Source organism: Hetaerina americana, unplaced genomic scaffold (genome assembly GCF_022747635.1).
Source record: "Hetaerina americana unplaced genomic scaffold, ioHetAmer1.1.p SCAF_64, whole genome shotgun sequence".
Lineage (NCBI taxonomy): Eukaryota > Metazoa > Arthropoda > Insecta > Odonata > Calopterygidae > Hetaerina > Hetaerina americana.
Window position 1 is genome coordinate 1,553,767 of NW_027287250.1, and position 72,089 is coordinate 1,625,855.

The window sequence follows — 72,089 nt, forward strand, 5'->3', positions numbered from 1 at the left end:
ATTTATAATATGTGATAAAAAAGTAAGCAATATTCGCAGAAAACTGTGTACCAATCTAAAGAATGAATTGGAAAAATAAAAAACGAGAGAGAGAAGAATAAAAGAACCCTTTTCCCGTTTCGTATCATTTCCACTGATTTCCCTCACCCCACCCGCCCGCCCGCCCGCCGACGCGGACGGAGTGATCGGAGCGATCGATCGATCATGGCCGCAGTCGACCTCGCCATCGAAACATGGACTGGAATCGATTTGGGAGCCGGAGTTTTGCTGTGGAATCGAAGGCTCCAGTGATCGAGGCAGTGATCGATCCCGCCCTCGAAGCACCGCGATCACTTCGACTATTGCTCGAGCAGGAGGTTTGGATGAGGCGCGATTTCCTAAGAGGAAAAAAAGCAGCGACAAGACATGCACTAATGTGCAACAAACATCAGAGCATCTCACTCAATTCGATAATTTCTTCATTCCACACATTTCCTGCGACGCCCCATCAATCAAACTGTGTATCTAGGCTAATCGGGAAATCCTGAAACGGAAATTTTGGTCCACTTTATTAAGCCCTTTCAAATTTTAATTAAATATATTAAGAATAATCGAAGCGGGAAATTAGAGGGCACAATATGTTTATGCAGATCGATACTTAACGCAAATGCAGTCTCAAAATCCAAATGAAAGTAGAATCATTTCTGTGTTTTCGACAATGGCGTTGGAGGACCTATATCAACGGGCCCTGATAACAAAGAAGCACTGCGGCCGAAGCTTTTCGCACTGAGGTCAAATATTGATGGTATTATAAGAAAAATAAGGAAATTTTGCATCGTGATTTTCCATAGGTATTCACGTATGATCCAATCAATCTAAAACACCCTGTTACTGCGCGACTTATCTCATGAGAACCGTAACACCAATCATCAGACATTACCCTAACCGTAAGCTCTGTGATAAATCTTTGGCGAATAAACCTCAGTGCGTGTTTAAAATATAATTCTTTTAAATATTTTCATAAACGGTACTTGCAGGAACCGACTGACCGGGAGGGATAAAATGCCGTTTTCTTAGCGATCCAAGCAAAATTAGAGCCCCATAGTGTCGATTTATAACCGATGATTTGTCAATTTGTTGCTATGGAATCAATAGCCAGCGCGGCTTCCAGTCAAATGTGGTGTCGCCGAAACTCTCTGCAATGGGATATTGACCCCGTTGTAGTAATGAGCACTTGCAAATGTGAGGATCGGCCGGGGACGAGGCAGTGGTCACATACACACACCTCCCCTCGGAAAACAACGACGAATTGCGGAAAACGTCGATTCCGGCGTTCGCTCTGCCCCTTCGTCGTCGGAGTCTCCATTGAGTCCCAAAGGGGGTGGTGCTCGCATTGCCAGAGGGGAGCGAGCATCCGCCAAGCCACTCGCTGCCCCTCGCTCTTCCGTTGCTTTCGACGTCACTGCGCCGAACAAGTAGTCATATCCCGTCACGCGAGAGTCAGGATTGAGAAAGGTAGCAGGAAAAAATGTTAACATTATATTGATAAAAGAGAAATATTTTTAAACAGAAGGTATTTTTTTTAGATGCTTATTTATTTAAATATAAGTTCCACTGTGCCTACGCATGGAAATATATTTTCTTTTCACAATTGATGATCGCACTCAATCCTTAACGTGTTATCCGAATTTCCGATTTAGCAAAGCATTTTCTCGCATAAACAAGGATGTCTCTGCTACACTTCCAGGAATTCCTTACTTGGGAGGTCAATCCGGGGGGGTCAGTCGTGTCGGCGCTGTCGTTTCGGGGCACGGATGGGAATGGGAAGGGGGGCCCGCCACACCCCCTCTTTGCCCCCTCCCCTCTCTTCCGCACCCCATCTTGATGTCTCGTCTATTTTTCTGTCCCGTGCGCATCTCACGGCGTGAATTTCACCGTCCCTTCCGGATCTGCCTCCCGCAACCCCCCTCACCCTTTCACTTCACTTTCACTCTTCGCAGGCTTATTAAATGATATTTTTTCCACATTTTTCACCCTAAAAATCAGTGCCGCGATGGACGGCAGCTACCGCTAATAATATATTCGCGAACATTACTGAGGTCTTAAGGTACTTTAAAGGAAAGAGCACATCATTCTAAAACGAAATATTCACCGTATCCCAAGCAAGGAAGATTAAATTGACAATTGAGGCAGGAAAAAGAAGTGAAAGAATGTGTCTGTCGACAGTGTAAGCGGGGAGTGCATTCAAAGGTAATGAAAAACTGCCTCCCATTGAGAGTCAACCGAAGTGCAGCCAAATACCACCGCACCCCCAGGAAACTCCCCACGATGCTGGCGAAGATGTCGGTCGGTCGAGAGAGTGGCGTTGGATTGGCGAGTGGAAGGGTCGACAAAGGAGAGGCGCCATCGGCATGACTTCGTCGAAAGGGCCCTTGCGAGCTGTCCACTCGCCCCCGGGGTCATCCGCCGATGATGCTCCCCTCCCCCGCCTAGAAATGGGCCCGACTCGCCACCCCCGCCCTCGCATCTGGTCCACATGGAAACGGGAATCAGCGGCGGGGGCGAGAGGGGGTGGGGGGACTGGGAATTCCCGGACGCAATGTCCAAAGTCCGGCAGTGGCCAAGAAGAGGGGCGAGAGGTGGGGGAGGGCGGGACGAGGCGGGTATTTCGGTGCCAATCGCCTCCACTCTGCCCCCGCCCGCCCCTCCGCCCACAACCACCCCCTCCCCCATTTCGAACCGAACCGCGCCGACCGCGCTTATTAATAGACTGCCACCCGCCCCACGAACAATATTTGTCACTATTTATTCCCCCCTCCCCCTCGGGGCGAGGGACAACCATCGGAGGGAGTGCACGGCCCGCCGGCCTGCGATCGCACTCTCGCGAGTGGCCCGCATGCAGAGGCGCCGGCGCCACCCCCGGGATTCGCCTCCTGTCGTCATCAAGGGCCGTAAATCCGAAGACTGGTGATCGAAGCACGCTTTTATACCTTCCTAGGCCCTCGTGGCTCCAGAATTTTCGACGTGCCCCCAAAATATCTGCTCTTCATCTACTCAATACCCCGCAAGCCGCCGTAAGGGCGTGTGGCGGGGGGTGTTAGGACACCAACCGTAATTTAGAAAAGAAAAAAAAACCGCATGCAAAAACCACGAAATCATACAGCCACAAAAAAACATGGCATACATTCATGCAAGAACACTTACACCCCACTCTCTTAATTCGTCCCTCCGCCTCTCTCCCCTGGATGAGATGCCTTCCCTCAGGAGCGGCCTCCAGGAAACCATTTCACCTCCATTCAGCCTCCCTCTTCCTTCTCACTCATCCCCATTCGCTTCCCTCGTCACCTTCCCTCCGTCGCATGTACACTTTCATTTATTACTCCCTTAATCCATTTCCACTTCATCTCTCTTTCGCGGCGCCACATTTCCATCACCACCCGCTAATTTAATGTCTCTGCGTGATAGGATATGGTTCTCACAACCGTCCAGGAAAGCAAACTCCATAAATATACTTTTTTAATCCAAGCTATAGGAATGTATGTTTCCCTGTTTCTGCTTGCCTTTGGCGATCGATTATTTTGTCCGAACGTCTTTTTCACTGGCCTCATCGCACTTACGGTCACTCCGCCAGTTATCTTGTCACTCGAATGGCAAAATTATTTCACTTATTCCAGCGTCGCTTCCCAAGTTTTATTTTCAATTATATTAATTATTTCGACTGCAGACAATTGACCGAGTTTTACCCTCGTTAACCCAGGAGATTAGTTCTCCATTCCCTCCTTGATACAATAGTAGTCAGGTGAGCTTTTTAAGGTATTTTTTTATCTCCGGAAAAGAAAGAGAGGTCGTCCGAAAACAGTCATGACTCTTCCTTTCTCGATGTATCGTACAGAGACCTTTACTTTACCTATTTCATTAATATATTCCTCGCTTAAGTAGTCGACAAAGATCCAGGACCTTCTCACTCAATGTCCGATCTATTTTTCCACGTTTCCCCGCCGCATCCAACTCATCGCGTCCTTCCCTCTGGCCGAATGCTGACGCCCAGCATCTATTGGTCTCCCCACTTGATTTCAGCATACGTGGGTGGTGGCCCTTGGCTCCACCGGTGCAAAATCTTCTTCCGGCTCCATGAATGACAGAAGGCTCTGCAGATGATTCGCATGAGACCCCTCTCCAGGCATACACCCGAAGGCAAGAAATACTTGCTTCCCTTGCCTCCCTAAGCACCCAAATCTACATATATTGGTCTCTAACCTCTTGAGTTCTTAACGCCTTCTCTTGACCAAAGAATTGGGGAACTTGGTGGCATGAACCCCACCGCAGCATATTTGACTGTAAATTACGTTTACGTTTCCTCGACAGCTCAAGTGGTTAGAGCAAGTCGAAAGATCCGTGGGTCAAGTCCCTATCAAGGAAATATGTTTACACTTGTGAACTGCTCGATTCCGCCTTCCCCACCTCTCCTATGTATATATATACATACATATATATATATATATATGTATGTATATATATATATATATATATATATATATATATATATATACACATTTATATATATGTGTATATATATGCATATATATATAAGGCATTTGCTTTGCTATATTAATTATATAATATTAAGGCTTTTGGCTTTGCAGACCATAAGCACAGTTATCCCGAGGTCAGAGAAGGAGACAGCTTGACTTGAGGTGACGCGGATGGCGCATGGGCGTCCTCTGCATCTCTCCGTGGGCCCTTTGGATTTTGAGGGGGCGTTCGCCCGAGTGGAGGGGAGGGAAATTTAACTGAAAGTTCAGGAATTCGGTTGACTAATCCGCAGGTATAGGTGGCGGCTTGAAAAAATCCGTGCCTGAAAGAGATTGCACTGGTAGTGGAGGGGGGATTACGTTTGGCATAATTCTCAGTGGATCCCCTCCCCCCTCCCCTTGCATGAGAATTCGGACTGAGTGACTTGCTCGCCCCTGGAGGGAGATCGCGAGAGTGATTGAGAGGGATCGGACCGAGTGGAAGAAGGGGGGGCGGGACCCGCCCCTCATTTGTCCTGCCGCGAAGAATGAGACGCAATGGCTGAGCACGTCGGTCGCCGCCCAGGGTGTGAGTCCTCGGCGACCCTGGGAGAGAGAGGGTTTTGAGGGGCGGTGGGGGGGCAGAGTCAGGGCCGGGCGGCGAATTGGGATGGCGAGGGAAAGGCGTGAGGGGGAAATTGGTCCGGGAGAAGTGTGCGTGCGGTGGGCTGGAGCTCGGAGGGCGATGACCAGGGAAGTCCCAGGGCCGGCCGTGCTAATAGGGGCCGGCGGGGTGCCGACGGCCACCCCTAGGGCATGGATAGGGGTCTGCGGGCAGGGGCGGCTGAGTTGGATGCAGCTGCTGCACACGGCTTCATCCTCACCCCATCCTCTCCGAACCCGGAGCCCTGAGGGATTTCGGAGAGGAACAGAGCGACCCTTGACCCTAGCCGACCCCTGCGCCCCCCCGATTTCAGTTCACGAGATATTGCCCCACTGACAGAGGGGGGGACTCAAAAACTTTGGAAGATTTTTATTAAAGTTGACTGGCACCAAAAAGAAAAGGGAAAGAAGTGACTGAGGGTGATGTTGTCCCTTCGATTCCCGTGGGCGACCCACCCTCGCGCTCCGCTCTTCGCTCGCTCCTTCGAGAGTGACGTCCAATCAATCGCTCCTCGGCTGAGAACTATCACCTGTCGCCTTCCTTTCCAAAGTGAAAAATATATACTTGCCACAAGTGAGTTTGCGCCGACTACTACCACGGATCGATTTCAATTGGATGCCAAGGGTGGCTGCGAATATTGCCCGCACGGGTCGAGATTTCTTGAGATATATTTGCAGTGTTGGTCCAGATGTCAATGCTCTTGATATCTCTCCCGTTTCACCCGATCGGAGTGATTTTCCGTCACCCACATAATACAATGGCTGAACTGTGCGAGTAATCTGGGAAATCTTAAATAAAAAATAAATGGGAGTTGAATTGAATTACGACTTGACTCACGGTCGCTCGAATCCACAGAAGAGAACAGATTCAGATTCCGACATGTTGAAGCCTTAATCATTTCGATATTTTTCTCGGATAATTAGTCGGACTAAGGGTACTGCTACCAGTGGTATCTGGAATCCGTGCCGCACGACCATAGATGCGGCCCGCAAAGTAATTCTGGCGAAACCCCCGAGAGGAGCGCGTTCCCCGAATCCACTCTCTCCCTCGACAGGGCTCGGCCTCAGGATTTCCTTTCTATCGCAGCCCCCCCGCAGGCGATTCTGACCCGACCCCGCAATCTCCGCGGCGTCAGGGTTCCTCAGGGTCCCCCATCACCACCGAACCTCGACTTCCCCTCACTTAACCCCTCTCTCGCATGCATGGCAGGGCAGCGGTGGGGGCGTGCGGAGTTCGTGGCTGGAAGGGTCACCGCCGACGCCTCGGACCCTCCCTCTCCCTTGGGACCGGACCGGAGGGGGGGGCGGACCGCAGGAACCGCACCTATCCTGCCCCCGCCGTCCAATCTCCGGGGGCGGGGTGAATGAGCGGCCTCCGGTCCCCACGGCGGTCCGTTCCCTCGTTACTCATTGCACGGTCCGTCGTCCCTCATTCCCCGCAATTAAAACTGCCAAAAACTTCCGACTTCGCCCTCTTCCCGTCCCCCGCCTAGATTTCCTGCCGACACGCCGCTGGGTTTCCACTGCCGAGAAGAGGGAGGGAAGATGCGATTAGGAGGGCCTTTTCGGGGAGGGTGCTCCGAAAGGAGGGAAGGGCTTTCGGTCGGAAGGGGCGGGAGTGGTGGTAGTGAGCGAGGAGGCGACGGGAGGCGCGGGGGTGGAGGGCAATCCGAACCCACACTCGGGAGGAAGGAACGACTGCCAGAGGACGCCCAGGGCGCACCAGGAAGGAGGCAAAACCGTGGCGAAGCTTAAAATGGTGAATTGCAGCACTTTGACTACCGCACAGTCGGGCTTCGAATCCTACACTTGAGTAGTAGACAATGAACTGTAGTTAGCAGTGGAAACACATTTGCGAAAATGGGGGAAATTGTAAAGAAATCAAAAGAAAGGCTGTGAAAATGTCACCCAGAGGAAGTGTTTGGTGGCAGTAACGGTAAAGAGTAGGGTGAAAATAAACCGCTGTAATAAACTGCTGTATGAAGCGCAGCCGACGAAAAACGATTCGTTCGTTCGGGGAAGAGGACAAGCAGGCAGACATACAAGCAGGCAGACATTTGAGAATAATGTGGTCGTGGAGAAGAATGAAGGTCGTAATAAGGAAGGAGGGAGGGCGTACGTGCAAGACATGGACATCGAAGAGAGATGTGGCCATGGGGAGAAAGGGAGGGGCGGGGTGGTAAGGGAAAGGCTGAGGACTGACGGGGGAATGCCGCTTAGATGAGGCGGGGGAGAAAAAGATGAGGCATGTCGGAGATAATGAAGGAAGGCAAGGTATTGTAGATATTGTAGTACACCGCCTGAAAGCCACCGCTAGGGTGCGTGGCAGGGGGTAAATACGGGCACATAGGTACATGTACACACTAGAATGATTTTAAGACTTTTGGACCATGGTCGATGAAGAATACAAGGTGTTAGAATATTTAGAGTTGCATTGGAGCTGCCAATTTTGAAATCAAATGGAGCAGCAGATAAGAGGGCACAAAATTAGACCGAATCAGCTGGAATAGGGACCTGGAATGTGAGGATCACGTTGAGAATAGGGTTATTAGGAAATGAAGCTGGACATGGAAAGAGGATATTTGAGGGATTCTACGAGTGGAGAGAAGAGGGGATACGATGAGTTAAGTAGGGGTTAATGGGGTAGATAGACTAAAATACAGGGTGCGTTCCAAAATAATGCACATTTCCCGTTCTTTTAGAAAGCCTTCGACCCAATTTATTACGCTCTCATTAATGCCGGCGAGCTTATGTTTATAAATCAATCTACCCTGGGGAGCCTTGTGAAATGCCTTTGGCAAATCTGAAAAAGGTCGCATCCCCTTGCCTACCACTCTCACCCGATTTAAGTGAGGTATGCGTAAATAGTCCTAATTGAGCCTCGCGTGAATCTCCTGCTGATATTTACTTAATAAGTTAATGCAGTCGAGATAACTCATTATCAAACGGGCCGTTTTTATTTTATTTTTATTTTTGAATTACGTTGCAATTAGGCGATTTTCCCAGTGGCAACGATAAAGTTTGGTCAAAGATAACTCTTACAACGAAAAATACAAACATACACGCACTAGAAAAACAGATAAGAGACAAAATATTCTTACATACAATGACACTTCTACATCACATGCAAACAAACTTCCGCATCACATACAAAATGCCGTCCACATCATATACAAACAATATTCCATAACTACAATGAAGTTTATCACCCAGTGGCTGCTTTACATTCATACTTAAAACTTCTAAAATTGGATGGAAAGGGCTCAAACAAGCCTCCAGGCAGCTGGTTCCAATCAATAATAGTTCTATTTAAAAAAGAGTATTTTTCTTATTTGTTTTTTGCGTCCTTATTTTTATTTTGAAACTATGGCCGTTTTTTCCCTTAAAGTTAGGCTTTTCTATCCCTTTCCATAAATATTCCCACGCTTCGCCCTTTTTAACAATTCTCTCGCGCCTAACCTACTCTTTTTTCTTCTATTTTTCAAGCTCTCCCATTTCAGTATATCCAACATTTCTGTGACACTATCTGTTCTTTTGCACCTTCCGAGTACATATCTTACTGCCTTTCTTTGAACTGTTTCTATCTTTTAAATATATCCCACCACATATGGATTTCATACTATGGAGGAGTATTCTAGGATAGGGATAACCAGTACCTTATATGCTTTTTCTTTTGTGGCTACGCTACTTCCTTTTAAATTTCTCATTGCCCAATGCCATACTTTAAATGTCTTCCGTGTCAAATTTTCTACTTGGACTCCCCACCCAAGATCCCTAGTTAAGTAAGTTCCTAAATATTTGCATTGGCTGCTACATGGGATTCCTTCTCCAAAGAGGGCGTAAATTTCCTTTTCTGCATTCTTTTTATTTGAAAAATGTATATGCTTACTCTTACTTATACTAATGCCCATATTATTATTTGTAACCAGTCACCAAGGAGATCGATGTGATTTTGTAGTATTACGCGGTCATTTACCTGCTCCATCCGTCTGTGTATAATGCAGTCATCAGCAAAGAGTGTTATTTGGGAATGTTAATTGTGTGGTATATAGTTTACGTAAATTAGGAAGAGTAATGGCCCTAGAACACTGCCTTGTGGAATTCCTGCTAATACGCTCGCCTCATTTGAAAATGTATCCCCTAATTTTACTTTTTGAGTTCTGCCTCTGAGAAAATTTTTTATCCATTGTTTTACCCTCAAGTCCAATGGTAACGAATCCAACTTTAACAATAATTTATCGTGAGGCACTCGGTCGAAACCTGCCGAAAAATCAACGATTATTGCATCCACATCCTTTTCTTCATCTATTGCGTCGCCGATATATTGGCTAAATCCGAAAAGCTGCGTTTCACACTAGTGGCCCGTTCTAAACCCATGTTGGTGTTTGAATAGCCATCTATCTCTCGTCCACCATTCCCGAATGTAGTCAGCGATTCTTTTTTCCATTATTTTGCAAACAACTGAGGTTATGCTTACCGGTCTATCGGACAGTTCTATATTCCATAATTTTGTAACTAATGGACGTGAGGGAAACGGGTGCGTCATTAACTGTTTCATCTCGTCATCTGCATCTACATAATAGTCCGCAAGCCACCGCAAAGGTGTGAGGCGGAGGTGTTAGGTCAACACCCGTAAAAGAGATGACTGACACCAAAAAATTAAAATCTGGAATGCACATTAAATAGCAAAGAATGGGCAAAGAAGCAGGACCATTTTTACGCCCCATAAAAATCATCATGCAAAGAAACACCAAGCCGCTTAAAGTTTTATTCCAAATACATCACGGAGGTACTTCATTATAACTAAATATTTACAGAGTGCATTCCAAAAGTAATTCTATTATTTTTTTAAAGTAATTTATTTAAAATATTTGCACAAACACTTAAAATTCTTCAAACTAATGTCCTTGGGCCTCTACAAATTTTCTCCAGCGACTCTGCCATGACCAGTACGTGCCCTGGAAGGCGTCTTCGGGGACCTCTCGTCAAGGTCTTCGTCACGGCTGATTGGATCTCTTCTATGGACGAAAAACGGTTTCCTTTCAGGGCTACCTAAATCCTAGAGAACCAAAAGAAAGTCTGCTGGGGCGACAGGAATAAATGGGGAGGGGGTGCAGCGTTGGCACCTGGCGTTTGGCCAGAAACTCGTGGCGCGTTGTGGCAAGGTGCGTTGTCGTGATGGAGTTGCCAGGTAGCGGAGATGTCTTTTCTCGTCCTGATGATCCCATTTCGGAGTCTTTCCAGCACATCCACGCAGTAGGCAGCGTTAACTGTCTACCCTTTAGGAACAAACTCCTAATGGACCACTCCTTTACTGTCGAAAAAGAAAATGAGCATTGTTTTTCACTTTTGATTTGCTCATTCTTGCCTTTTTGGTTTTGGGGGACTGGGCGATGTGCCACTCAGAGCTTTGGCGTCTTGTTTCTGGGTCGTTTTCGAAAACTCAGGTTTCATCGTTAGTGATGACGTTGTCCAAATAATCAGTTTCCTTTTCAATACGCTGCAAAAGTTCACTTGAAATTTCCACTAGGTTAGTGTTTCAAGAGACGGTTGGTGCGCAGAGGTTTATAATGACTGACGTCCTCCCGCTTCCACAGCTTGGAGAGCACTGAGACCAAGTTCGCGGCAAAGCTTAGCGTCCCCTTTAAGTACGAGGGTCATCCGGAAAGTAGTACCCGTTCGTGAAATAAAGACACAAAAGTAAATATTAACAAACATAAAAAATTTTATTTGAAAGAGGATACTTTAAACTACTTCTCAACATAATCTCCAAGCAAATTAAGGCATTTGTCATAACGTGTGACAAGTTTCTGTATTCCTGCTGCATAGTCCTTCGCCGCCAGCTCATTGAGATACGCGAGGGACCCATCTTGCACAAATTTTTGCATAATGCAGATGGTGTTTAACAATTTCATGAACAATTGTTCGAGAAACATTGGGAAAATGCTCACAGATGTCATCAATTGTGACGCGCCGATCGTTCCTCACGAATTTGTCAACTGAGCTCACCAGTTGGTCTGTAATGACAGACGGTCTCTCCGAACGCTCATCGTCGTGTGTGTTCCCCCTCCCCATGTTGAAGTTGCGACACCACCGCCGAACAGACGACTCGTCCATTACATTGTCTCCATACACCTCCTTTAATTGGCGATGAATATCACATGGGCGAACGTTTCTTGCATTGAGGAATTTAATCACTGCCCTCACTTCACAACTGGCGGCGTTCTCAATTTTTTTAAACATTGTAAACAATCACAGAAACAACACAGGCAATGCTAGCGTCACGCAACTTGGCTCAGAGAAGGCAGACAAGCCACTGAAGCTATCTGACCTCGTCCAGCGGCTACTCGCGTCGTCAGCACTTCATGCGGCACGAACGGGTACTACTTTCCGGATGACCCTCGTAGTTTCACTCCACTTTGACCTATAGGAGCGGTGAGGAAAATTTAGTTGCATTATTTTTGGAACGCACCTTGTATGCACAGTGGTATGGTAGGGGTACAGTAAAGAGTTGGTAGTGCCATTGAACAAAAGGAAGAAAGAAGCGAAGTAAACACATCAGGTGAGAAATTTAATATTATTCGTAAAAGAAAAAGCCATGATAATTAACTTCCGCATTATCGAGGTCTACATGACAATTGGTTGGAGGATATGGACAAGCCATATGGTTGATTAGAGGATATAACTGCGGGTGTTTCCGGAAGGCAACTTCTCAAAGAGACGGTTTCGGAAGGCGGCAGTGTGTGAATGGGAAGGCGATAGGGAGCAAGGGGCAAAGGTATCCGTGGTAAATGCCTGGGGATTCATTGGCGATATCAGTTATTTTATGATTAGGGCAGGGTGATAAAATCGCAGTTTCCCAACAGCTGATTCAGTTTCAGGTCATACATTAATGCTCATGAAGAGCAATTAGAGATTTGAAAGGGTGCACGGAAGGACGCAGAGAAAATGGAATGTAGAAACATAAACTATATTGAAAAGAAAGACGGACCAGGATGCCGTGACAAAACTCATGGATGAGGACAAGAAGAGGAGAATGGCAGTAGAGCAATGAGGACATGTGATAAAAAGATATCAATCAAATAGATACAAACCAATCTACAGGAATACAATATTTAAAAAACAGCATAGAAGCAAAGAATTGCTGAAGATATAGTTAAGAAGATTGCACAGGGAAATGGTATATTTATCACAGATATAGATTAAGGAAAAAACAAAGAGGCAAATGATTAAATGAGACGGGAGCTACTGGTAGGACGTAGGAAACATGCCGAAAGACGCATTACAAGGATATGGAAAGATTAAAAAGGTGGAATTGGTGCGCTATACAGGAAGGTGAAAGCGATATGAAGAAGCGAAAAAAGAAGATCCGAGCACACTATCAGAGGTACGTCAGGAAAATGATTAATGGGAATGAAAAAGATTCAAAAGGGACGAGTAAAATACAAAAGGATCCCCAGATGGCTAAAATAAAATCTATTTATTAATTAAATAGATAGGGCCAGAAAATTTACACAGAAATGGAATATGAAAAGGGTGAAGATAGCTCAGGTTCTGGCATACTTGATGGCAACATGAAAAGAGGGGATTTGAAATCAAATAAGGACCTGTGGTAAGAAAGCTTTTCCTAGAAACAACTTGAGGAAAACATTGGAGGATTAGTCCTTAGGAATTAATACCTAGCATTCATAACTGAGAAATTTTCTCGAAATATTTCGTAGGTCCAGTGTTAGTTCGTATTTCAAAAAAGGTAAAGGCTACACGTGAGGACTACAGAACAATAAGTTTGATTTTCTACGCAGTTAGAGCTGTCCAAGAATCATCAACAAAAGAATAGAGAGTAGGGCAAATGATTACTTAGGGGATGATCAGTTAGGGTACAGGAAGGGGAGAGGTACGCCTGATGCCATTGCAGTAATGAGAGTATTAATCGAGAGGAATATAGAATACAACCAGGAGGTATTTGCCTGTTTCGTAGATTTCGAAAAAGCGTTTGATGGAGTGAATTGGGGAAAAATAAAGAGTATATTGCAGCAAATAGGAATAGATTGGAGGGAAAGGACGCTAATCCACAACCTGTATATGTCTCAGACTGCTCAGGGGCGAGTGGGGAACGGGGAGTCCGGATGGTCAAGTGTTAGGAAGAGGTGTAAGGCAGGGTTGCCCATTATCACCGTTGCTGTTCAACCTGTATGCAGAGGAAATGATTAAAGAGGCATGGGAAGAACTGGAGGTGGGATTGAAAGTTGGTGGTGAATTCGTAAAATCAGTTAAGATTGGTGATGACCAAACTTTATTTTATCAGTCAGCCAAGGGGCTGCAAGCATTGCTGAGTGAATTGGAAATGCAGTGCAATAGATATGGGTTGACAATCAATATAAATAAAGCAAAGTTTATGCGATTTTCTAGAAAGAAAAAGGCTAAGCTTAACATTAAAATCGGAGGGCAAAAACTAGAGCAGGTAGAACAGTTAACGTATCTCGGAAGTGTTTTGGACCAACACGGTCAAAGTAGTAGGGACGTAAGGAGAAGAATTGCGCTAGGCAAAGAGGCTTTCACAAGGAGGAGGGAGTTAATGATGGGGACGTTGAGTAAGGATGTTAAGAAAAGGCTCGTAAAAACTTTGATATGGAGCGTAGTTGTGTACGGCGCGGAAATGTGGTCATTGAAGCAGGAGGATAGACGTAGATTGGAGGCTTTTGAAATGTGGGTGTGGAGAAGGATGGATAAGGCGAAATGGACAGAAGATAAAACAAATAAGGAAAGGCTTGGTATGGTAGCGTAGGAGAGGGGATTGTTGGGAGAATTCATAAGAAGGCAGGAAAGATGGGTTTTAGAGTGTTTTGATCGGTAGTGGCTCGTTGAGGACCGTGATAGAGGGGAAGCCGTTGGGGAAATGAGGATGGGGCAAGAATAGGCTGGGGAAGTTGAACGAAATGAAGGGAGGAAGTAAGTATGCGGAGGTGAAGACGGGCCTATTGCCTAGAAGGTTGTATGTCGGGTTTTGTTCTGTTAAGAAAGACAAAGTAAATTATCGCCGTACGGTTTGGTAGCTTGTATCAACCACAAATCTACCTTAAACGGTATATTACTGATAATAACAATAGCGTGATTCATTTATCGGATAGGCATTTCCATAAGTGCATAGTCGATACCAGGGAGATGACGGAGTGGTTCCGTTCATCCTCGATAGTTAAATCAATATTGCCGGTGATAAGAGATCGAAGTGGATGATTGAATCAAACCGTAATGGATCCGCAATCGTGGAGTGGCGCGAGTCCGTCGCCGGGGGCAGCGGAAGAGCAGCCGGGCTTACCTGAAAAGAGACGAAGGCTGAAATAAGTACGGATATGAGATTGATATTTTTACGGCAAAAAATCAGGTAATACGAACATAACAAAAGGGCCAATGGATACTTCAGTCGGAGATATACGTTAAAAAAGTCATGGGCTCTCTCTATTGACTGCTCAAGCGCCAATGACACACAATCCTGGGGTCAAATTTATGAATATTCAAACCAGTTTTACTTCAAATTTAACTCAGCGAAGTTAGAGCCACATTATCACAAAGTATAGGCATGTCTAGGGTATTAGAGAATATACTCGTCCCGTTGGAAGTTCTTAAACGCATCCTGAAGATTTCAAAATTTTACGAAACGCGTTAGATATCCATCATGGTATTCGGAAAATCATTCGCATATCTTATTAATTCAAGTATAGGATAGCATTGAGTAGATAAAAAAAATTGGTCATTCAGTTTATCAAAAAATAATAATTAAATAAATTGATCGATGCAAACGGCTAAATCAGGACACTCGCACCCCGCAGTGGGCGAGTGACATAATACGTGAATACGTGAACGTCTCAGGTTTTGGACGCCCTTATTGCGCCCCAGTCGACCGCCAATTCGGCGGAGGAACTCTTTAATGTTTTGCGCTGCGGCGAAGGGCATGGAGGCCTGAAGGGCATTTCTCTTTCGTTCGTCTCAGCACGCCCCCCGTCCTTTCTTGATTCGAACGCACCCATAATTGCGCGATGTAGATTGGCATACATACGTGTAAGTGTATGTTCGAATGAAATATACTTTTATATTTATATGTAGGGGCAAATTTATGCATCAAAGTCTTGCGCCCCAGAATACCTCGCACATCTTTAATATATTGCATTATTATTATGTTCTGTGGTGGTTAGAAAGTGATGGATATTCACTACCAGGGCCGAACCTCGATGTTTGAGCTGGAACAACAGGCAGAACGTCGGTGAATCGTGAGAGGGCGCTCGGACATCGGAACAGTACATGCAAGAATACAATGTGTAAATGCGAAATTATCATTACTTCGGTTTCGGGATGAAGGGCCCCGGGGACACAAATCGATGTGGGCTCTTGCCAAGACGTTTGATTCCAAGAGAAGTGATGATAATTTTAGACGTGGGGTCACCGATATTTCCACAATAGTCACCCGAAACCAAAATAACATGAACGAAAAGTGCCACCTGACCCTTGCAAGATGCACCCTTTTTGTAAACCGTGTTGGTTTTTTGTAAGTAAATTCTGAGAACGGAGATATTTCATGGCTGAACTTACAATTGTGTGCTCTAAAATTCTGCATGAGGTGGATGTGAGGAAGACGGGTCGGTAATTACTCGGATCTTCTCAGTTGCCTTCTATAAATATGGGAGTGACATTGGCTACTTGCCAGGCTTTGAATATAGCGCGATCATTTAGTTAATTCATTATATATGTATTATTCTGAGGAAAGCTCTTTCTGAGGTAATCGTTTGGTAAACACGAGCAGGGATTTGATCGGAGCCTAACTATTTGTTCGGACTGATGTCTTTAAGTTGGCGTTCGATTCCAAGAGGAGACACGCATTGTTTGTGGGTACTATGAAGAGATTAACCCAGCAACGGCACGTGCCATAGAATTCCCGAAAACAATCTCAGCCTCCAAAACAATATGGCACATGGGTACATTATTATTTTTAGGTAATTTCACATAAAATTAAGAATGATGTTATTTAAGTTATGGACTAATTCCTTATGAGGTATCAGCATAGTAGCAATGGCAATATTGTTCTCCTAGGTGGTCGTCACCGCGCGGCGGGAGTTGAAAACCTACTTGTACTAGTGCCCACGGTAATAATGATCCACGCCATGTTACTTCAACGGATGCGTAGAGATAGGCAGGAGGCGCGCCCTCGCGTGTGTGCGTGCGTGCGTGGCGAAGACGGTCTCTCTCGTGTGGGAGTGGGGAGAGCTCGGATTGCGGGGGGGGGGGAGGCAAGGGCACGTTCGTCCGGTGGAAGCACGCGTACATTCGTGCGCGGGCATGGCGCGCGCCTATTCCCCCGTGCCGCACCGCAAAAGGAGGGGGGGGGAATCCCATGCGAGACCGAGGTTGAGAAGAGTGTCGGTTTGCAACAGCGGGGGTGTCGTACCCCCCTCTTGCTCCGCACACTTGCCCCCCATCCCCCCACGGGAGGTTATCCGTCGTTTAATCCGACCGAGGAGAGCACGACAGAAAGGGGGTGCGGCTTGCGAGGGGAGTTGGGGGTGAGTCTCCGGAGGAAGGAGGGGGCAGGGATGTGGGCGCCCCCCCTCAACCACTCCAGAGCAAAAAACTAAGATCCCTTCCGCCCCCGAAACTCCCCGAAAAGGTCCAGGGGCGGGGGGGCGGCCTCCCCTACAACCCCTACGCGTCCCGGGACACGACACGGCCATCCCCTTATCACCTTTCCGCTCGAGTTACGTCGATTTCTTCCACCCAGTCCTCACTCCCCTCGGAGCACCCCTGGTGCAACCCCCTCGAGGAGGGGGGCACGAGGGGTCGGGGGAGTAATGCGCACATCGGATGGAAAGGAGTTGGGGGCAGAGAGCCACCCAAGGAGTCGGCAAGGGGGCGGCGGCGGAAGGAAGGGAGGCGGGAGATGGCCCGGGGCGGTAGGGTTGGGAGGGGGCGGAAGGAGCGTGATGGTGGGCTTCGGCACCGCCCCCCCACCTCCGCCGACACACGTACACCACCAGCAGGGCTACCATCCTGCAAAAAATCACTCTCATTCGGGAAGAGGGATTTATGCGTCCGCGGTCTGCCGAACATGCGACCAACACAGGCGAACTGCCTTCTGCTCTCTCGACGGCAGCCTTTTTTCTGCAACGTTGATTTGCTGGATGTAAAAAATCGCGTCCTCATTCAAATAATCTGGGAGTCCGCCTCGCTTAATTTCCTTTTAGAATATCCGAATGGGCAACTAACGCAAATTGGCAGAAATGGAGTAGTGTCGTGGGCAGGAAACGTCAAATGTTTATTCTCAGAGCACGCAATCGTCAGGAAATTTACTCAGATGAAGAGAAATGTACGGGACTTGTAACGACTTCTTCAACTCGCAAGCAAATGCAGTCATAATAGTCACTCCCGTTTAACGTGTAACCACCTCCACGTCCTTCCTCGGAATAATTATCTGCGAGATCTCCTGATACATACACTATTTGCAGTATGTTTACATTATTTACAGTCTGCGTTTTTCTGCTCTTTTCCTCTTTCATTCGTGATCGTCGTCTTCAAACGATCTTGCCCGAGAACAGTTTTTTGGGAAGACAGAAGCAAAATACAAAAAGCACATGGCTTTTTCTTCCCGCTTGGGATTTTGCACGCTCGCTTTTCTACGCCTTATCTAATTATGAACTATAAGACATGCACTCGGTCTCGTTTCCGTCTGATCTTCATCGCCAGCCTCTTGAAGTCCTTCCTCATTGCTTCCATTAATTTGAGTGAAGACTGACGTTTATCTGATCAGAGACCAACCGTATTAACAGAGAAATTGCTAAATTATATTATTCTCATAACAAAATGGCTTCAAAAATAATTCCATTGAGCCGTAGATTAAATAAATCTAATTTAAAATAAATGGCATAATTTCACTCATCGATTTTCGTATTATATGCATGGAATGAAAAAGTTCACGCTTATAGTCGTGATGCTAGACTCATTGCTCTTAGCATTCAACTTCGGATGCACCGTATTGTCCTCCGTCCTCGCGATGGTCGGTGGATGCAGATCAAACAGACATTAACTAGGAATGCATTTTTTAATGCACTCTACTGCATTTTCCGGACGATCCATTGTGCCCATAATGTCTTTATTACGCCATTACTCAGGGCAATCGCGCCTGCACGGAAGTTTTCATTTGAATGTGCGCCTCAGCGGGCCATAATTAAGTTTTAATGTTAAGTGAGAAGGAATGGGGCTTTGGGAGGAGAGTAAGTGAGCGGGCGGGCGCCCTAGGTGTCCATTTCTGTCGTAGCGGAGGGAGGGGGCGGGGAGAGCCCCCACAGCCGCCCGTCCCTCCTCCGGGGAATTGCTTCGCGGGAGGGTGGCAACCCTTGCCTCTCCACCTCCGAGGACCGAGGGGGCGAAGGGATGGCGACGTGCCCCCGAGGGGTCGGGATGATGCGTGGAGGCTAGGACAGGGGTGGCTGGCCAGGGCAGGAAGTTGTGACGAAATGTTCGGGAAGAAACGCCGAGGGGTATCGGCGGGCGGCCCTTGCTTTGCCGGCTTCGATAGGGTCGAGACGGGAAGGCATCTCCAGGCCGAATTTCCATCCTACCGAGAGCGAAAGTTTTGGACCGCATTTGATACACTTGTTTTTAATCCCTGGAATTTCTCTCGAGGCTGCGCCCTTTCGTCAACTTCTCAATGGCGGCTCGCACCCTTGTCGGTTCTTCTTCGTTCCCCACGAGCGCACAGAGATAGCTACGTCGTCGTCCGCATTCCGCATCATTCACGTCTACGCATTTATCCTGTTCATTCCCACGCCAGCTTTTCTATTCTCCTTGTTCTCGTTCATTGCATTCTCAGCATAAGGAGTGAATTTCAAGGAGCGATTTTGGGAAACACTGTGTCTGTCCATTCTTTATTGTTCCTTCATCCCTGCTTTCACCCCCAAGGCTTGTTCTCTATATAGGGCGTGTATGCGCTTCGAGGGACGCGATCACGGGCGAGTGGAGCGTTAAGCTAATGATGATTAGCGGAGCAGTGGCTATGGGTGGATGTGAGGGTATGCGCTTGAGCAATGGGCGTTCGAGGAGAGAGGATGGATGTAAACCGGAGGCGATGTGGAGTGCAGTGAAATGAGCACGGGGCTGGAGAGAAAGACTAGCGTGTGTTTGCTGCCGAAAGGACTGATTATGAGTGCAGGTTACATTGACCGCCAGGGATGAAGGAGGGTTTCTGAATGAGGAGTATGGCATGTAGTGGGGAAAACTTAGATAACCGAGGAAAATTGAGGGTTACAATAAGTAGCAGTAGACAGCGTGAGGGAGGGTTGGATTCTAAGAGCACATAATGAAGGCAGTCGGGTTAAGTTTAAGATGATAATACTGTTTCAAATTATATCTTTGAAAAAGGACACAAGGCTTTTTTTGGTTAGCATTGACCGTTTAGATTCTACCTTTTTCCCAGACAGACCACGAAAATTAGCGAAGTGATCAAGTATTAAAGATAACTTGTTTTGACGATCTGGCCACATGTACACTGATCGGAATTAGTTTGCCAGATAGCTCACCTTTGCACCAAACCCTGTTTTGGCGCAACGTGAATGTTTATACGTAATGGAGAAGTTTTATTGGCATGTACATTTTACAGATCCTATGACTCCTCTACACGGACGCTTTATGTAAGCTCGATGCCGAAACATTTACATTCTTCTTCAGTTTTAAAAGCAGTCCAAGCGCCTTCGAAATTAACGTACCGTAACTCAAGACAAAGCGTTAAGTAAATCTAAGGCGTATGGCGAATATATTCTGGCATATATATATATATATATATATATATATATATATATATATATATATACATATATAATATATAATGGCGAATCTTATTCGATATACTACATAAGAGAACTGGTTTATGAAAAGAGAGCACGTGAAAAAGAGTCCTTTTAATGTTCATCTCGTGATAGCGGAAGAAACATACACTGGAGGAGGCTGTATTTTAAGTTTTAAACGGAGCTATCGACCAAGTCCCGCGCAAAAATTGATGCGCAAACCAAGATACTGTGATATTAACGATAAAATCGTCAAATGGAATCATCTAACTATAAACAAAAAGTAGTAATGGATGGGTTGATGGAATTAGATTTAACTTCAGGAGTGCCACACTATAGACTTAATTACTCAATGTGGCCTCCATACACTACCCGATACACATAGGGTAGGCGCCGATCAACGAGTGACCGCCTGGTGTATATATCAGGCGGAGGAGTCCCTCAGTTGACGAACACGATCGAGGCGGCGGTCAAAGGCACGAAGTGCTCTAGGCTGCAGGTCGTGGCCCATGTGGGCACCAACGACGTCACGAACCGTGGATCCCAGGAGGTCCTCCGTTCCCTTAGGGAACTGAGCACCGAGGTGAAGCGCGTCCAGGGCGTCGAGGGGTTCGGCTGGGACTAACGGTCTGCAGCATCGTTCCGAGGGAGGATCGCGGGTCTCTGGTTTGGAGCCGAGTGGAAGGCATATACCAGAGACTATCGAGATTCTGCTCGGACATAGGAGCCTCCTTCGTCGACCTGAGACCAACCCTCCGATCTTGCAGGACTCCCCTTAACCGATCTGGGGTCCACTACACGGCGGAAGCGGCGAGTAAGGTAGCGGATAGGATACTCGACCACTGTAGGCCTTTTTTAGGATAGAGGGCAGGTCACTTAGTGGGTCGGTAATATCTGGGGCTAGCGTGTATAATATTATTAATAAAAATATAAAAGTCACCGACAACACTGGCTTTGATTTCTACATCTACATCTACTTAATACCCCGCAAGCCGCCGCAAGGGCATGTGGCGGGTGGTGTTAGGTCACCAACCGTAAAATGGAACAATACCACATGCAAAACAACAACACGGAAAATTACACCCACAGCAGCGCACCCACTCATGCAAAAATCCCTTCATCCAACACTCATGCAAACACATATGCCATAAATCAACAAAAAACTGCACCCCAGGATGCAGCACGAAAGCCATCCAACAACACGCAAGCCAGGACACAACAAGCAAGAATGTGAAACACCACTGCCACATGAACATGCACCACAAACACTCTAACCCCCGAAGAGACTGTAAAAGGCAGGGAATGCGACCCAACGTCGCAGGTAGCAGGAATTTCCCACCGCGGAGAGGGACGAGGGATTGAAAGGGAGACTTACAAACAGATGAACAGAACACGAATGAGGTCATTCCGAAAGAATGGGTTATGATGACAAAAAAAACATAAGGTTAGTGGAAGAGCATGCATTTAAGTAGAACTAATTATTTTTTAGACGCTGAGGGTTGCAAGTGGAATTTTTGCTATCCATAACCCCGCAGTTGCTATCCCGTATTGTCCGTGGGAAGAAGGAGTCCTTGAGTCGGCTAGTTCTGGCATCTATTTCCCGAATTGTATATGCATGATCCAAGCTACCAATGTATGTAGGAGTACGAATTATTTGCGAGACCTCGGTGCTGAAACATGCGGATCTAAATTTATTCAATAAGTTCAATCTTGCATTGAATCGTCTCTCTTCTAATGATTCCCACCCCAACTTCATTAGAATTTCGGTGACGCTTTGCGTTTTATCGTAAGATTTTTTTATAAAACGGGCTGCCCGGCGTTGAACCTTCTCAATTTCGCGAATGAGGCCTTTTTCACTCTGATCCCACACGCTACATGCGTATTCTAAATGAGGCCTTACAAGAGCATGGTAACAACGTTCCTTGACCTTCGAGTCACTTTTGCCGACAATGCGTCAAATAAATCCCAATTTCTTATATGCTTGACCGCAGACTTTACGTATGTGAGTCCCCCAAGTTAAGTCTTTAGTGAATGTGACACCTAGGTATTTTACCGTATCAACTACTGCTAGGTCACCTCCAGCTAATTTGTAAGCAAATCCCGTTGAACGTTTAAAGAAATTTACCACCGAATATTTATTATAATTTAGTGTCAACCCCCAGTTAAAACACCATTTAGTAATGCAATCTAAATCCTGCGCTAGAGTAAAACGACCCTCATCCCCAGATATCTCCCGATAGATCACCGTGTCATCCGCGAACATCCTAATTTTACTTTTCACTTCGCGGTTCAAATCGTTAACAAAAATCAAGAAAAGCAACGGCCTGATTACACTTCCCTGAGGTACCCCCAACGTGACTCGAACGCTGTCGGAACTAGCGCCATCTAGGACTACCCTCTGTTCCCGCTCTGAAAGAAAATCTTTAACCCAGTTTCTTGCGCCCTTGTTTATACCCGCGACCTTTAATTTATGAATGAGTTTACCATGTGGGACCTTATCAAATGCCTTTTGAAAATCTAAGAAGATCGCATCCACTTGCCTACCTCTCTCACCCGATAAAAGTAGATCATGTGTAAATAATCCTAATTGGGTTTCGCAGGAGCGGGTTTTCCTGAATCCGTGTTGATTGTCACTCAAAAAGTTAATGTTATCAAGGTGTCTCATTATTGAACTGACAATTATGTGCTCTAAGATTTTGCAACAGATAGAAGTGAGAGGTGTAGGTCTGTAATTACTGGGGTCCTCCCTGTCGCCACTATTAAAAACAGGCGTTATTTGCGCGGTTTTCCAAATCTTAGGTACTTTGCACTCTGTGAGGGATTTTTAAAATATAAATTCAAGGTACGGGGCAATGTTAGGAGCTAAATGTTTTATCACCCTAACTGGTATATTTTCGGGACCCGGGGATTTGTTGTTAAACAGTTACCTTGTTGTTCCGCTGTTATTTTTTCCATGGGTTGAGTATGTATTGTTTCTTGGAGATATGCGGTGGCAACATCCTTCGTGAAAACGCTTTGGAAGAATGAATTTCGGATATTAGCTTTACCCTCACCGTCTGAATGAATTATATTGCTAAAATCCCTTAAGCAAGCCACAGTTAGTTTACTCCCATTTACTTCCCTAACATATGACCAGAAAGCTTTGGGGTCAGTGCCCAAGTGCTCGCAAATACTTTGCGTTTAAAGTCCAGTAAGGCGCTACGTAATTGTGTTTTGGTTTCAATTTTAGAGGATCTATATGTGTCCCATAATTGTTTATTCTCAGGGGATGATGGGTTCACGCCTGCCCTCTGTACCCTTAGAGTGTAGCATTCTCTGCTTTCAAAGGGCTTTTCTAACGTCCTTATTGTACCACCTGGGGTCACGATTATCTTTAACGTATTTTATTGGGATGAAATCTATGATGCCTTTTCGCATAATATTGACGAATTCTGTCCAAGTTTCTTCCACGTTGGCATGACTTAATCGGGTTTTGAACTCGGGTAGTGAAGAGTTTAATTGATTGGCAAAAGTTTCAAAGTCTGTTTTATGGTAATTATAAATTTTTCTTTTTGGTTTAACAATCTTTTTTATTCCTATGTCCAAGTGGACATTAATTGCTTTATGGTCACTCAAGCCCTCGTCAGTTGATACACTAATAATGCGTTCAGGCGTGTTTGTAAGAAATAGGTCCAATATGTTCTTTCCACGCGTGGGCATGCGTACTGCTTGATGGAGGGAGTTTCTTTGAACCAATTTTATCAACGAATAGCAAGATTCGCGATCGCCTGTCCCAGATTTAACGTTATTGCTATATTGTTATATGGTTGAAGCTTTCAGGTAACTTAAATATCTTCCCATTCCTTTCGAATCTTAAGATGTGGTGAGGAACGACGGACGCTCAGGCTAACCATTTAGTTGCGCATGTATTTAATGATTCAATGGATGTAATTCAAAGAGTCGACAAGATTATACTATTGAATGTCTTAGCGCGTGGAGACGAGGAGGTGGCAAACCGTTTTGGAGGGTCTGCCGGAGTGGAGGAGGCCTTTTGCCAGGCGGTGGCCAGGGGGTGGAGGGAGAGGGGTGAGGGGGAGCAGCCGTGCGTGCGTGGTGCGTAAAAGAAGAGGCGAGGAGGAAGGCGGTGATACACGCTCGGGACACATTCGAACGAAAGGCTACCTCGACTATCTCTCCCCCCCACCCTCTCCTCCCCTCACTCTTACCCCCCCCCCCCCGAGCCCTCAAGGATGCGACCCCCAGGGGGACGTCACCCCTGCCCCGACCCCTCTGCTCCTCGGGCCTTTTATTCCCGAAAAAAACCTGTTCACCTTTATGTTTTATGGAGAGGGGGAGCAAAGTTTTCCCCGCACAAAAAACTTCTCCTTTCTCGTCCCCCCCCCCGTGCTCGCCCCCCCCTGCGGCCACAAACAAGGGAGGGAAGGAAGGAACCCTTTGAAGCGAAGGCAGCAAGTGGAAGTGGAGCAGCACCCTCCTCCAGAGAACTCACTCCAGGGATCGAATTGTGCGCAGTGGAAATCGACATTTTTGGAAAAAAGAATATTTGTCAAATTCCTAGGTCTCCACAAAAATCTGATTCACTTATGTTTGTCGTGGGGAAGGAAGAAATACGTAGGCATGCATCAAGATTATTTATTCCAGCGGCCCAACGAAAAGAAGTTCCAACTTCTTCTACCACGGAGTAGTAAGATTGCCTGAAGAGCACATGGCAATTCTGAACAAAAGCCGTCAAGAATTATATCCTCACGAGATTTCTTATAAGTCAAACTCAATAATTATCAACTCAAAAATTGCGGATCATGCATGCCATTCTTGAATTTGTGATAAATATCTGAAACAATGGGTATCCGCTCTGCAAAATATACATTTGTTCACGGTAAACTATTCTCACGAATGCAAACCTGAACAGAATCAAACGTATGATTTATGAATTAAAGTTTTCCGTCAAGTGTGACGGATCTGCGCGTAAATAATACTTTGGATTCGCATATTCCAAGAAGATATGTTAAGAACTAATATGAAGTGTTTTGTTTAGTGAGTCAGTGTAAAATGCACGACGAAAGAATTTTCCGATCTCGTCCTGCAGGCGAGCGCTTGAGAGTGGTCGGCCCCGTGTATCTGCTGGACTGATGAATATTTCGTTTGGCAGGCAGGCATTTGGGGTGAGGATCCGCGTTGGGCCGCCAAGGTGTCGGTCGGGATGAGGGCCGCCTCGAAGCGTTGTCGTGGCCACGTTGCTTCGAGAGCAAACGAAACTTAAAACTAGAACATCAGTGATGAGCCCACCAGGGGGAGTTGAGCGCAGCATCGTAATTATTATTCATTTATGCCTTTATTTCCCTCCGTTTTTAACCGCAGCCATTGCAGTTTTTTCATTCCCTAACGGAGAGTGAAATATGTACATTCCTCGACAACTGGATGGCTGAGAATTATTCCTCATCCACCTTTACCTATTTGTCGGAATAAGAATAGGTAAAAGAAAGAAGTGATGCTCACCAAAAGAAACGGTCATTCGGCTGGAGAAGCCGGTTGGTTGTCCTCTCTGCAAGGGCGACCTTCTCTCCAGCCGATTTACCAATCAACTCACTGCTCCTTGTTGTTTCTTCCGCCATTCTCACAACTCTAGAGATTCTTAACTCACTTTTCAAGAAGATATTTCACGTAAACGCTTTAGCTAATTCAAACTGAGCCGATCAAATCGTTCTTTCATTGGTTCTTGGCAAGCCAAAATGTCGGAGATAACCCAAGAGCAGAGTTAGAGCTAAACATAAGAAATAAGGAAAACGTATATGTTTATTTGAATATCTTCAAGAGAATTTAAACGCTGACATGATCAGGCATTTCAGAGTGCATTAGAGAGACGCGGGGGCGAAGGGGAGCGCGGCGTTCGCACAGGGGGGGGGGTCGAAGGGAAGGGGGGCGGTAAATCAAAATCCGCCCTCGATCCACGAGGCACTCGGTATCCCTCCGATGCTCACACCCCGCTTTTTATAACCCCCTCCAATCATCCGCCGCGACTGCATTTTTGATAAAGAGATGCCCCAGCGGAAACTATTACGTTCCTCTGCAGCGCAGCCACTTCGGGCGAAGAAAGAGTTAATGCGAGGGCGGAATGAAGAGATCCATCCGGCCGGGGCTGGTGAGGGTTAGGCCGAGCCGAAGAGGAGGTCGACCGGCACCCCACCGCAGTACCGCATCTCGGGTCACGGCACACTCCCCTCCCGCTTCCCACACCCGACAAATGGGGTGCAGAGCACCGCCAGATGCACCCACTCCGTGACGTAGTCGCGGTTCCATTCGCACTGCCCTCGCTAGCTCACCAATAAGTCCAACAGGATTCCTTTCTCGTCCTTGCTTCTAATAGAATGAATAAGGCAGGACCTATGGATCCTCATTCTTTGAGGGAGAGGAATTGAACGGCCTCAAATTAATCAACCATAAAACCGCCACGCTAGTACGTTTAATGCAATTAAAAATCTATTCTCATTAAAATCACTTCTCATTAACCCATCGCGTGGTGATTGGAAGCGGGAGTTTGATACTCTGGCACATTATCGACGCCCTACTATTGCTACACATTTCAATTTACTGATGTAAAACATATTTATTTAGGAGATAACTTCAGGCATCACTTTGTGGAAACGATACATATTGAAAAGAAACACTTGGTTTTTCCACATAAAATATTTATTCACGACCTAGGTTTCGACGCTCAGCGTCACCTGAAGATGACGCTGAGCGTCGACACCTAGGTCGTGAATAAATATTTTATGTGGAAAAACCAAGTGTTTCTTTTTCAATATTTATTTAGTACAAGAGTATGATTGATGCCCAATCAAAGTGGATAGTAAATCCAGAATAAAAAACTAATAACACGCATTATCATGATAAGAGTAATGCCACTTTGTCCATGAATCTTATTTATGTCCACGTCATCAGCAAATTATATCGTCAACCGAGACGAGAAAAAGTGGATCTAACCCCTCCTAACCCGTTTGGCGCGTGCAAAACCAAGTGACAAGTTTCGCGAAAATATCGCGACCAGTCAACAAGCACAACCGCACCATGCCAGCCCCCAGGACACTATAACAACAGCCTCGACCCCTTGCATGCCACTCAATCTTAATTCAACGCCACATTTTTTCATACCTTCCTTCTTTCCGTCTCAAATGATCTATAAATATCTCTGCCTCTCTCTCTCTCTCTCTCTCCCTTCCCCTCCCCCTCTCCATCTCCACTCTCCCCTCTCCCTCACCCCTCTCCCTCCCCATTCCCCCCGAACACCCCCTCCCACATCTCCCTCCCCCTCTCCCTCCCCCACTCCGTCTCCCTCCCCCTCTCACTCCCTCCCACTCCCCCTCTCCCTCCCTCACCCACTCCCCTCACCCACCCTTCTCTATCCCTTCCCTTCTCCTTCCCCCTTCCCCTATCCCCCTCACCCCCTGCCCAATCACCCACTGCTCCCTCCCACTCTCCCCCCCTTCACCATCCCTCCCCAACACTAACCTACCCCCCACTAGCCTCCCTCCCACTCCCATTCCCCCTTATATTATATGTTGCTATTTCTATATTGTTTGTTGCTATTCAATTAATTATATATTAATACAAATAAATATATCCATATATGATATTGGCAGGGCAAAATAGAACACAAATAAAACAGTAACATTCAAAAACACTCACATGGTAAAGTGTTTAAGCTTTCAGCCTTCTCCGAGGCCTTCTTCAAAGTAAGACAGGGCCCGCAGTATTGTGCCGTCCCAATATTAAAATGCTCGTGTGAGTGATTCCGTGTAATCGATATATATATATATATATATATATATATATATATATATATATATATATATTATTATTATTATTATTATGTAATCTACCGGTTAAGGTAGGTTTTGGATGGACACAGCTACTAGAGAAATATTTTGTGCTTTCTAAACAAATACAAAATCCAGTATCCTACTCTACATCAGGTCCCTCTTCATCTCTGAGTACTTTCTTCCTCCCTTCATCCCGTCCAACATCCCAATCCTGTTCCTTCTCTTTCCTCGTTGGCCTAACATTCTCCCCTCAATCACAGTCTTCAACATCCCACTGCCGGTCAATACCCCCTTCGTCCACTTTTCCTACCTCCATTGGATTTCTCCCAAAAAACCCCTCTCTTCTCCCAACATACCAAGTACTTCCTCATTTGTTTTCTTCTCTGTCCATTTCACCTTCTCCATTCTTCTCCACACCAATATTTCAAAAGCCTCCAGTCTACGTCTATCCTCCTGCTTCAATTACCACGTTTCCGCACCGTACATAGCTACGCTCCATATCAAAGATTTTACGAGACTTTTGTTAATATCTTTACTCAACGTCCCTGTCATCAACTCCCTCCTCCTTGTGAAAGCCTATTTGCCTAGCGCAATTCTTCTCCTTACGTCCCTACTACTTTGACCGTGTTGGTCCAAAACACTTCCGAGATACGTACGAGAACTGTTCTACCTGCTCAACCTTTAGCCCTCCCATTTTAATGTTTAGCTTAGCATTTTTCTTTCTAAAAAATCCCATAACTTTTGTGTAATTAATATTGATTCTCATCCCATACCTGTCGCACTGAATTTCCAATTCACTCAGCAATGCTTGTAGCCCCTTGGCTGACTGACAAACTAAAGCTTGCTCATCAGCAAATCTAACTGATTTTACGAATTTCCCTCCAACTTTCATTCCTACCTCAAGATCTTCCTATGCCTCTTTAATCATTTCCTCTGCATACAGGTTGAACAGCAACGGTGATAATGGGCAACCCTGCCCTACACATCTTCCTAACACTGCCCAACCCCACTCCCCGTTTCCCACCCGCACCTGAGCGGTCTGAGACATGTACAGGTTGCGAATTAGCCTCCTTTCCCTCCAATCTATTCCTATTTTCTGCAATATATTCATTAGTTTGTCCCAGTTCACTCTATCAAAAGCTTTTTCGAAATCTACGAAACAGGCAAATACCTCCTGGTTGTATTCTATATTCCTCTCGATTAATAATCTCATTACTGCAATGGCATCACGCGTACCTCTCCCTTTCCTAAACCCAAACTGATCCTCCCCTAAGTAATCATTTGACCCACTATCTATCCTTTAGTTTATGATCCTGAGAACAACTTTAGCTGCGTGGGATATCAAACTTATCGTCCTGTAGTCCTCACATGATGTAGCCTTTACCTTTTTCGGAATAGGAACTAAAACTGATTTCACAAAGTCTTCCGGCTAGATTCCTTCCTCAAAAATACTACAAATCAGCCCATATAGCCTTTTCCTCCCACATTTTCTTAAGCATTTTAAAAGTTCCGCGGGAATGTTATCCACCCCCACGGCCTTATTTAGTTTCATCTCCTTTAATGCCCTTTCTATCTCATCGTCTAGTATACCTGGACCTAAGATGTCTTCCTCTACGTCATATTCTTTTTCAATGTCTAACTTTGTTGGTCTGAGTTCTTTACTATACAGTTCTTCTATATATTCCTTCCATCTCTCTTGGATCTTTCCTGCGTCAACTATTACCTTACCCGCCTCATCTCTAACTGTTACCATAGATCTTCCTTTCTTACTTCTCCATAACGATTTAACTTTGCTGTACAGCGCACCGATTTCACCCTTCCTCTGCAGTCTTTTCATATCCTCGGACTACGTCTTCCACCATGCTTCTTTTGCTTTATTTGTTGCCCGCCTCAATTTATTGTTCAATTCTTTGTACTTCATTTTGCCTAGTTCTGTATTTAAATTCTTCCATTTTCGCCGCTCATCCATCTTTGTAATCATCTCATCCGTGATCTATGGTCTCCTTGTCCTTTTAGAGTTAACGGTTCCAATAGTGTCTTTTGCGACTTTAGACAACCCTTTCTTGATACTTTCCCATTTTTCTTCGATAGTACTTAGCTCTTTATCATCCTCCATGATTTCCTCTACCGCCTATTTGTATTCCTTCCTTTTCAAATTATTTAATGCTTCTACATTCCATTTTCTAACCCGCCGCCCCTGCCTTATCTTTTTGAAACGGACGCTACATTTCATAACAACTAAATTGTGGTCTGAGCCCGCATCCCCTCCCGGGAAGCTGTGGGAATTTATCACACTGTTCCTAAACCTGTGTCTAACCAGGATATAATCTAGCTGATACATTTCTGTGTCACCTGGCATTTTCAATGCATACCTGCGTCTTTTTTTGGTGTCTGAACCAAGTGTTGGTGATGACTAACCCCTGTCTCCTGCAGAACTCAACTGCTTTCTCCCCGCGGTCATTCCTCGTGCCTAAATCGTAGTCCCCTCACCTCATCACCATCTCTTCCTTCGCCTACAGTCGTTTTCCAATCCCCCATCACTATTAAATGTTTTCCTATGGGAACACACGCGATTATGTCCTCTAACTGATCGTATATCCCTTCGACATCTTCTTCCTTATGGTTGATCGGTGGCATGCATACCTGTAAATCGACGACCAAGTTCGTCGGTTCTGCTTTAATCTCTACTAGTAATAACCTATCCGTTTCCTGTTCCATGTTGACTACGCTTCTTCCTACCTCTTTATTTAATACTATGGCAACCCCTCGTTGGCTCTCGTCCCCGCCGCAGTATATTATTCTATACTTATCACTCCAGTAATCCCCGCTATCCTTCCATCTCACCTCGCATAGACCTAAAATATCTATATTTCCCCTTTCCATCTCTCGCTTAACATTCCCCAATTTCCCTATCCTCATAATTGTCCTAACATTCCACGTTGCTGTTCTAACTAATGTGGTCTTCTTCTCCTGCGTCTTCTGTCCTGCTGCTGCTGGTTTTCCCTTGCAAGGGTTTCGTGGGATGACGACCGAGGAAGCCTTGCCACCCCCGCTGCCGGTCACGACACACGGCCAATGGAGCCGAGCCCCGTAGTAGCCAGGACTCAAAATCTCAGTATTGTCCGTTATTTAAATCTTGGGAATGATATCTGAGGTAGTTTCCCGTTACCTTCCTCAATAGTGTTTTTAACGTGACACCATCACTTATTGGCCGCCCCACTGGGGTCAGGCGCCATTGCAGCCGCCCCACTGGGGTCAGGCGCCATTGCAGCCGCCTCACTGAGGAACAGACGTGGCGTGGACTACCTTTCGTCTGGCTCCTAACCTTCGACCTATCTTGCATTGGTGACCCTGCCAGGAGCAATTATTATTACTCCCGCCATATATATATTTATATATATATATATATATATATATATATATATATATATATATATATATATATATATATATATATATATATATATATATATATATATATATATGATGTAGAAGCACTCACGAGAGCAATGTAACACATTTGGACGGCACAAAATAAAATAGATAACACGTAATAGGACACTCAAACTTTATATTTCTTGCGCTTTCGGCCTTCTCTGAGACCTTCTTCAGGTCGGACTGGCCCACGATTCTTAAAAAAGTCAGGATCCGCAGTAAATTCAGAGAACTTACCGGACATTCCGTCAAGTACTTACACTTACGATATTTACTGCATCCGAGTCCAAGAACTTTCACAGCATGGGACTCCTTTGCTGAGACCGGCGTTCGAGCTTAGAAGCCTCGATTTCCGGCCGAGTGATCTACGTGTTTCGTCCATTCATTCCTTAAAAATCTAACAGATGGCGTTTACAGTATCTGAAAAGGTTTGTGTTTAGTATTTTTATTCTCTTGCAAGACTCATTTTCAAGTCGCAGCTATATCCATCACGTTTTCAATTTCATGGTTGATTGAAGCAAAAAACTTTTGTTTATTTAGAAAAATGGAAAAAAATGAGTTCCGTGCAGTGATTATAAACTTGTTTTCAAAAGGCTAAACACCGAAAGAGATCAAAGGCGAATTGGATGAAACTCATGGCACATCTACCTATTCCTATGCTTGCGACTGTTTACAATCGGGCAAATGAGTTCAGGCGTGGCCGCGAATCCACAAATGAGGAACATCGTGCGGGACACCCAGTGAAAACCACTTCCTCATAAATGATTGAGAATATCCACGAATTTGGTTTGAGTGATCGAGAAATCAATGTTCGTCAGATGGCTGAGGCCACAGGAATATCACAAGGTAACGCTTTCAATTTTGCACGAAAAGGAGCGAGCGGAAAAAATCTCAACGGGATGGAATAGCTCTCGGTTAAGAATAAAAGAAATCGTTTGTTGGATTTGGAGTCCAGTTTAGCACTTATCGGTCGCAATACAGATGACTTTCTTCGCGACACATAGCTGTAAATAAAGCAAGGCTACAGTACTACACTCAAGGATGCGAGTACTTCCAAGGCTGTTCATTTTTATTATTTAATTCCTTCATGTTTCTCTTACTATTCCATCACATGCGCCCGGATATGTTTTACGAATGCAGATATAATTGCAATTGATAAAAAATATATTTTATTTATTTATTCAGATAAATATTATGCAGGGAGGAATATTTGATATTGAACGACAATTCCTTTCCCTGTGCATTGACTGTACCTATTATTAGTCACCAAGAAATAGACTTAGTAGAATTTAATTTAGATATGAGAGGGTTCAGTTGAATTTCAAGCAAAAATACGTTAATATCATGTCAACTAAAAACAAACTCTCGCCATGAGTATTCAGCCTCGCTTGAACGTACATACTCAATGGGTACCATTTTATAATCACTATGGGTAACTTTTAAAAACCATGTTGAGCCGAAACTGATAATAGACGAAGTGAAAAACGCATGGAATATCACTCAGGCTATCGCCATTTCTTACAGGGAAGTGGACGAAGGGTTGGGAGCCGGGGAGACCTCACTGAGGCCATGTCCCCATTTCCTAAGCCTATTAGCGAAATCGCCTGACTAAATAAATTGGTGTAATCAAGGTTTCTATTACTATTACTTGAATATTGGTCATGCAGTAGGCTACATACAAATACTAGATATCTGAGGATTCACATAGTATTTTTCAGGCACAAATTGAAACATGCGCTAGGTTTGTTTCGGCGCCAACTCTATAAACTTCAAAGTCTCATTGAAGAAGTATCGCCATTTGAGATGGTTATGTAATATCATCAACCTGGCTGGCTTTAGGTTCAATGCAATACGCCTAAACGTCGATCCTCCAAGCAATGCGTTCCACGGTTAATTGCTCCATTGCAGAAATTCGTCCTCCCAATTTCTTCTTTCGAACACGGCTGCCAATCGAGGCATAGAATCGAATGCGAGCGTTTTACGATTAGAAGTTTCCGCCTCGCCTCTCCCGACGACGACCACTCAACAATCAACCCTTGGTCAACTAATGATTAAACGAGCATGATGCCAAGCTCGCGACATTGACGTACGTCGTCCAGATTTGAACCTTGGCCCCCCGGATCGAGGGTCCGTATCAAGACTCTCTCTCGCTCTCGATCGATATCTCTAAATGCGCTGTGGTGCCCACGTCGGAGGTTGTAGTTTGAAAAAAAACCAGCCTGCTTGCGACGCATCCCGCAACCGAAATATTCTCGCCCCAGAAGCACGGCGGCGAGATGGGGCGGGAATTGAGGGCTTGGTGGATGGGGGAGGAGATGACACCGGAGTGGGGGGCGGGTGCGTCCGGAATGAATGAGCGAGTGATCGAGTGGGTGGGAGTGAGCGGGGCGTTGCCATGGAGACGACGCGCCTCCCCATCCCCTCGCGAGGGAGGGAGGGTGGGTGGAGCGCACAGGTGTCCTTGGGTTTTTGAAGCGGTTTCCCGAGCAGAGGGCCTCCTTCCGGCTGACGCGTTCCACGTGACATGAGGGAGGGAGGGGGGGGGAGACAGGTCGATGCCCATCCTAATTCCTCGATACGCGAAAAAACTTTCCTCTGCCGGGATGAGACGAGGCGGGCCTGCACTTTGAAGCGATATAAGAACAGCGGGGGTGGGGGGGGGAGCGGTCCCCCCACGCCGCCCCCCTCCACCAGTCGATGGAAACGGAGGGGCACGAGGGGGCCGTTGAGTTGTGAAAGAAACTGCTGCTCTGAAGCAGGGAGTGAGTGCCTCGCCATGCCAATTAATGTGAAGAGAATCCTGGGAATACACCTATCAATGCTAAACACTAGTTTTTTGAAAAGATAAGAAAAAAATTTACTTTCATTTTCGGCACAACCTTTAACGTGTGGTCGTAACCAATTTAAAATTAGGTCTACCAAACGTTACACTGACAATAATTCTGTTACAAATTCAGAGAAACTGCGGGAGACAGTTAACTCTTTTACGGAGCCAACGCGTCCAGGGAAATGCTTCATACGATTTGAAAATCTTGCACATTAAGGATTCTATTTTTCCAAGCAGAATTGTTTGCCGCTGGAGGGGTGAAAAAATAGAATAAATTATAGCGTATTGCTTGAGATTGACATCTAGGAAGAAGGTAATCTGGAATAAGGTGCCTTGTAATCCTCGAGAGCACTTGGTGAACTTTTGAACCATTTGTGCGCGGCATGCCAGCCATTCGAAGGCTGTCTCTCTCCTCCGCCGGCCCTGAGAGCCTCCCAGCGCCCCTCGTGCATGCTCGCCGTCCGCCGCCTCGCCCACCCCTCCCGCCCAGCACCACCCCTCGAGCTCTCGCCCCACGCCCTCTATTCGTCTCCACCTTCTCCGAACTTCTCCCACCTGCCTTCCCACTTCCCCAAGCTTCGATCTTCCCTCGATTCGATTGCCCCTCCTTATCACTGACACGCGAGGGACCAGGAAAGGGGAGGGAGTAAGTTGATGCTAATATATACAGGAGCGTGATCGAATATTTTCATTCAAACACGAGCTTCGTGGTGAATTTTGGGGCGATGCTCCGCTGGACAGATACTCGGCGTTAAAACAAGAATGCGCGTATAACGAATACTGTTTTATTCTGATGAGTGGATCGCCGAGCCCAATTGGGAAAAGCAGGGAAAGAAGGTTCGGTCGAAAATGTTTCTATTGCTGGGTGTCAATGGCTTGCGGGGTACCTGGTCTGCGACACTTCGCTTCGAGGTTCCGGATCACTCAAAATGGAGTCCAATCGAAGCGCTCTTGAGAGAATTATTTGCATTCAAAATTTAGAAAACACGAAAATTACCGTGATGGTTTTAATTAGCGCTACTTTGATGATTGAGGAGAACATCCAGTTTGAATCTCGATTTTTCCGAATATTAATTGCACGAGGGAAGAAAAGTACTCAGTAATTCATCTCGGTGGCAAAGTTAAGATAACTAATTATTGGCGTTCCATGCATGAACATACCGGAACTCATATCGAATTCCTCAAAATTTGTTTTTTTAAGAAACGTAATAAATCTTACGTAAAATAATCCAAGACGACAGGAATTTCGTGGTCGCATGCTGCATTTTCTGTCAAATATGATCCATTGCGTATATTCTCGAGGAGAGAACTAAGACTAACTTTCGGAGAAGGCACCGCAGGAAGTCAACACCGCGGCCCTTAAAAAAGAGTTTTTGTTTTTTTAAAGACCACGACTATTCTTGCTTCCCTTTAAGAGTGGTATTCTGATGCAGCAGTGCCACTCTTCTCCTCCGAGATCCCTTCGTTGCCGCGACTTTGCTTCTTTTGCGAGTGAACATCCGCGACATAATCCACGACTCTTTGACGGGAACCTGCCAATCTAGTCGGGACAAATAAAATCCGATTTGGAATAGCGTACCACGAGCCGGAAGAGAGATTGTTGCTGTGTGTGGAAAATTCTTTGAATTTAACTAATATGAAAGCCCATTGGAGATTTACGTAGACGGGCCCTGCTGAGTACGGCAGTCAACAAAAATGCTTGGAAGAGAGAGGAGGCGAAATTCATTATTTCTACGCACGTATGTATGTAATTCAGGTCAGCTCTCATCTGAAGCACGGCAATGTTTTAATTCCGTTGTATTGTTATACTATATTCACACAATGGCAATAGTGTTTCACTCTGGTTCCATTGCATAAGAAATAGTTCGAGTATTTCAACCGTAACAAAACAAGAACTACCATTCTTGTGGTCATAATTCCGCTATCTAATGTTTTTTCCACTTCAGCAACAGTAGCAGCTAAGGAAACCTGTTTTAACTTTATGGAAAACAGGAAAAGAACACGTAGAATTCACTCGTCGAAGCATATTAACCGAAACTGGATCGGGCGCAGGAAAAGACACCCGACATGACGGCGGAATAGGGAGTTTTTGTTTCTTTCGTACCCTGCAAGACACAGTTAGGGTGTGCGGCAGGGGGTGACCCAAATATGTTTTCCTACCGCGGTTGGACAATTTTATTTCAATCCCTTATCGTTCGTGGAAAAAATTACATCTTAAATCTATCTGTTCTACACTTGATCTATCTCTAATGTTATTGTCATGATCTCTCCTACCGTAGTACGATGGGGTCAATAATGAATGTTCAGATTCATTGCTAAGTACATCCTTCCAATTTATACAAGAATGTAATTCAACCTTCGCTCCGAGAGTGATTCCCAGCCTAGCTGCTCTTATATTTTGGATGCACAATTCAGTTTATCGTAACAACGTTTCACAAATCTAGTTCCTCTGCGCTGCACCAATTCGGCAACTAATCTAACTTCGCGTGGATCCCATAAGATACAAGCAGAATATTCTAAATGAGGCCTAATCAGCGACAGATGATAACAATTCTCTTTGACCTTTTCGTCACATTTGCCCAGTGCAAGATGGGGTGGGATGTGCCATTAATCACCGACTGCGGTTGCGCCAGTTGGGAGTGGGTTATGGAGGAGAGCGTTGCGTGCTGAACAACTGGAATCCGCGCCCAAGTCGCTGCTGCTGTGCGATCACGCATTTTAGAAGGAACGGGAGAGCTCGAAGGGAGTGTTGAATGGTGATTTCTTTATTTGCTCTTTTTAGATGATTGTCTCCGTAAAAATAATGCTTTCTAACCGAGAAAATAAATTCTTCGCGGATGAATTCACTTTGATGTTTGGGAGTCCAATAACTGAGCCACGGCCCAAGTGCTGATTAACACGTCAGTTCATCATTGGTGAAGCTTCAAGCTCAAGGCTTCGTTCCAAACTCTCATTTCTCTCTCTCTCTAGTCTGATTCTATTGGCTGAACGGAATTCTCCCACAAGAGCCTTTGCTTACACAATGAAGAAACTCGAGGATTGTGCTTTCAACTATATTTGGGACAAGCTAAGCTAGACTGCGTGCATACTGCCTCCCAAACCTATGGTAATGTGTGCGGATCGAGATGGTGCGGTGACTATCGTACTGGCTTCCCATTCAGAGGGCCCGGGTTCAAATCCCGGCTGTGTTGAATATTTTTCAGTGGTATCTCGATCCCTATTTGAGGTGCTTTGTGGAGGGCACTTAGAGGCACTACGCCGTCCATCGGATGGGACGTTCAGCTGCGGACCCCTTGGTGCCTTTCGTAAAGAGTAGCTTAATTCCGACGCCGGGTTTCCCTCCACCCTTCATCCTTTCCCGTCCAACGCTAATGGGCCAAATGACCTCAGCTGTCGGTCGCCTCCCCTAAGTACTACTACTACTATGGTAATGTTACGCGAAGGACGGTTACCTGACCTCTTCAAATGTTTATTTTCCTCGGTACCTGTTCTTGTATGGCTTATTTAGTTCATGACATCAGTGGGCTTATACTTACCTGAAATATATATTAAACCTCTTTCTGAAGTGCCAAATGTGATGAAGCAACGGTTTCTTCCCCCCTGGAACATTATTACTATAGTGTCCATTTGGCTGAACTGAAAGAGCCGTCAGACGATAATATTAAATAATAAAACTTTCCCGTCGGGATGTTTACCCGTCTCTGCTTTCACTCCCGGTCCCACAGAACCTCCCGAACGTGATAGCGCCACTGATGCGTCTATTTTAGGATTCCACGAGCACAAATGTCAAGGGTTTAGGGCGGTGTTTTTGATTTATCCAAAGGCACGAAATAACGCAGGCGGTAAAATCTAATACGGTGACAGAGTGGCGCTATGACGCAACCGTAAGAGCAAACCCCTGCAGCAAACAATGCAGAGCCTCGCTTATTGGTCGATATTAACTAATTTCACAACTCTAATAGTCCCTGCGTTTTCGTGCATTCGCCATGGCCAATGGATCATTCGCCATTCAATGGATTTGATTACATCCCGTATTTTCACAACTGAAACCAATAAATTCTCCTTTCACATTTGGACGCTTTGAATGCTTTTCATAATGGAAGGGGACGGCGAGGCGGAGTGATTCATTTGTTTGGCTGTTAGCGGAAGGTCCCAGGATCGAAACCCGTTTAATGACTGTGGGCAGTTCACACGCACAAATCCGAGCGGCGCGATTTTCTGGGCGTCGGAGGAGAGCGGCACGGGGGGGGGGGGTTGTGCAGGGAGGGGGCGGCCTCCCTGCACCCCCTCCCCCTGTCGATTTACGAGCGCGTGCCTGAGTGCAGCTGGCTACGAGATGAGGGAGAGAGAGAGGTCCTTCCCTGCCATCCACGAAAGCCAGCCTCCCCGAATGCTCCGTGCGCAGAAATCCCGACGTGGGGGCACGGAGAAAGACAATCCGCCACCGAGCGCGGGGTTCGAAGGGACCCTCGCGAGTGGAGCGTGAGTGCGTCGACGATGAGGGGGCGCGTGTCCGAGGGAGTGCGGGAGAGGAAGGGGGGTTGCCCCGAATTAGACGCGCTCGGACGTCCTCCGTTCTCTCAGCTGCAGGCGAGGCCGCTGGGCGGGGGTGTGGAGGTGAGCGAGGGAGTGGCAGGGTGGCGTTGGGGGTGGAATTGGGGTGGAAATGTTAAAAAAAGGCCCACATAACAAGACGACCCCGCCCCCGACCCAACCGTTCATATCTGCTGAGGAGGGAAGCGTCCCTCCAGTCGCAGGGAACCTATTTCGAGGGGCAAGTAGCGTGAAATGAAACGAGTAGTGGGGGCAGGGGGTGGTGAATGGGGAGGGTGCGAGGTGAGGAGGAGAGGTGGAGACATCTGCCGGCCAGGGGGTGCAGAGCAGGAACCGGACCCAACACACGAATACGTCGCGCATGCGCAAATAAAAACCGAAGACGCGAGAACAGATGTCGGGGAGAACTTGGATAACTCTACGCCATTATGTAGAAGGGCGCATCAACTCCGTGGTCAAAGTCCTCCTCATTGTATGATTCTGTAACGAACAATATGGAATGACAACTTTGCGATTCCTTATTATTATGGTAAATATTGAGACTCTCATGCGCAAGCACCAACAGGTCTTCCACGCCGTCTCCCATTGCGGTGTGTCAAGGAGAGCGTTATATTTTGTCAATCCCGGTTATCACCCCTAACTTCGGTTTGATATGCGAGGGATGCGCTTGCAGCTAAGGCCAACTGCGAGTGAAGTCCGCACATCGAGGTTATGAGGGGACACTTCCTTTCTCTCGGCTGCCTGTAGTTTTTCACGTAGATCTGGTGTCCAAAAAAGCACACCCCTTGGGTAAAGCCGATTGTGCCCGGAGGAGTCATCCAGAATCGAATCCGGGCCCTCAGCGCTCCACCCATCGGCCTACGACGCCCCGTATTTTTTGTCATGATAGTAAATTCCATACAAATATACAAGAATTTTATGAAAAGTAGGGGAAATGTTTCGGAAAAATAGATTTATTTTAGCTTTCAGTTACACTGCCTCAACATTCTTAAAAGTACATCCCTTGAGAGCGTTGACACACTTTTGCCGGAGCGGCTTTTACACGACTCAAAGGCTGCTCCCTGGTAGGCGGATTCCGAAAGATCTTTAAGGGTAGGCGTGCAAGCTTCTTTGACGGAAGTAAGGGTCCCATGGTGTCGTCCTTTGAGGGAGGATTTCACTTTTATAGGGAATAGGGAATAATCTGCAAGCGCCGATTCGGGACTGTAAGGGGGTTGGGGAATCGTCGCGATGACGTTTTAGAGGGTCTGCGCAAGCAGACAATCGACCCTGCTCTTGGTCGTCCATCAACAGCTTCGGGACGAGTTTTGCGCTGATTTTTCGAATTGGTGATAATTTTCAGTGATAATGAAGTGTTCACCGTCATCTTGTATCCATGCCAATATACGATCTGCGATCATGCGCACACTCAACCGACGGTCTGAATTCAGCACTTCACAAACACGCTGCACGTTGCCGTCGGTTCTTGACGTCGAAGGCCATCCAGTACGCCTCCAGTCTACGTCTAATCTCCTGCTTCAGTAACCACGTTTCCGCTCCGTTCATAACGCGTTCCATATTAAAGTTTTGATGAGCCTTTTCTTAACATCCTTACTCAACTTCCCTGTCATCAACTCCCTCTTCTTTATGAAAGTTTAAGGCGGAAGAGGTCATCGGTAATTAATATATTTTAGAAAGGTATCGCCGAATTGTGAATTTCATAGCGGACGAGGGATTGATACGGAGAGAAACTCGTAAAAATAAGGAGAGGTATCATAGGAGTGAGTTAAACCCCCGGCGGTGAGCTGTACCCCGCGACGCTGGGTTTCTCTCCACCCTTCATCCTTTCCTATCCATTCCCTATGGCGCAAATGACCTAAACTGTCGGTCGCCTCCCCTAAATACTAGTACCACTGGAAATGCGTGGGGATGCACTAACTCTCCAATAGGTCAAAGGGTTGGTGCGCGGAATGCAATCACGGTGCCGATGAAGGCGTATATAGAAGACGCATATGTACATGTATCCGAGGGAGGATTTACCCTGAGAAAGATCTGACAGAAAATTACAATAATTTTTATTTTTCTCAGTTTTTAAGTGTACAAATTTTCGCGCATTGTCTCCGAACAAATGCAGGAAACAAGAAAAATGGAGAACCGGCTCAGATGGCTGCACTGGTGTTCAATATTTGAATCGAGTGGGGTTTTCAAATTAAATTGTGGTTCATTGCTTCGCCTTTGCTCTCGAACCCCCGATATATGATGAGGGTGTCGGGCGCGGGTGGAGGGTGTGGACTATATGAAACAGGCGCCACCGCACGGCGGCGGTTCCATTGGCGCCGTCGCGCACTTTGACCCTTCCGCGAAGGATACACGCACCCACCATCGATCGCTCTTACGCACGTTCGCATTTGAATGAATCCTACGCACGCTCTTCGTACCTCAAGCGATGTCTGATGGCGATGACGGAGGGGCACGCGCTGTGAATGACGTCACCGGAACGAGTGTCTCTATTCAGTATAATGCGGTATTTCACGCGACAAGCCTTTGAGTGTGGCGTTGAATTTTCATGCACTTCCCTCCACTCATGTAAAAAGAGAATGAAAATTGATTGATTGCATCTAATAACCAGGTATTTTCCTGTGGAATGAATTTAAGGAAAAAAACTACGAATCGAAAAAAGCTATGCAATCGAGTTTCTACGTCGGTTAACGGTATTCGCATTGCGGTGTGGTTTTCGAAAAGAGACTAAGTCATTGAGCACTGTCCGGGGACATCCGCAAACGAAAATTGGCCGATAAGGAAAGAAATGAATGCACAATTTTAACAAATCTATAGTCAACCAGTTTATCGGGCCATATTTATGCAAGCCATTCGCAGCCAGCCAAAGGTGTGAAGTCTCGGAGCGGTGCGTGGGGTGTAGGGGGGCGCACACACGCCCCCTCGCTGATTTGTGGTCGACCTCCCGCCGCGCCGAACCCCCGAAAGGAGGCCTCCCCCGGGTTAACCGACCCCCGCACCCCCGTCCCCACAACCCCGTCGATCCCCAAATGCATGAAATTTGAATGTGACCACAGAAATGCCTCGCGTCGGAGAGCTGCCCAGCTATGTTTATCGTAAATTCTCATCCACTTTTATGCATTCGGGATTCCATTTAGTGACAACTCAACGACCTCGTGGCAAATCATGAGTCACCATCAGCACTGTAATCTCAAGATAGTGGCTTGTGGTAATTATGTAGATTTTGAAGACTGGTTTACTGCATCCCTTCATTCCTCTCTATTCGGTGTATTAATTCCCTCCCCCCCCTGATAGCTCCTCTGTTTTAATTGCTTCTTGTCCAATTCGTGCATTTCTCTTGGTATTCCTTGTGGGATATTCCCTTCAATGCCCCCTTCTTATACCTTTGTTTCACAGCTAATCCACTGTGAGTCGAGGGGTCTCCCCAATCCGCCTGGTTCTTCTGTCCCAGAGTGGAGTTCCCTCCCCTTGGCCCCTCCCCCTATACACGCACTTCCCCATCCTGCCTCACTTAGTCTGCCCATTTATTAATCTTCAGCCTTCTCCTCTTCAGCACCCCCGTCCCAACGGCTGCTTTCTATTATTCTTCTCTGGTTCACATTTCCAATGCTCCATGTCTCTTTATCCGTAGTGTCGTCCCATACGAACGTTTTCACGAAGTGCTTCTTTGATTGCATTTTCAAAATGGTGATAATCATTGATTTATCGAGAGAAACAATCACACCCAATGCATGCAATTCGGTTCGAGGAGACGATGGCTTCGCCGCGCCTTCCTTCAGTCTTCCAATCACACACGCCCTTTCTTTAACCCCTCAAATTGGTGTCAACAACAGCCCCCACGCCCACCGCTGTTCTCTGGCGACCTGCAGGTACACCTGTAAGTGCCCCGCAGGTCACTCCTGTGCACTGAGGACAGCCCATTTGCTCACATGAGGTATTTAGGACGATGTACACCTTCCACAATGCCAATAAAAATATTTTCAATTTGATTTTTCCTAACACGGTCTAATAATATTTTCTAATATTGGGGACTCACATAATACCAAACACAAAAAAGGTTGAAAGTCTATAAAGTCGTCAGGATGTCTATCACCAGACCAAAGACCCTTTGTCACGGTAAAGCTCAGTTTGGCGAAAAGTAACGTCGACGCGCCATGTCCAGGGGGAGGAAACCCCCTCGCAAACTCTTTTGACAAGTGGACCCAATTTCCCACCCTAGGGACCGCCGGAATCAAATGTAAACGCCATTGGTCGCGGCGAGGGGGCAGAAGACTGGCTCTAGGCCCTCCCCCGCCCGAGGGGGCTCAGCCTGCTCCCGTCACTGCCCCGACGCCCTACCTCAAGTGATTCCAGCTATTTGGTCCCGCGGTTTGAGAGCATAGGAAATTAATTTTGATTTTCTCTAAACATTAGTCCCCTCTGTTAGTTCCCGTGAACCCCGTGTCGCCACGCCCACGCAACCCCATCACAACACGTTGCATTCCCCGGGAGGGTCAACCGCTTTGCCCGCATTTCTCCCTCCCCACCTTTTGTGGTCGCCTATTTCGCGCCTCACTGCACCCCGGCTACGTCCCCGTCCCCCTCGACCATCCCCCCCCCCGGTCGCTTGGAGGGGGACCACCCTCTCGCCCCCACCCTCTCTCCTCCACCCCCTCGCCTCAACCCTGCCGCCCCGCCGACCTTACATTGCGCTCATCCCCCGCGTGTTCCACGCGGCTGGACTTCTCTACTTCTTCTGCATAAGGACACGGACCTCGGGGACACCTTCACTGCTTTGGATTCGGCTTACTAACTCAAGAGGATCATCTTCAATCTCCTGATGCTGACGGCCCTTTTCAGGACCATACTACCGAGGATACCCGGCGAGGCAGAATGAAACTTTCTTTCTTCTACTCCATCATCGTCCAGCTGCTCACTGATATTCTGATCCCTCTTCTCACCCACGGGTGGCGCTTGGCCACTTCCATATACAAGGTCGTCTTGTCCGAGGAGATCAGACAGAGGGCTTGCACCTCCACTGCACGTCCGGTCGATCCGGAGGGTCCACTTCTTAGGGCTGTTGCTTAGGTTAGCCGTCACGAGGCAATATATCAACCTTCACATAATACTTTATTCTCCCTCGCCCTGTAAGCACACTCAGTGGGATCAGAATGGGTAACAACGACCCCGACAAGCCCGACTCTCCTCCATCAATATCTACCTTTTCCTCAGCTTCCTATCCTTACTCACCTAACTCCATCCAATCCCCATCCTCCGAAGAAGAATCTGCCTGGGAAACCCTAACTCGGCCCTCAGTCGACCAGCACACTACGCCACAAATTGTTACCAGACTGGCTAGAAGACTACACCAAGCAGAACCAACGAAAAATAAGGAAGCTAAACCTAAAAAATGGCTAAAGCCCTTAGTAAGGCAATACCTGCTCTTTCCGACACCACCACTCCCGACTATGCCACGCCTCCGTCCGATAAGGACGGCCCTGCGGAGAAGGATGACTGCCCTCTGGAAATCCTGCAAGAAGACTGCTCCACAAAACCTCAAGTAGAAATTCGACCATCTTCTGTACCTGAGAAACCACCGGTAAGCAGCAGCAGCTTCACGGCCGCGGATGCTGAGTCCTCGACGGTGGCTGAGGAACAAGGCTGGACAACTATCACCCGGAAAAACAAATTTTCATCCCTCCCCACTCCAACCATACCTACCGATTCTGCTTTACCAATCGAATCTCGCCCTGCCAATAACCTTACCCCTATTCGCCTCTCCGCTTCCCAATCCTACCAGAGATATATCCTTCAACTTTCCCGCCTCACCATTTGCCAACCCAAAATATCGTACAGCAACTCCTATATCCACATCCTCTCTAAATGCCCTAATGACCGCCGAAAAATTTGTGCGTTCCTTGATTCCAATCACCTTCCCTACTTCACTAACCCAACTCCTGTTGAAATAAGACGTGCCTTCGTGATCAAAGGCATCCCACCGTTTACCCCAACCGATCAAGTTGCAAAAGACTTGGACGAAGCCGGCTTCACCTTGAGAGGTATAGTGAAAATCTAGTCCGACCTTCACCTATCCACTTCCTTCACCCACCTAAAAGTAGCTTTAGAAGACCCATCCCGCGAGAATGACCTGCTAGAACTTAAAACGTACTGCGGTATTGACATTAAAGTTGAGGAATTCATTCCGTCTATGGATCCTGCTCAATGCGTCCAATGCCAGAAGTTTGGCCATACCAGAAACTACTGTTATCTGCCTGTCCGCTGCAGGAAATGCGGTCAGGACCACCTGAAGTCCAAATGCCCTCTCCCCGCTGTTAGCCCTAGTTACTGTTGTAACTGTGGCGGCCCGCACGCCGCTACTTACCGAGGTTGCCCAGCCTTTTTAACAGCCAAAGCCCGAAAACTAGGCCTACCTTTACCGGACACTTCCTCATCTCCTCTGCTCCCCCCCTCCCCTTCCTCTGAAACCTTTTGGGATAAAAGAGCAGCTGCTCGAAAAGCACCGTACAATCCACTCTTCGCGCAAAGTGAATTTCCCAGTTTAACTGATACACCTATTCCCCCTCCGCACTCAACTACTTATCCAATCATCCCATCTATCTTTCCACCACCTCCTCCTGATATTTCTCTTTCTCCTCCTCCGTCAATTGCTCACTTTGACCCAATTATCCTCATGATTCCTGCAATTCCCCCTCCCCCTCTCTTTCAAGATACTTCCGTCAAGCCCCCATCTGGAGTTGACACCTTCAATATTGAAACCTTCTCAAACGCTTCTCAACCCCTACCCTCCTCTCCGCTTTCCCAACCTGTTATCTGCAGCTAGCCCGCTTTCCCAAGCTTACACTCAGACCTATCTTCCCCTATCCCCAACTGGCCAGCGCTCATTCAGAAGTTTACCTCCTTTCTGTCCCAAGTATTTAGTGCACCTGCCTCTGAAAAGCCCATCTTATTATTACCCTTTCTATCCTCCCTTACCCTTATTATAATGAATAACGGCTGCTCTTCAAGCATGTAAAATCTTTCACCTTTCCGTGCTCTCTTGGAACTGCAACGGGGCTCGCTCCAAACTTATGGAGTTACATCTGCTCATCGGACAACATGCACCGGACGTTATCTCACTTTCCGAAACCAAACTAACACTAAAACACAACCTTCACATTCCCGGTTACACAACGTAGAGACTTGATCGTGATAACACAAACAACGCTAACCCGATAGGCGGAGTGGCTATTAGCATTAGATCTACACTTAAACACTCTCAACTCCCGCTAACATCACCCAAACTTGAACACATCGGTATTTCTGTCCACACACAAATAGGTAATCTCAACATCCTCAGCCTCTATATACCCCCTAAGCAAGCAGTCATCCCCAACCTAAAGGACTTATTTCACCGAGCCATCCCAACCATAGTCATTGGAGATCTAAACAGTAAGCACTCCAATTGGGGCTGTCGCTCCACTAACGATAAAGGTAGAGCGCTATTCAAGCTCTCTCAAGAACTGGACATTTCCATTCATGCCCCAGAAGAATACACACATATTTCCGAACATCAGGGCACAGACACATCAGACATTCTTGACATAGCAATATCCCGCAGCTATCCCTTTCATATCCCGGCCAAAGTCATACACCACTATTCCTCTGATCACTTGCCAATTATTTACTCAATTGAAACAGCATCAGTAGCCTCACTTCCCATTTCCACCAGAACGCATAATTGGACCAAGGTTGGCAAAAATTTAACTGACAAATTCTGAGCCACCCCACCTTCTCTGTCAATCAACCAATCTTCCACATATCACAGCATTAAAACGCTAACAGAAGACATTAACTTTGCCCTTAATAGTTCACTGAATAACCCCATTCTAAGACCCCTTCAATCCGCAGCCCTGCCTACTTTTGTCAGAGCGCTCATTACAGATAAAAACAGACTGAGGAAACTACACCAAAAAACTCGATCTCCCCACATCAAAGCACAATACAACACTACACACAGCGGTCAAGCTGGAAATACAGAAACACAGAAGCACACAATGGAACAATAAGCTAGCCACACTCTACCGTAATGACAACTCCATCTGGAAAATGGCGAGCTCCCTCAGGAACCCGACTAAAACGACTCCTCCTCTAATTGTTAACAACACAGAATTAACAACCGAGGCCGAAGGAGGGGAGGCCTTCCTCACACGTATGATCGATGCCTTCTCCACCCTTCCCGCATCCTCCTCAAACTCCGAAGCCGACGTCTAAGTACATGCCACTACACACATCCCATCCCCTTAACCCCAGACTTGCACAATTGGAGAAATTCGCTCCCTCATTTCCCAACTGCCAAGCAAGTGCTCCTCCGGTCCAGATAACATCCCAATTAAAGCCCTTAAATTCCTCCTACTCTCTTGCATTTCATTCCTCACAAATATATTCAACGCATGTTTGGCCTCCTCCTAGTTCCCGTCGTTATGGAAAACAAGCAACATCATAGATCGTAGGCTTTCGCAGCTGTTGAGAGATGCAGAGGTAGTTCTCGGGCTGGACTGCGTGAGAGACATTTTTGGCTCAACGTTTCTCTCCCGTTGCAGGGAGCGTCTTCAGGAGCGAAGTAATTTTATGCTAGCTGATCCGCCGGTATTTATACCCGGTTCTCGGTCCTTTCACTTTTTGACCGTTAACGGGCGTTGATGTTTATGTGTTGGGGAGGGGGGGGTTTGGGTGGGGGTGGTAGGTTGCCTATCTCTTTTTGACCGTTGGTGACTGTTTCCCCCCCACGCAAAAAGCGTTTCCAGGTATCTGGCAGGTGGAAGCCGTCGTCTCGGTTGAAATTCCGTGGCCGTTTCGCTATTTCAATAGACTCACGAATTAGCCTAGGAAAGTAGAGATGTTGTTTCTTCGCTAGGACTTTCGTGTTGTCGAAGTCTATTTTATGTCCTGGCTCCGACATGATGTGCTCCGCAATGGCTGCTGTTTTCCATTGTTTGTTTTTTACTGATGTTCGGTGTTCTTTTATGCGTGTTTCTATAGCACGTCCAGTCTGGCCAACGTAGCTTCCGCCGCAGCTGCATGGTACTTCGTATACCCCTTCGGTCAGTAGAGGGGGGAGTTTGTCTTTGGGTGAGGGGAATATGTCCTTTAGCTTCTTCACCGTGCCGAAACGGGTGACGACATTTTTCTTTCTGAGGATGCATGCTATGCGATCGGCCGTGCCCTTGACATAGGGACGAAGGGCGAAAGCAGCTGGTTTCTCCTTTATCTCGTTGTCTGAATCTCTTTTCCTCACGGCTCTTCTACATCTACATCTACATCTACATAATACCCCGCAAGCCGCCGCAAGGGCGTGTGGCGGGGGGTGTTAGGTCACCAACCGTAAAAACGAAAAATACCACATGCAAAAAACAACACGGAAAATTACACCCCAGCAGCGCACACACTCATGCAAAACTCCCTCCATCCAATACTCATGCAAACACATACACCGCAAAACAACAAAAAACTGCACCCCAGGATACAGCACCAAAGCCATCCTACAACACGCAAGCCAGGACACAACAAGCAAGAATGTGAAACATCACTACCACATGAAAATGCACCACAAAACACTCAACCCCCCAAAGAGACTCGAATGTCGAGTCTCGTAGTAGCTCGAATGTCCGTCGTGTAATGGTCCCATTGAGGGAAAGGGCGCGCCGCGTAGGCGCCGATCAACGGGTGACCGCCTGGTGTATACCAGGCGGAGGAGTCCCTCAGGTGACGAAGGCGATCGAGGCGGCGGTCAAAGGCACGAAGTGCTCTAGGCTGCAGGTCGTGGCCCATGTGGGCACCAACGACGTCACGGACCGTGGATCCGAGGAGGTCCTCCGTTCCCTTAGGGAACTGAGCTCCGAGGTGAAGCGCGTCCAGGGCGTCGAGGGGGTTCGGCTGGGACTAACGGTCTGCAGCATCGTTCCGAGGGAGGATCGCGGGTCTCTGGTTTGGAGCCGAGTGGAAGGCATAAACCAGAGACTATCGAGATTCTGCTCGGACATAGGAGCCTCCTTCGTCGACCTCAGACCAACCCTCCGATCTTGCAGGACTCCCCTTAACCGATCTGGGGTCCATTACACGGCGGAAGCGGCGAGTAAGGTAGCGGATAGGATACTCGACCACTGTAGGCCTTTTTTAGGATAGAGGGCAGGTCACTTAGTGGGTCAATAACATCTGGGGATAGCGCGTATAATATTATTAATAAAAATATAAAAGTCATTGACAACACTGGCATTGATTTAGAAAGACATGTGACACGCACTTCCCCACAAAGGCGTCCTAAATTACAGTCAGGCACAAATAAGGACGTTATTCAACATCAAAATAATTTAACTATACTTGTTATAAATTGCAGAAGCCTCAAGAACAAATCAGCAGATCTAGAACACATAATCCAAACTCATTCCGCTGATATAGTATTAGGCACAGAGAGTTGGCTGTGCAATGATATTAATGACCAAGAAATTTTCCCAATAGATTTCAAAGTTTACCGACACGATAGAGATACAAGACCCGGAGGAGGGGTTTTCGTGGCAGTTAAAAGTCATTTTGAAAGCAGGCAAGTTTCATTTGAAAATAATAACATAGAAAGTGTTTGGTGCACCTTACTACGGACCAATCAACCCAACATAAATTTATGCTCTTTCTACAGACCTCCAGACTCAGATTTGAAAACACTTCACACCCTCAACGATCAAATTCACAAGTTTACACGTAAATATAATAACAGCATAAACATAATTGGTGGCGACTTTAACCTCCCAGGTATAGATTGGGACAGCAATATCGTTAAATCTGGGACCCGCGATCGCGAATCTTGCAATTCCATGATAAAATTGGTTCAAAGAAACTCCCTTCATCAAGCAGTACGCATGCCCACCCGTGGAAAAAACATATTGGATCTATTTCTTACAAACTGTGTGTGCTGCATCATGGGGTGCAGTTTTTTAGTTGTTTTTTTCGGTTTATGTGTTTGCATGAGTATTGGATGAAGGGATTTTTGCATGAGTGTCTGCGCTGCTGTGGGTGTTATTTTCCGTGTTGTTTTTTTTTGCATGTGGTATTTTTCTTTTTTACGGTTGGTGACCTAACACCCCCCGCCACACGCCCTTGCGGCGGCTTGCGGGGTATTATGTAGATGTAGATGTAGATGCAAACACGCCGGAACGTATTATTAGTGTATCAACTGATGAGGGCTTGAGTGACCATAAAGCAATTAATGTCCATTTGGACATAGCAATAAAAAAGATTGTTAAACCAAAAAGAAAAATTTATAATTACCATAAAGCAGACTTTGAATCTTTTGCCAATCAATTAAACTCTTCACTACCCGAGTTCAAAACCCGCTTAAGTCATGTCCACGTGGAAGAAACTTGGACAGAATTTGTCAATATCATGCAAAAAGGAATCGTAGATTTCATACCTATAAAATACGTTAAAGCAAATCGCGACCCCAGGTGGTACAATAAAGACGTTAGAAAAGCCCTTCGAAAGCAGAGAATGCTACACTCTAGGGTAAAGAGGGCAGGCGTGAACACATCATCTCCTGAGAATACACAATTATGGGACACATATAGATCCTCTAAAATTGAAACCAAAAAACAATTACGTAGCGCCTTACTGGAATTTAAACGCAAAGTACTTTGCGAGCACTTGGACACTGACCCCAAAGCTTTCTGGTCATATGTTAGGGAAGTAAATGGGAGTAAACAAACCGTGGCTTGCTTAAGGGATTGTAGCAATGTAATTCATACAGACAGCGAGGTTAAAGCTAACATCTTAAATTCATTCTTCCAAAGCGTTTTCTCGAATGATGTTGCCACCGCATATCTCCAAGAAACAATACATACTCCACCCATGGAAAAAATAACAGTGGACCAACAAGGAATTCTAAAATTACTTAATGAGATTAAACCCAACAAATCCCCGGGTCCCGAAAATATACCAGCTAGGGTGATTAAACATTTAGCTCCAAACATTGCCCCGTACCTTGAATTTATATTTAACAAATCCCTCACAGAGTGCAAAGTACCTAAGATTTGGAAAACCGCGCAAATAACGCCTATTTTTAAAAGTGGTGACAGGGAGGATCCCAGTAATTACAGACCTATATCTCTCACTTCTATCTGTTGTAAAATCTTAGAGCACATAATTGTCAGTTCAATAATGAGACACCTTGACAATATTAACTTTTTAAGTGACAATCAACACGGATTCAGGAAAACCCGCTCCTGCGAAACCCAATTAGGATTATTTACACATGATTTACTTGTATCTGGTGAGAGAGGTAGGCAAGTGGATGCCATCTTCTTAGATTTTCAAAAGGCATTTGATAAAGTCCCACATGGTAAACTCATTCATAAATTAAAGGTCGCGGGTATAAACAAGGGCGCCATAAGTTGGGTTAAAGATTTTCTTTCAGAGCGGGAACAGAGGGTAGTCCTTGATGGCGCTAGTTCCGACAGCGTTCGAGTCACGTCGGGGGTACCTCAGGGAAGTGTGATCGGGCCGTTACTTTTCTTGATTTTTGTTAACGATTTGAACCGCGAAGTGAAAAGTAAAATTAGGATGTTCGCGGATGACACGGTGATCTATCGGGAGATATCTGGGGATGAGGATCGTTTTATTCTAGCGCAGGATTTAGATTGCATTACTAAATGGTGTTCTAACTGGGGATTGACTCTAAATTATAATAAATGTTCAGTGGTAAATTTCTTTAAAAGATCAACGGGATTTGCTTACAAATTAGCTGGAGGTGACCTAGCAGTAGTTGATACGGTAAAATACCTAGGTGTCACATTCACTAAAGACTTAACTTGGGGGACTCACATACGTAAAGTCTGCGGTCAAGCAAATAAAAAATTGGGATTCATTAGACGCATTGTCGGCAAAAGTGACTCAAAGGTCAAGGAACGTTGTTACCACGCTCTTGTAAGGCCTCATTTAGAATACGCATGCAGCGTGTGGGACCCGAGTGAAAAAGGTCTCATTCGGGAAATTGAGAAGGTTCAACGCCGGGCAGCCCGTTTTGTAAAAAATTCCTACGATAAAACGCAAAGCGTTACCGAAATGCTCATGGATTTGGGGTGGGAATCATTAGAAGAGAGACGATTCAATGCAAGACTGAAATTATTAAATAAATTCAGATCCGCATGTTTCAGCACCGAGGTCTCGCAAATTATTCGTACTCCTGCATACATTGGTCGCTTGGATCATGCATATAAAATTCGGGAAATAGATGCCAGGACTAGCCGACTCAAGGACTCCTTCTTCCCACGGACAATACGGGATAGCAACTGTAGGATTATAGATAGTAAAAATTCCACTTGCCACCCTTCAGTGTCTAAAAGATAATTAGTTCTACTTAAATGCATGCTCCTCCACTAACCTTATGTGTTTTGTTATAATAACCCATTCTTTCCGAATGACCTCATTCGTGTTCTGTTCATCTGTTTTTAAGTTTCCCTTTCAATCCCTCGTCCCTCTCCGCGGGGGGAAATTCCTGCTACCTGCAACGTTGGGTCGAATTCCCTTCCTTTTACTTTCTCTTTGGGGGGTTGAGTGTTTTGTGGTGCATTTTCATGTGGTAGTGATGTTTCACATTCTTGCTTGTTGTGTCCTGGCTTGCGTGTTTTAGGATGGCTTTCGTGCTGTGTCCTGGGGTGCAGTTTTTTGTTGTTTGGCGGTGTATGTGTTTGCATGAGTATTGGATGGAGGGAGTTTTGCATGAGTGTGTGCGCTGCTGGGGTGTAATTTTCCGTGTTGTTTTTTGCATGTGGTATTTTTCGTTTTTACGGTTGGTGACCTGACACCCCCCGCCACACGCCCTTGCGGCGGCTTGCGGGGTATTATGTAGATGTAGATGTAGATGAGACAGTAAAAGGAAGGGAATTCGACCCAACGTTGCAGGTAGCAGGAATTTCCCCCCGCCGGGAGGGAAGAGGGACTGAAAGGGAAACTTAAAAACAGATGAACAGAACACGAATGATGTCATGCGGAAAGAATGGGTTATTATAACAAAACACATAAGGTTAGTGGAGGAGCATGCATTTAAGTAGAACTAATTATTTTTTAGACACTGAGGGTGGCAAGTGGAATTTTTACTATCTATAATCCTACAGTTGCTATCCCGTATTGTCCGTGGGAAGAAGGAGTCCTTGAGTCGGCTAGTCCTGGCATCTATTTCCCGAATTTTATATGCATGATCCAAGCGACCAATGTATGTAGGAGTACGAATAATCTGCGAGACCTCGGTGCTGAAACATGCGGATCTGAATTTATTTAATAATTTCAGTCTTGCATTGAATCGTCTCTCTTCTAATGATTCCCAAATCCATGAGCATTTCGGTAACGCTTTGCGTTTTATCGTAGGAATTTTTTACAAAACGGGCTGCCCGGCGTTGAACCTTCTCAATTTCCCGAATGAGACCTTTTTCACTCGGGTCCCACACGCTGCATGCGTATTCTAAATGAGGCCTTACAAGAGCGTGGTAACAACGTTCCTTGACCTTTGAGTCACTTTTGCCGACAATGCGTCTAATGAATCCCAATTTTTTATTTGCTTGACCGCAGACTTTACGTATGTGAGTCCCCCAAGTTAAGTCTTTAGTGAATGTGACATCTACATCTACATCTACATAATACCCCGCAAGCCGCCGCAAGGGCGTGTGGCGGGGGGTGTTAGGTCACCAACCGTAAAAACGAAAAATAAACCACCTGTGACACCTAGGTATTTTACCGTATCAACTACTGCTAGGTCACCTCCAGCTAATTTGTAAGCAAATCCCGTTGATCTTTTAAAGAAATTTACCACTGAACATTTATTATAATTTAGAGTCAATCCCCAGTTAGAACACCATTTAGTAATGCAATCTAAATCCTGCGCCAGAATAAAACGATCCTCATCCCCAGATATCTCCCGATAGATCACCGTGTCATCCGCAAACATCCTAATGTTACTTTTCACTTCGCGGTTCAAATCGTTAACAAAAATCAAGAAAAGTAACGGCCCGATCACACTTCCCTGAGGTACCCCCGACGTGACTCGAACGCTGTCGGAACTAGCGCCATCAAGGACTACCCTCTGTTCCCGCTCTGAAAGAAAATCTTTAACCCAACTTATAGCGCCCTTGTTTATACCCGCGACCTTTAATTTATGAATGAGTTTACCATGTGGGACCTTATCAAATGCCTTTTGAAAATCTAAGAAGATGGCATCCACTTGCCTACCTCTCTCACCAGCTACAAGTAAATCATGTGTAAATAATCCTAATTGGGTCTCGCAGGAGCGGGTTTTCCTGAATCCGTGTTGATTGTCACTTAAAAAGTTAATATTGTCAAGGTGTCTCATTATTGAACTGACAATTATGTGCTCTAAGATTTTACAACAGATAGAAGTGAGAGATATAGGTCTGTAATTATTGGGATCCTCCCTGTCACCACTTTTAAAAATAGGCGTTATTTGCGCGGCTTTCCAAATCTTAGGTACTTTGCACTCTGTGAGGGATTTGTTAAATATAAATTCAAGGTACGGGGCAATGTTTGGAGCTAAATGTTTTATCACCCTAGCTGGTATATTTTCGGGACCCGGGGATTTGTTGGGTTTAATCTCATTAAGTAATTTTAGAATTCCTTGTTGGTACACTGTTATTTTTTCCATGGGTGGAGTGTGTATTGTTTCTTGGAGATATGCGGTGGCAACATCATTCGAGAAAACGCTTTGGAAGAATGAATTTAAGATGTTAGCTTTAACCTCGCTGTCTGTATGAATTACATTGCTACAATCCCTTAAGCAAGCCACGGTTTGTTTACATCTACATCTACATCTACATAATACCCCGCAAGCCGCCGCAAGGGCGTGTGGCGGGGGGTGTTAGGTCACCAACCGTAAAAGAGAAAAATACCACATGCTAAAAAAAAAAAACCACGGAAAATTACACCCACAGCAGCGCACACACTCATGCAAAAATCCCTTCATCCAATACTCATGCAAACACATATACCGCAAAACAACTAAAAAACTGCACCCCATGATGCAGCACGAAAGACATTCTACAACACGGAAGCCAGGACACAACAAGCAAGAAATTGAAACATCACTACCACATGAAAATGCACCACGAAACACTCTACCCCCAAAGAGTCTCTAATTGGCAGGGAATGCGACCCAACGTTGCAGGTAGCAGGAATTTGCCCCCGCGGAGAGGGACGAGGGATTGAAAGGGAAACTTAAAAACAGATGAACGGAACACGAATGAGGTCATTCGGAAAGAATGGGTTATTATAGCAAAACATAAGGTTAGTGGAAGAGCATGCATTTAAATACAACTAATTATTTTTTAGACGCTGAGGGTGGCAAGTGGAATTTTTGCTATCTATAACCCTGCAGTTGCTATCCCGTATTGTCCGTGGGAAGAAGGAGTCCTTGAGTCGGCTAGTTCTGGCATCTATTTCCCGAATTTTATATGCATGATCCAAGCGACCAATGTATGTAGGAGTACGAATAATTTGCGAGACCTCGGTGCTGAAACATGCGGATCTAAATTTATTTAATAATTTCAATCTTGCATTGAATCGTCTCTCAGCCAATGATTCCCACCCCAAATCCATGAGCATTTCGGTGACGCTTTGCGTTTTATCGTAGGAATTTTTTACAAAACGGGCTGCCCGGCGTTGAACCTTCTCAATTTCCCGAATGAGACCTTTTTCACTCGGATCCCACACGCTGCATGCGTATTCTAAATGAGGCCTTACAAGAGCGTGGTAACAACGTTCCTTGACCTTCGAGTCACTTTTGCCGACAATGCGTCTAATGAATCCCAATTTTTTATATGCTTGACCGCAGACTTTACGTATGTGAGTCCCCCAAGTTAAGTCTTTTGTGAATGTGACACCTAGGTATTTCACCGTATCAACTACTGCTAGGTCACCTCCAGCTAATTTGTAAGCAAATCCCGTTGATCTTTTAAAGAAATTTACCACTGAACATTTATTATAATTTAGAGTCAATCCCCAGTTAGAACACCATTTAGTAATGCAATCTAAATCCTGCTCTAAAATAAAACGATCCTCATCCCCAGATATCTCCCGATAGATCACCGTGTCATCCGCGAACATCCTAATTTTACTTTTCACTTCGCGGTTCAAATCGTTAACAAAAATCAAGAAAAGCAACGGCCCGATCACACTTCCCTGAGGTACCCCCGACGTGACTCGAACGCTGTCGGAACTAGCGCCATCAAGGACTACCCTCTGTTCCCGCTCCGAAAGAAAATCTTTAACCCAACTTATGGCGCCCTTATTTATACCCGCGACCTTTAATTTATGAATGAGTTTACCATGTGGGACCTTATCAAATGCCTTTTGAAAATCTAAGAAGATGGCATCCACTTGCCTACCTCTCTCACCCGATAAAAGTAAATCATGTGTAAATAATCCTAATTGGGTTTCGCAGGAGCGAGTTTTCCTGAATCCGTGTTGATTGTCACTTAAAAAGTTAATATTGTCAAGGTGTCTCATTATTGAACTGACAATTATGTGCTCTAAGATTTTGCAACAGATAGAAGTGAGAGATATAGGTCTGTAATTACTGGGATCCTCCCTGTCACCACCTTTAAAAATAGGCGTTATTTGCGCGGTTTTCCAAATCTTGGGTACTTTGCACTCTGTGAGGGATTTTTTAAATATAAATTCAAGGTACGGGGCAATGTTTGGAGCTAAATGTTTTATCACCCTAGCTGGTATATTTTCGGGACCCGGGGATTTGTTGGGTTTAATCTCGTTAAGCAATTTTAGAATTCCTTGTTGGTCCACTGTTATTTTTTCCATGGGTGGAGTATGCATTGTTTCTTGGAGATATGCGGTGGCAACATCATTCGAGAAAACGCTTTGGAAGAATGAATTTAGGATGTTAGCTTTACCCTCACTGTCTGTATGAATTATATTGCTACCATCCCTTAAGCAAGCCACGGTTTGTTTACTCCCATTTACTTCCCTAACATATGACCAGAAAGCTTTGGGGTCAGTGTCCAAGTGCTCGCAAAGTACTTTGCGTTTAAAGTCCAGTAAAGCGCTACGTAATTTTGTTTTGGTTTCAATTTTAGAGGATCTATATGTGTCCCATAATTGTTTATTCTCAGGGGATGATGTGTTCACACCTGCCCTCTTTACCCTAGAGTGTAGCATTCTCTGCTTTCGAAGGGCTTTTCTAACGTCTTTATTGTACCACCTGGGGTCGCGATTTGCTTTAACGTATTTTATAGGTATGAAATCTACGATTCCTTTTTGCATGATATTGACAAATTCTGTCCAAGTTTCTTCCACGTGGACATGACTTAAGCGGGTTTTGAACTCGGGTAGTGAAGAGTTTAATTGATTGGCAAAAGATTCAAAGTCTGCTTTGTGGTAATTATAAATTTTTCTTTTTGGTTTAACAATAATTTTTATTTCTATGTCCAAGTGGACATTAATTGCTCTATGGTCACTCAAGCCCTCATCAGTTGATACACTAATAATACGTTCAGGCGTGTTTGTAAGAAATAGATCCAATATGTTCTTTCCACGGGTGGGCATGCGTACTGCTTGATGGAGGGAGTTTCTTTGCACCAATTTTATCATGGAATTGCAAGATTCGCGATCGCGGGTCCCAGATTTAACGATATTGTTGTCCCAATCTATACCAGGGAGATTAAAGTCGCCACCAATTATGTTTATGCTGTTATTATATTTACGTGTAAAATTGTAAATTTGATCGTTGAGGGTGTGAAGTGTTTTCAAATCTGAGTCTGGAGGTCTGTAGAAAGAGCATAAATTTATGTTGGGTTGATTGGTCCGTATTAAGGTGCACCAAACACTTTCTATGTTATTATTTTCAAATGAAACTTGTCTGCTTTCAAAATGACTTTTAACTGCCACGAAAACCCCTCCTCCGGGTCTTGTATCTCTATCGTGTCGGTAAACTTTGAAATCTATTGGGAAAATTTCTTGGTCGTTTATGTCATTGCACAGCCAACTCTCTGTGCCTATTACTATATCAGCGGAATGAGTTTGGATAATGTGTTCTAGATCCGCTGATTTGTTCTTGAGGCTTCTGCAATTTATAACAAGTATAGTTAAATTATTTTGATGTTGAATAACGTCCTTATTTGTGCCTGACTGTAATTTAGGACGCCTTTGTGGGGAAGTGCGTGTCACATGTCTTTCTAAATCAATGCCAGTTTTGTCGGTGACTTTTATATTTTTGTTAATAATATTATACGCGCTATCCCCAGATGTTACTGACCCACTAAGTGACCTGCCCTCTATCCTAAAAAAGGCCTACAGTGGTCGAGTATCCTATCCGCTACCTTACTCGCCGCTTCCGCCGTGTAATGGACCCCAGATCGGTTAAGGGGAGTCCTGCAAGATCGGAGGGTTGGTCTCAGGTCGACGAAGGAGGCTCCTATGTCCGAGCAGAATCTCGATAGTCTCTGGTTTATGCCTTCCACTCGGCTCCAAACCAGAGACCCGCGATCCTCCCTCGGAACGATGCTGCAGACCGTTAGTCCCAGCCGAACCCCCTCGACGCCCTGGACGCGCTTCACCTCGGAGCTCAGTTCCCTAAGGGAACGGAGGACCTCCTCGGATCCACGGTCCGTGACGTCGTTGGTGCCCACATGGGCCACGACCTGCAGCCTAGAGCACTTCGTGCCTTTGACCGCCGCCTCGATTGCCTTCGTCACCTGAGGGACTCCTCCGCCTGGTATACACCAGGCGGTCACCCGTTGATCGGCGCCTACGCGGCGCGCCCTTTCCCTCAATGGAACCATTACACGACGGACATTCGAGCTACCTATTACTACAACTCCCTCCCTTCCCGTTCCCTGACGTCTTACCCTAGGCAGTGCCCTCGGAGTAGGGATAGGGGCTGCAGGTACGGTGGTGCTGTCATCCGACAGCACCTGGTACCTGTTGGAGACGGGGATGGTATCTGCCTCCGCAGAGTCCAATCCACGCCGCAGCGTTACCTTCCCCTTGCCCCGAGAGACGACCCTCCAATCGTCCGACCTACGGACGCGAGACACTCCCTCGTTGGGAGATGGGACACGGGGTAGGTCTCTAATCGCCCAGCCACGTGTTGCATTCGGACGAATCCGTGCACCCATATGGGCGTGGCGGGTTTTCGTATTCCCACCCCGAGCACCATCTCTCCCGAGGGGAGTCCTCCGGCCAGCGATCTCCGATCGAAGCTCCCGCACCATTCTCTCCAGCATGACAATACGGGCCCTTAAAGCCGCGCATTCGCCAGTGCCTTCGAGCATGGCAACAGGGGACCTAGATGAAGCCATCTTAAATAACAACCGAGTTCCCAACAAAAGCTAACTTGTATACGCTACGCTAAAATTTCTAAGAGGGGTTAGTTAAATTTACCTCAATCAATAAGTTACGCTTTGGAAGATAGTAAAGAAAGGAAAGAAAAAAGATGGTAAAGAAAATAAAGCACTCACCGATAACCAATTAGATTCGACGGACAAAAACCACCGCAAGCCACTACGAGTAACCACTAGGAATACCACCAAACTATTAAAAACTAATAACAAGCAACACAAAAACTAAATAAACTTAACTATTTCACAAAATTAAAGCTAACACTAAACTACACTTCACTAGGGAAGAACAAACACAGAGGTACAGAAGTATCAGCAGGCACGCAGGTAGTCTCAGGTAGGGTCGAACCGGTTCTAGGGAGCGAGCTCGAGCACGTCTGTTCTCGGCAGAGGCCAGGCAGAGAATCGACTCCCATTTACTTCCCTAACATAAGACCAGAAAGCTTTGGGGTCAGTGTCCAAGTGCTCGCAAAGTACTTTGCGTTTAAATTCCAGTAAGGCGCTACGTAATTGTTTTTTGGTTTCAATTTTAGAGGATCTATATGTGTCCCATAATTGTGTATTCTCAGGAGATGATGTGTTCACGCCTGCCCTCTTTACCCTAGAGTGTAGCATTCTCTGCTTTCGAAGGGCTTTTCTAACGTCTTTATTGTACCACCTGGGGTCGCGATTTGCTTTAACGTATTTTATAGGTATGAAATCTACGATTCCTTTTTGCATGATATTGACAAATTCTGTCCAAGTTTCTTCCACGTTGACATGACTTAAGCGGGTTTTGAACTCGGGCAGTGAAGAGTTTAATTGATTGGCAAAAGATTCAAAGTCTGCTTTATGGTAATTATAAATTTTTCTTTTTGGTTTAACAATCTTTTTTATTGCTATGTCCAAATGGACATTAATTGCTTTATGGTCACTCAAGCCCTCATCAGTTGATACACTAATAATACGTTCCGGCGTGTTTGTAAGAAATAGATCCAATATGTTCTTTCCACGGGTGGGCATGCGTACTGCTTGATGGAGGGAGTTTCTTTGAACCAATTTTATCATGGAATTGCAAGATTCGCGATCGCGGGTTCCAGATTTAACGATATTGCTGTCCCAATCTATACCAGGGAGGTTAAAGTCGCCACCAATTATGTTTATGCTGTTATTATATTTACGTGTAAACTTGTGAATTTGATCGTTGAGGGTGTGAAGTGTTTTCAAATCTGAGTCTGGAGGTCTGTAGAAAGAGCATAAATTTATGTTGGGTTGATTGGTCCGTAGTAAGGTGCACCAAACACTTTCTATGTTATTATTTTCAAATGAAACTTGCCTGCTTTCAAAATGACTTTTAACTGCCACGAAAACCCCTCCTCCGGGTCTTGTATCTCTATCGTGTCGGTAAACTTTGAAATCTATTGGGAAAATTTCTTGGTCATTAATATCATTGCACAGCCAACTCTCTGTGCCTAATACTATATCAGCGGAATGAGTTTGGATTATGTGTTCTAGATCCGCTGATTTGTTCTTGAGGCTTCTGCAATTTATAACAAGTATAGTTAAATTATTTTGATGTTGAATAACGTCCTTATTAGTGCCTGACTGTAATTTAGGACGCCTTTGTGGGGAAGTGCGTGTCACATGTCTTTCTAAATCATTACCAGTGTTGTCAATGACTTTTATATTTTTATTAATAATATTATACGCGCTATCCCCAGATGTTATTGACCCACTAAGTGACCTGCCCTCTATCCTAAAAAAGGCCTACAGTGGTCGAGTATCCTATCCGCTACCTTACTCGCCGCTTCCGCCGTGTAATGGACCCCAGATCGGTTAAGGGGAGTCCTGCAAGATCGGAGGGTTGGTCTGAGGTCGACGAAGGAGGCTCCTATGTCCGAGCAAAATCTCGATAGTCTCTGGTTTATGCCTTCCACTCGGCTCCAAACCAGAGACCCGCGATCCTCCCTCGGAACGATGCTGCAGACCGTTAGTCCCAGCCGAACCCCCTCGACGCCCTGGACGCGCTTCACCTCGGAGCTCAGTTCCCTAAGGGAACGGAGGACCTCCTCGGATCCACGGTCCGTGACGTCGTTGGTGCCCACATGGGCCACGACCTGCAGCCTAGAGCACTTCGTGCCTTTGACCGCCGCCTCGATCGCCTTCGTCACCTGAGGGACTCCTCCGCCTGGTATACACCAGGCGGTCACCCGTTGATCGGCGCCTACGCGGCGCGCCCTTTCCCTCAATGGGACCATTACACGACGGACATTCGAGCTACCTATTACTACAATTCCCTCCCTTCCCGTTCCCTGACGTCTTACCCTAGGCAGTGCCCTCGGAGTAGGGGTAGGGGCTGCAGGTACGGTGGTGCTGTCATCCGACAACACCTGGTACCTGTTGGAGACGGGGATGGTATCTGCCTCCGCAGAGTCCAATCCCCGCCGCAGCGTTACCTTCCCCTTGCCCCGAGAGACAACCCTCCAATCGTCTGACCTACGGACGTGAGACACTCCCTCGTTGGGAGATGGGACACGGGGTAGGTCTCTAATCGCCCAGCCACGTGTAGCATTCGGACGAATCCGTGCACCCATATGGGCGTGGCGGGTTTTCGTATTCCCACTCCGAGCACCATCTCTCCTGAGGGGAGTCCTCCGGCCAGCGATCTCCGATCGAAGCTCCCGCACCATTCTCTCCAGCATGACAATACGGGCCCTTAAAGCCGCGCATTCGCCAGTGCCTTCGAGCATGGCAACAGGGGACCTAGATGAAGCCATCCTAATTAAACTACTGAGTTCCCAACAAAAGCTAACCTGTATACACTATGCTAAAATTTCTAAGAGGGGTTAGTTAAATTTAGCTCAATCAATAAGTTACGCTTTGTAAGTAAGTAAAGAAAGGAAAGAAAAAAGATGGTAAAGAAAATAAAACACTCACCGATAACCAATTAGATTCGACGGACAAAAACCACCGCAAGCCACTAAGAGTACCCACAAGGAATACTACCAAACTATTAAAAACTAATAACAAACAGCACAAAAACTAAATAAACTAACTATTTCACAAAATTAAAGCTAACACTAAACTACACTTCACTAGGGAAGAACAAACACAGAAGTAACAGCAGGCACGCAGGTAGTCTCAGGTAGGGTCGAACCGGTTCTAGGGAGCGAGCTCGAGCACGTCTGTTCTCGGCAGAAGCCAGGCAGAGAATGAAGATAATGCCTTCTGATGAAGGCATTATCGTGGGCGTTGTTTCTCATGGCTCTGTTCAGGTGTTCTTTCTCTGCTGGGAGTGATTCTGCGCCTGACACTCTTTCTGCTCTGGCAACCTACCACCCCCACCCAAACCCCCCCCTCCCCAACACATAAACATCAACGCCCGTTAACGGTCAAAAAGTGAAAGGACCGAGAACCGGGTATAAATACCGGCGGATCAGCTAGCATAAAATTACTTCGCTCCTGAAGACGCTCCCTGCAACGGGAGAGAAACGTTGAGCCAAAAATGTCTCTCACGCAGTCCAGCCCGAGAACTACCTCTGCAAGCAACATCATAATCATCAAACCCCTCTCTGAAGTCTCAAGGTATCGTCCAACCTCCCTCACCTGTGCCCTCAGCAAACTATTTGAGAAAGTTATCCTTAAACGCCTACACTCACTCCCTTTCCCATTATTTAGGCACGAGCAATTCGGTTTCGCACCTAAAACTTCAATAGTTCACCAAATTAACCGCCTTACGGAACTAATCCAATCCGGATTTAACAACAAAATGGTCACGACTGCGGTCTTACTAGACATCATTCTGGCCTTCGACAAGGTCTGGCATGAAGGCCTTTTATTCAAACTGGCCAAGAAAAATATTCCCCTCTATCTTATCAAAATCATCCGATCCTTTCTTAACAATCGTTCCTTCTCTATCCTCCATAACACTTACCGATTTCCTTCCAAACCGCAGCTAACTGGCGTTCCCCAAGGGGCGGTCCAATGCTCTTCAAATGTTCATTGACGACCTCCCCTCCCACCCTTTCGCACACACTTTCCTATATTCAGATGACACCACCATTGCCGCCCAAAGCTGGTGGCACTCCTAGACTGATGACGCCCTACAATATCATCTGCACCTGATAGGTGACTGCCTCGAAGAGTGGAAGCTTGCGGTCAACCCAGATAAATGCTTTAAACTCTGCTTCTCGCGCAACCCCTCAAAGATCACCCGTACGTAACTCACCTTAAATCTCCGTATAATCCCTCAAAAAACCTGTGTGACCTTCCTTGGTGTCACACTGGATAAACAGCTATCCTTCTCCACCCATGTCACAACGAAATTAGCTAAACTCCGCTCATCCACCTTCGCTCTCCACCCCCTACTCTCAAGATCCTCCAAAACCTCCTTAAACTCCAAACTCGCTATCCTCCAATCCATATTACTCCCCCAAGTCCTTTATGCGCCCCCAGTATGGGCCAATGCCCCAAAAGGAGCGATAAGTAAAATCCAGGTATGGCTAAACAAGCTGACCCGACTCATCGCAGGAGCCCCTTGGTTCGTTCCCAACAACCTTATCCACAAAGAATTGAACATCCGAACGGTCAATGAGCTTATCATAAAAGCACTACACAGCTACAGCAGGTCTATCCCTTGTTCCATAAACCCCCTCATCTCTTCCTTATGGTCCTCGACCCTCCCCACTGGAAAAACTAAATATAACCAACAACTCCTTAAGTCGTCTCCTTCAGCACCTCCCAAGAAAAGAACACCCAAATTTCCACAAACCACCCACCTTCATCCCACCCTAAATAAAAACTTCATTCTCTTTCCACCAAAGAATATCCCTACAAGGAATGTGACATCAACGGAAACGAAACAGACCGGTCCAGCCTCTCCTAACCTCCCCCATCTCACTCCACCCGACCCTACCTGATCAGTCTCTAAACTGATATTGTCACAAGCCACATCCTAAGCATATCCTTTACCCACTTTTTCCTTCAGCTTCCAACCCTGTTCCTAAGTTTAACCAGGAAAAAAACAATTAGATAAATAAATAAAAAATAATAATAAAGAATATATACGTATAAAAAATATATAATAATAAAAATGAAATCATAATTAAAGAAAAAGAAAGAAAAAACATATACTAAGAAAATAATAACAAAAAAAATACAAAAACAATTATTAAAAAATATATATATATATATATTAGAAATAACAATTATAAACATAATACACCCCTTCTGCCAACACTTCCATAAATGCACTCCATGGCTCCAGTGGTTCCGAAGGAGTAAAAAAGGTTCACTACTAATGCTTTGGGTGTTCCACGCCGCAGCGTGCCTCACACCGCCCGCTCGCTTTTTACGGCGCGTTGTAATATCTCTCTCGGCGGATAAAATTTGTAGAAACTTTTGCGAAACTACCAAGGACTATTTTCTTCGTTAGATTTATTTAAATCACTCCCTAATCCACTTGGCAACGATTTTTACTGGCAAACTTAAACGTTTTCCAGTAAAGTATGCCACCATTCTTCATAATGCGACATGTTGCGAAATTTCCGACTATCTCCTAGCTTGGTAATACGCTCGGTCATAGTGCTAGGCTACAAGGAAGAACGTTTTGAAAGGAGGATTTGTTTCCATCCTGAATCTTTGTCAGAAAACACACCGCTGCCATCATCACAGCGGCAAATATTTGGCTCTAAATTTACCGTCGAATGTAACAGCCGTTCGAATTTTAATGAATGATGGGAAACTCAGGTGATACAGGCACTCCTCTCCCGGCACGGAAGGTCGGTCTGCCGCCGAAACGGCCCCGCGCTCGACTCCTTCCGCCTCTCGATCGGCAGCGTTTACGTGCCGTCGCTAAATATAAAACGTCACACTCTGCTGTGATTGTTTTACATTTTATAGCACAGATTGAGCACAAGGTGTTCATAATCATTCCAGCCCGGATATTGGTTCCATTGAATGAAAAGAATAGTGCTGAAGAGACCTGTGACAATTAGATCTGTTTTCAAAAACTTTTTCGCAGTCCTCCACGCATTCACTCTGCAACACTGACACCTTGTAGGAACACATCGATTTTGTTTCACGAGTAGTTGCTGTGGCAACGATAATTTGCATCTGTTCCTACGACACGTGTCGTAGAATATTATTCGTCACCATGTAGTCTGTGAGTTTTACTAAGTTAATGAAATTTTCACCAAAATATTGATAGAATAGGGCTATCAAAAGTATATTGGCTATTATTAACGCGTCTTTTCGAGTAGCAGTTGAGGGCCATTGTATTTGAATGGATGCTGCGGTCCATCGAGAAATGCCGGAGATGTTAAGTGACGGCACCGCTTGTACGTTGTTTCCCACCGCCCCCTCCGCCCATTCCCCCCACCCCCTCCTCGTTCATTCCCCCCTCCTCACTCATTCGCTTCCCTCTCCGCTGCGAGGCGACATCTCGCTTGACGCCCCTCCTCCTCCCTCAAAGACCCGATTGGGTCACCATGAAACCCCTAAGATGTCTACTTCTCGTGCATTTGCCCACCCTCACTCCAACTTGCACCTCACCCATGGCACTTGGTGCTTGCACCCCCTGCCCCGCCATTTGGTCGCCCGCGGGGCATTGTATGTGCAAATGTAGATGTTTAAGTCCTCGATAAACTGTCATGTAGGTCTTTACCTTGGAGAATTAGCCATTGATGAGCTTGCATTTGTACATGCTTCTTGCGAATTTTAAGGATCAAAACCGGTATTGGTTATAATTAAACCTCTCTGCTTTTTATTTTCCATTCTATTTTTTAAAAACGTAATATGAAAGATAAACATAACTTTTTAGCGGCCCGAATAGGCATATCTTCGGTATTCAATAACAATTTACATTTGCCAACGATTAACTGCATCCGCATCTATGCATAACTCTGTGAGCCACACACGCCCCCATACACGCAGATGGTGACGCGTTACGGTTTCCTATCTCTAGTAAACCCCGCGAATGACTGCAGTCCTGCAAACCCTTATGCATGGTTCTGATTACTTCGGGCGCTGTACTTTATTTCGACGCAACGACCTCCGCCTCACACACGGAGCCCACCCACAGCAATCGAATCTGTTTGCGGCGAGCCCCGAATTCCCGACGGAGCGTGTCGTCGCCCGTGCCGGACGTCCGCGGGTGGGCGGGCGGGGAAGGGGGAGGCGCCACGGCACTTCGTCAGGTGGGTCGGCTTTTGCCGCGCGCACCCCCCAGCGGGCACTCGACGACAAGGTGTCGCCCGACGGCCGATGGCACATCGAGGGCACTCCTTCTGCCGGAGGGTGGGGGACCTCCCCCTGGGGTCCGCAGTGCACGGCATTACATACACGTCAATTCGTCCCAGATGTTCCGAATGGTATCCGTGGACTTATGCGCATTTCCGGCGACCGCCATTGTGGCATGCTAACTCGTATTTACTGCGCACACATCTTTTGAGGTAACACCGCCGATCTGCCGAAGGGTTTTCATCGAGTGCTAAATTAGCGCCTCGACGTCGAAGACTTTAATTGCGACGCGGACGCGAGAGATTGAGAAAGGAGAGCTCAATTCAGAGAGGGAAGCGTTGTGGCGTCGTTCCCCAAGGGTGATACGTCACCCCCTCCCCGTCCACACTTGGAGCGGCCGACGCGAGCGGGGGGAGGAAAGGGGGGCGAGGGAGCCGTCAATTAAGCTGTAATTTATCGCCACCCCCTTCTCTGGTTGCGCGCACTCCTGTCTCTCGGGGGGGAGGGGGGCAAATTATTGGGGGTTGGGGGTGCGAGGGGGACATTTCCAACGCCCCAACCCTTACTCCCGCGCACCCCCGCCCATCCCACAGAGTGTCCGTAATGGGATTGAGCCGGCCGTCGACGCGGCTGTCAGCGGGGACCATTCGACGACGAACTATGCAGAGGCATGGAAAGGGCATATCCCGCCTTATGTCCTCTTGATGCATTTGGAACAAGCAAGGGCACAGTGGCACTGTTGGCGCGCGCAGACTGCGGCGGGCGGGCTTAATCCTATTCTGCCGAGAGGATTTCCGATGGTTCGGTATCAGGGTTGAGTCGAGGAGCGAAAGGGAAAGAGCGCCCCCCAGGTGTGATCTCGGAAATGATGCAAACCCCACTATCATACGATGAAACAATCGCTTCGCAGAATCCATAAAAACATCTTCACTTAACTGGCCGGTCCAGATTTTGCCAGCTTCCGCAATCATTTCCTAAGTATTTCTGCCTTAGAAATGACCGTGAAATGTATCACATCAAAAATCGTGAATCGCATCGCATTCAGTGAATCAAAGAACTTCTAGAAGTATACTCTGCATTTTATTTTTTTTCCTTACACAAAGATTAACATATTTCACAAAATGGCGCCTGAAACTACAGAGCAAATCTTATTAGTGTAATAACAACTATTTATATGTACGATTCGGAGGTGGCAATATTAATTTGAAAACCTTAACCATAAGGAAGTGTAGATGCGCTCCTACTTTGTTCAGTTTATATTTTCACAACTGCTAACCACAAACAATTATTGGTAAGGCAAAAGTACGTATGTTATATCAATGTGGATGTGCAAAAACGCGCGAGTAGTGCAATACGCCCCACAAAAAGAACGGTATGTCCACTGGATTTTTGTGTGAAATGGAAAGAAATATTCATTATTTTATCTCCATTGTGGCGCAAATTTAAAGCCAATCCAAAGAACGATCTTCGTTCGAGATCATCAATCTATATTCTCCCTACAAATCTATCTTCCACCATTTTCAAGGAAATAAAAAGCTTAGCAATATATATATATATATATATATATATATATATATATATATATATATATATATATATATATATACACACACACACACACACACACACGAGGGTCATCCGGAAAGTAGTACCCGTTCGTGAAATAAAGACACAAAAGTAAATATTAACAAACATAAAAAATTTTATTTGAAAGAGGATACTTTAAACTACTTCTCAACATAATCTCCAAGCAAATTAAGGCATTTGTCATAACGTGTGACAAGTTTCTGTATTCCTGCTGCATAGTCCTTCGCCGCCAGCTCATTGAGATACGCGAGGGACCCATCTTGCACAAATTTTTGCATAATGCAGATGGTGTTTAACAATTTCATGAACAATTGTTCGAGAAACATTGGGAAAATGCTCACAGATGTCATCAATTGTGACGCGCCGATCGTTCCTCACGAATTCGTCAACTGAGCTCACCAGTTGGTCTGTAATGACAGACGGTCTCTCCGAACGCTCATCGTCGTGTGTGTTCCCCCTCCCCATGTTGAAGTTGCGACACCACCGCCGAACAGACGACTCGTCCATTACATTGTCTCCATACACCTCCTTTAATTGGCGATGAATATCACATGGGCGAACGTTTCTTGCATTGAGGAATTTAATCACTGCCCTCACTTCACAACTGGCGGCGTTCTCAATTTTTTTAAACATTGTAAACAATCACAGAAACAACACAGGCAATGCTAGCGTCACGCAACTTGGCTCAGAGAAGGCAGACAAGCCACTGAAGCTATCTGACCTCGTCCAGCGGCTACTCGTGTCGTCAGCACTTCATGCGGCACGAACGGGTACTACTTTCCGGATGACCCTCGTGTATATATATATATATTGGTAGTGTAGTAAGTGTGAAAGTCAGAAGAATCGAAGAGGTTTAGAAGAAAAAGAGGAGGTAATTGAAAAGCTGCAAGCGGATTTAAACATCGCTCGTAAGACAATTTTCAGTCTTAACGCTGAAAATGAGGAACTGAAAGCATCATTACCAGTGATGAGGCGGCGGGTGAAACAGCAAGTCGAAGATGATCTCCACTTTGTCCCAAGGTGTGATAAGAGGAAACCGTAAGATTTAAGGCCGACCAGAAGTGAAACAAGCTCATGTGACGCGGATGCCGATCGGGCTGTAGGAATACGGGAAAGCATCCTGCGGAGAGAGCAGCCTTAGAAGGGAGGAGATGGGAGGAAGGATAGGATAAATGTGAGACCGAAGAGGGAAGTGCTTCCGATGAGGGAGGTCATAGTGTCAAGGGAGGGGACGTCTCTTGGTGATCCAGGGCCACCCAAAGTGAAAATATTTGGTTGTTCCATAATGAGTTTCGTCAGAGGTTGTGGCGAAAGTATCAATCTACATTTACATCTACTTAATACCCCACAAGCCGCCGCAAGGATGTGTGGCGGGGGGTATTAGGAAACCACCCGTAATTTAGAAAAGAAAAAAAAACCGCATGCAAAAACCACAGATTCATACATCCACAAAAAAACATGCCATACATTCACGCAAGAACATATACAACCAACACACATGCAAACACTCATATTACCAACTAACATACACATGCACCTGAAAGCAAACCTAACATCTTTGCAATTTTTAATTTTGTTCCGACTTGTAAATTCAATGTTTTTAATATTTCTAAAGTGACTTCGGTTTCTTACTATTATGATTTCTGATTGTTCGGGGAGAGAATGAGCATTTATATCTATCTGTATAATTTTCAGCATTACTCCCAAAAGGATGTCCTGCCAATTTTCTTTGAGCGTGGTTTATAGAAAATGGGTGGCTATATTTGCAGTCGGGAAAATACCCAACCGTCCACAGTAATGACTCCTATGCAACGGCTGCTTTGATAGGTTAACGTTGAACCCTCGTATATAACCCTTTTCTAACCGCCCAGCCAGAGCGTGGGTGAAATTCACGCATTAGAACTGGTTACTGAACAAGGAGTGCGAATTCCATGGGTGCACTCTTCTGGTTGCGGTTCATTTTTATCAACTCCCTCCTCTTCAATGTGCGTACTAAAGAACTCCTGGCGTGGGTAAAATTAACACTTCATTAAGATCTAAGTTTTCCACTAGCATGTATTGCACAAGCATATGGGGTTGCACCACCATGCACGTACAGGGTGCGTTCCAAAAGTAATGCAATAGAATTTCCCACCCACCATTGTTGGTCGGAGTTGGATAAAACTACTTGAAGTAGGTTGGGGGAACGCTAAACTTTGCCGCATAACCAATCTCAGTGCTCCCCAAGCTATGAAAGCGGCAGTTGTTGTAAAATTCTGCGCGCCAACCCTGTCACGAAAGACCAACCGAGCGGAAATTTCAAGTGAACTTTTTCAACGTTTTGAATATTATTATAATTTTAATATTTTGGATTTTTTGGACAGCGTTTTTACTGGTGATGAAACCTGGGGTTTTGAATACGACCCAGATACAAAACTCCAAAGCTCTGATTGGCACACCGACCAGTCCCCCAAGCCCATAAAGCCAAGAATGAGCAAATGAAAATTGAACGCAATGTTCATTGTGTTTTTCGACGGTAAAGGAGTGGTCCCTAAGGAGTTTGTTCCTTAAGGGCAGACAGTTAACGCTCCGTACTACGTGTATGTGCCGGAAAGACTCCGAAAAAGGGTCATCAGGACGAGAAAAGACATCTCCGCTCCCTGGCAACTCCTTCACGACAACGCGCTACGAGTCCGCGAGTTCCTGGCCAAACACCAGGTGCCAACGCTACCCCACCCCCCTTATAGTCCTTGCGTCGCCCCAGCAGACTTCTTTTTTGTTCCCTCGGATTAAGGCAGCTCTGAAAGGAACCCGTTTGTCGTCCATACAAGAGATCCAATCAGCCGTGACGAAGACCTCGCGAGAGGTCCCCGAAGACGCCTTCCAGGGCGCATGACAGAGGCCATGGCAGAGTCGCTGGAAAACATGTGTATATGGTCCAAGGACAGTACTTTAAAGTGTTTGGGCAAATCTATTCAATAAATTACTTTCAAAAAAATAAAAGCATTACTTTCAATACGCACCCTTTATTTCAGGGATTTCCAGTGGACGCCCTTTCTCTCTTCCTAACCTTTTATGGACGCTTCCTTTCCCTCACCTCTTACTACCACCTGGTGCTCGCTCCCCCTGCCTCACACTTTTATGGTGAGGGAGGGAGGTGAGGGGGATCGCCGATTATTTACGTATATGTAGAACTGTCGTCTCCCGGGAAAGATCAGGCGAACCCGAAATTATATTTCTTCTTCCGTTCTCCGCCCGCGATGGTTATTCCGGTGCACCATACACTTGTGCACCGTGGGGTCATTCCCATTGACAGTGAGGGTCGCTGGTCAGTCCACGCCATAATTCGCTTCTATTTGAAATAGCTAAGCCATGTTAATCACATGACTACACTGAACCCCTTTTTATAATAATAAACTAACTTCTAAAAGCACTTAAAACCAATGTAACGTAAATGCCCTTTATTAGGGAATGATGGCGCGATATTGCCGAAGTGACTCGATGAAATAAGGAAAATATTCGATAGCGCAAGCAGGCTTACGTCTTATATTCTTATATGAAGCACAATTGCTACGTAAACTATGAAAGAAACGGCGTCAGATCATTGATTTACATATTCAATCAAAGACGGCGTGCGATGAAGTGAATCAGCCACGGTGGACAAATGACCGCGGTTCCGCCTATCCAGGGACACTAGGGCAAGATTACTGAGGATTACGCGAATAATCCAAATTAAATGTAAAATGAAATAATTACGCACACAATAAAATAAGAGAGCCGAAAGCCAACGCAATTTTACATCGTGTGTGTAATTATTCCTCCTCCTGGCCCGCGGGGTCCAATTGGGGAGAAATTATCCGAAAACACTGTAATTAATTCTAATTTACTAAACAAAAAATGGAATATTGTAAATATTTTCATGCGTTTACATTTCTACAGAGGTTATTTTCACTGAATCTTTGAATTTGAATTATTCTTTGGGAGATTTTTCATCTAAAACGCGCCGACGCTTAGACTGTATTCCGCTAAACTTGGGAAAATCAAGGTCAGAGGGGCAATTGTGTCCTCCGATGGAACTAAAGATGTTTGAAGATTTGTTTTAATCCGTTGTGACCATTTTAAAGGGGGTCGCGAGAGAAGGGGTAAACCCGTGAATCGTTGGGCGAGAGAGCCGGCACCTTCACCGGCGGTCCCCGCCACCGGTCCCGCCACTCGCCCCGGCATTCAGCGGCGTATGAGAGGCACGCCCGGAGATGAATCACAGACAACACGCCCAGCCTGCAACCGACACTCGGGGTTGAGCAGATGGAGCAAGG